We start from the raw sequence: 64,982 nt of genomic DNA, 5'->3' as shown, positions 1-64,982 counted from the left end.
AACTTAATCAGGTCCTCTAGCTGCAGAGCCATCTCTCCAGCCCCTGGTGTTTAGTTTCTTGAACACTCACATCTTACATCATTGTCCTGCATTTCCTACACGTAACCACTGGGTCCCCAGGGAATGCACCACCCTCTCTATAGCTAGGGACAACCAATGCCAACATTATCTGAAGTGGGGAGGTAGATTTTGTTCAGAAGCCACTACAGTAGCTGCAGACATGCCTATAGGTTGGGAGAATGGGAAGTAGTCAGTGGATGATAAATTACTAAGAGAAGGCTTCAAAGGTAGGGAGAACTCTGGGAAGTCCAGACTGGAATGGTCCTCTGCCTAAGGGGACAATTGTCTCTAAACCAACTCAGTAGGGATTGTTCTTTTATTTATAGATTTGTTATTTTTTAAATTGTGTACATGTTGGCCTACATGCCAGGTACCCATGGATGCCAGAATAGAGTGTTGGATCTCCCAAAACTAGAGTTCTAGGCAGTTCCAGTTCTAGGGAACGGAACCAAGGTCTGTGACAATAACAATAGGTGAGCTTCAACACTGAGCTCTCTCTCATACCCCCACAACTGTCTTTCAAACTGGCCTATTTAGGCCAACAAGGATCTGGTCCAGGTCAAGGATTTATGAAGACAATGGTCAGAACACCTGGCTGAAGACTGATCAGGGAGAGGCTGTTCTTCCTTTTACTCATTACCTCACTCCATACAGCTCTGCTTTCTGCTTAAGTGAGAACCGACCCAGAACTGCATTGCCCGTTTGGACCACTGGCCGTTTGTAATGACTTAATGTCATTGTAGAACTGAGCTTAAATCCTAGTTTGAATTCAGAAAATTTAGAAAAATTAATATAGATTGGTGGGCTTCATTTGAACTTACTACTAAAGAAACTGATTATATAGACCGGTTGCTGTTTTAATAGGACTTTATTTCGTCACTCCATCAAATAAGCTAGCAGTGTGTGTGTGTTTGTGTGTGTGTGTGTGTGTGTGTGTGTGTGTGTGCGTGCGCGCGCGTGCGTGCTTTATGCTTTGTGAAAGGGCTACTACAAAACTGAATCATGACTCATTTTCTGGTCTAGGGGTTTTTTTCATGCTGGGGGTAGAACTCTGTGCCTTTGATAGAGAAAGACCTAAAGAGGCTTTACATGGATTGGTGCATTTGACAAAATCTGATGGAGACACGGAATAGAATTTGTTAGGAGGTTGTTCTCCTTTTGTGCATCTTGTAGGCAGAGGCGCTAATTTTGGGAGCAAACAGCAAATCCTCTTGCAGTCTTGGAAGATGCGGTTAGTGTTTCCACACAGCCAGAGGCAGGCAGGTTTGCCAACATAAAAAGACTGGGAACCCTAAGCTTAGGTTCCTGGCTTTTCTGTCGCCCATTGCATGCACATGTGCTGCCTGGCCATCCTACCTCCCTTGTGCCCAGAAGGAGATGCCAATATATTGGCTACTGCTGATGCTGTGAATGTCTTCAAGCTGTGCCTGAGTATCATCTGTTACTGTTTGAAGAACTAAGCTTTATTTTGCAAGTAGAATGGTCTCGGACCCTTTAGAGGTCTTGTCAGTGTGTTGGGTAATGATAATAAAATCAAGAAATCATTCCCTATGTGACAGGATTTACCATGCTCTCGACTAAACTTTTTCCAGAATGGAATTGGATGCCTGTGGCTTTTGCAGCATTGGTTTTTTGGTTTTTGCCTAATCTTGCTGCATCCATTTCTGATTGTGCTGTGTCTGTGTCAGTGACCAGATCCTCCTGGGAGCAAGACTGTACTGGATGACTGCGGCATCCTCTGTGCTGTACTGTATGCACCTGCATTCTTCAGTGGCTCCCTGCACTTTACTTTTCCTAGGCCTAGGTTTGAATATCCACAAAATAAGAGGATCATGTCCCTTAATGTCCAGGTGCATTACCTCCAAGTGACAGAGGGAAGGCACCCATTGTTGATCTCTGGCCACCATATGCCCATACACAGGGGAGCACATCTGCACATACACATGTGCACACATGCATATAACACGCACACAGAGAGACACAATGTGTTTATCCAACAGTCCCCTCTCCATTAACTTGACCTCTCAAGTATACTAATGGAATCTTCTTCCTCTGCTATACTAAGGGCTTTTATCATCTTCTTCCTAGAATTCACTTAATGAATGTTGAAGGCCATTGCCCTTTTCAATGTGCAGGCAAGGCAGAGTTTACAGAGAGCTCTGTCACAGTCAGTGCCCTGGAAGAAACATTAATATACATTCATATTTATATGAACACACTTGCAAGGAAGAATTAATTAGAACTGAAGGAAGAGGCTGGGAGACAGTTTAGTAGACAAAGGGGTTGCTATGCAAAAGTGAGGGCTAGAGTTTGGATTCCTAGCACCCGTGTAAAGCCAGACATGGCTGCATGCCACTGTAACTGGGCAGGCAGAGACACTCAGATCATGGAGACTTGCAAGCCAGTAGCCTGAGCTCTGCATTCAGTGAGTAATTCTTGTCTCAAAAAATAAGGTGGAGAACAACAGGGGTGAACACCTGATCTCTACCTTTGACCTATACAGGCATACACAGAGTGAGCAGACAGGCAGCCTGAGGGGGCAGACATAGGACATTGAGTCCCTCCTACTGTCATCATACCTAGGCCAGCTGAGAGCAGCAAGTGCATACAACTTCAATCAAGCCAGACATGAGAGATAGACTGACAGAGTTGTACCAGGTCCAGCAGCAGGACTCAGATGTAAATAGAATAAACTCCCATATCTTTCTGCCTTCTGATCACCTGACACTCCTCTCACCGGCTGAGCCAAGTTGCCACACAATGACAGGAGCCTTACAGGAGGCAACTGGAGATGAACGGGCATGGTAGAGACATGCTTGGATGGTAGCATGCAGTAATGGTGAAAATTGATTTGGCACCTGCAAAAAATATTAAACATTCCCTCTGGGAAGTGTATTAACATGCATTGTGAAAAGCCAGGCATGTTGTAGATATTTTCCAGTAAAGCCACTTGATATGTGCATTGCTATAATTTATTTAAAAATACTGATTTTAAATTATCAGTAGGTGGTGCTGCTGAGATTTAAATGGGAAGAGTGTAAAATGAAGCATTACGCTGAGCATTACTTAGGCTACAGACAAGCTGTGGGGAAGAACTTCATTCACGGCTCATTTAACTTCTGGCCAGTGTTTTACAGTGTAGCATTTGAAAAGCATTGACTTTTAGAATTTTGATTTACTTAATATGTAGAATATTCTAAATTCACCCAGCAATTTGAACAATAGTGACTTAGATGTGTGTCTGCAGAATCAGATGCAGCACATTATTGAACACTGGTAGTTTTCTAACATGCTGTATTGTGGGTATCTTCTTGATGTCTTACTCAGACAAATCCAATCAATGAATATATACATATATATACACACACAAATGCATATGCACATACACACATACATACATATACATACACACATATATACACATATACACATACCCATACATACACATATCTCAGTTTGAGTTTCCTGAAGAAAATAATTACATGCACGGAATTTCCGAGCTTTGCCATCTGACAGTATCACAAGTACCATTTCTTTGTCAAGTCTCAAAATAATAGAGAAAATACTAGATAGAAAATACTATACACTCCTACAAATAAAAACTGTGCCCATAAAAATCACAGTTTTACAAAACATTGAGCTTGGTAGAGACTTTTCAGGATGCTGAAGTTCTGGTTTTGAAAATTACGTCGCAGAAATTCTTAAAACGTTTGAAGACTGTGGTTTGGTGAGCCTGGAATGAGGCTGGAGAGCTGCATTGATAAGTGTCTCAATAATCCACAGAATTAATAAGTGTTCTGATAATACACAGAAGACATTAGTCTTGGAAACCCTGGCCCTATTCAGCCTCCTCTCTTTGAACTCGATCTCCTCATCCACTCTGCCTAAGGCTTAACAATCTTCTTCGTGAAAGCAAAGCCATGGGTCCCTGAGAGAGAAATCCCTTAGATCCATGGGTCCCTGAGAAATCCTTCGATCCTGCCTATGTAGCTTATCTTAAGAATCAATTTAAAACTCCAGCTAGATCTCAAGGCTTCTCCGGTTCCACTGCTGGAGCCTTAGGTTTTATCATTCCAGACAGAGGTTGTGGAAATGGACAGGCTTTACAGATTATATTCTCAAACAGTGAGAAAATTAAAACCAAAGCAACCTAAATGGCTTCCTTTAAGTGGGTATATTCCTCAAGATAAATAGTACAACAATTATTGAAGTCAATATTCAAACCAGTACCTCACATGGTACAGCTACTAGAAATTTCCAGGAATAAGAGATGATCAAAGGTGCTGGTAATCTGTTAAGACATTGTTCTTTCATCCCAAAGACATGGCCTCCTGCTCTTAGAGCGTAATTTAGAACCAGCAGGTATCATTCTTACAACCCAGTGATGACTTATAAGGACTCACCTCAAAAGTTGCCAAAACCTTCTTTGGCATCAGCAGGCTTGGATCCTACAAGAAACTGGATTTGTCCAGTCACTCAAAACTATTTTTCATTTTATGTTTTAAAGTATTTTATTTATTTACATTCCAATCCCCCATTCTGGTCCCCCTTCCCATAGTTCCTCATCACACCTACCCCCATGCCTCTGAAAGGGGATTCCTTCTGTTCCCACCACTACTAGGCAGCCCCCTTACCTGGAGCCTCAAGTCTCTCCAGGATTAGGTGCATCTTCTCCCACTGAGGCCAGACCAGGCAGACCTCTGCTGTATACGTGACGGGGGTCTCAGACCAGCCTGTGTAGGCTGCCCGGTTGGTGGCTCAGTCTCTAGGAGCTCCCAGGGGTCCCGGTTAGTTGAGCCTGCTGGTCTTCCTATATGGACAAGCTCGCCTTCAGCTTTTTCCAGCCTTTTCCTAATTCAACCACAGGGGGCCCTGACTTCAGTCCAATGGTTGGGTGTAAGCATCTGTGTCTGTCTCAGTCAGCTGCTTGTTGGGCCTCTCAAAGGATGGTCATGATAGGCTCCTGTCTGTAAGCACAACATAGCACCAGTAATAGTGTCAGTCCTTGGAGGCTCCCCCTTAGTATGAATCCCAGGTTGGACCAGTCACTGGACCTCCTTTCCCTCACTCTCCTCTCCATTTTTTTTCCTGTAGTTCTCTTAGACAGGAACAACTGTGGGTCACAGATTTTGACTGTGGGTTGGTCACCCTGTCTCTCCACCTGAGGCCCTGTCTGTCTACTGGAGGTCGACTGCTAAAGTTCCCTCTCCCCACTGTTGGGCATTCTGGCTAAGGTCACCCTTATTGAATCCTGAAACTCTCACCTCCCAGGTCTCTGGAACTTTCTAGAGGTTTCCCATCCCCACTGCCCACCCCCGAGGCTGCATATTTCCCTGAGGCTTCTCTCATGCTCCCCTCTACCTGATCCTTTCCCCCTTTGCCCCCTCCTCCTGCCCTCTCCCACCCAGATTACTGCCTCCCTTTGCCTCCCATGTTTATTTTGTTCCCCTTCCTGAGTGGAATTGAAGCAGCCTCACTTGGACCTTTCTGCGTTTGAAACTTCTTACGATCTATGGGCTGTATCCTAGCAAAAGACATCATCATTAGGATAAATCAGTAACATACAGATTAATCTTCACTAACCCTCCATTCGGCAGAGACCTAATACCCAAAATATATAAAGAACTCAAGAAGTTAACACACAAAAAAACCCCAAATAACCCAATTAAATAATGGGGTACAGAGCTAAACAGAATTCGAAACGGAAGAATCTCAAATGGCTGAGAAGCACTTAAAGGAATGTTCGAAGTCTTCAGTCATCAGGGAAATGCAAATCAAAACAGCCTTAAGATTCCACCTCACACCAGTCAGAATGGCTAAGATGAAAAGCCCAGGTGACAGCAGATGTTGGCAAGGATGTGGAGAAAGAGGAACACTCCTCCATTGCTGGTGGGATTGCAAACTGGTACAAGCATTCTGGAAATCAATCTTGAGGTTCCTCAGAAATTTGGAAATAGTTCTACCTGAGGATCCAGCTATACCACTCCTGGGCATATACCCAAAAGACACCCTAACATATCACAAGGACATGTGCTCCACCATGTTCATGGCAGCCTTATTTGTAATAGCCAGAAGCTGGAAGCAGCCCGGGTACCCCTCCACCAAAGAATGGATACAGAAAATGTGGTTCATTTCCACAATGGAATATTATCAAGGTATTAAAAACAAGGACATCATGAATTTGCAGGCAAATGGAGGGAACTAGAAAATATCCTGAGTGAGGTAACTCAGATCCCACAGAATATGCACAGCATGTACTCACTGATTAGTGGCTGTTAGCCAAAATGTACAGAATATGCAGGCTACCACCCACAGGCTGTCACCAGAAGGAAGAACCAAATGAAGATGCTTCAATTCCCTAATCAGAGTCGGGACTGAAGCCTTGATCCTCAGAGTCTTTGAAGGATGCTAAAGGGTAAGAAATAGGACTTGTCTGATAAGGTGAAGAGGAAGAGGTCTTTGGGGAGTGGCTCTGAGTTACCTCAGCCAATGTCCACTGACATCAGTGTGCCAGGTTTACATATATAGGTGAAACTCGATCTGTTTATCTTCTTTCTGTAAGACTCACACCTTTAGATTAACTTTTTCTATTGGTTATTTTATTTATTTACACTTCAAATGCTGTCCCCCTTCCAGGTTTCCTCTACATAAACCCTCTATCCCACCTCTCCTCCCCCTACTTCTATGAGGGTGCTCCCCACATCCACCCACCCACTCCCACCTCCCTATCATCCCTTTACTCTGGGACATCGAGCCACCACAGGACCAAGGGCCTCTCCTCCCACTGATGTCCAACAAGGCCATCCTCATGTTACATATGCAGCTGGAGCAATGGGTCCCTCCATGTGTATTCTTTGGTTGGTAGTTTAGTTCGTGGGAGCTCTGGGAGGATCTGGTTGGTTGATATTGATCTTCTTCTTATAGGGTTGCAACCCCCTTCAGCTCCTTCAGTCCTTCCCCTAACTCTTCCATTGGGGTCCCCATGCTTAGTCTGATGGTTGACTGTGAGTATCTGCCTCTGTATTGGGCAGAGCCTCTCAAGAGACAGCTATACCAGGCTCCTGTCAGCAAGCACTTCTTGGCATCAGCAATAGTGCCTGGGTTTGGTGTCTGCAATGATGGATTCCCAGATGGGGCAGTCTCTGAAGGCCTTTCCTTCAGTCCCTGTTCCACTCTTTATAGACTAACTTATATTGTATATTTTAGTTTTATTTTAGAGCTTTTTTCCAGTGCTGAAGTGTAAACTCAGGGACTTGTACATGTGTTCAAAATCTAAGTTAGACCCCTGTTTCTTAGAGCCTTCATTTTGACAAAGGCCAATTTTCAGAGGATCAACTCTAAAACTTGACTGAAACGGAAACCAAGCATGTGCCACCCAGCGTTGTTAAAGCACTGCTTCGTAGGCAAACTGCTTTGAAACTGTTTCAAATACATGGATCAGGTCGGCTGCATGTTTTCTGTGTCTGCGGTCAGTCCTACTGAGTGCTTTCAAGATTTTAAACTTGAACAAAAATTGGATCAATTAAGTCCTCACCTGTGGGGGTTTTGAGAACTCAGGCTTAAACATCTTCATGAATTTGGGGATGGGTTCAGGGATGGATGCACATTTAGCTACGTTTTGATTGACCAAATCCATTACTCTGAAGTCGTAGAAGGCAAACTTGAGTCGATGTCGTTTGTTGAAAAGCAGCGTTGAGGGGTTGGGGATTTAGCTCAGTGGTAGAGCACTTGCCTAGCAAGCACAAGGCCCTGTTCGGTCCCCAGCTCCAGAAAAAAAAAAAAAAAAAAGCGTTCAAGAACCACTGTACAGAGTGATTCTTTTTTCCTTTTTCTTTCTTTTTTCTTCCATTCTTTTCCCCTTTGCTGTTGTATTTCATGATCTGGAGCAGCTCTTTTCCCCTTTGCTGTTGTATTTCATGATCTGGAGCAGCCATTTTCTGCAGCGGTGTGGGGTTAACATGGCAGGATGGGAAGGTCTCGTTTTAGTTGTCTCCTTTAAGTCCTGTGGCATTGTGAGAGGAGACTATTTAAAAATCTTTCTTTGCATTTCGTTGGCCTCAGGAAGAGTCCATCAGGAAAGGGCCTCCCGTGGGAATATGGCGTTGCGCTGGCTTTTACACAAAGGCTTAAGTTATTTGCTACCTGGACAGTTATACGTGATCGCACACTAAATTTAGGATAGTGTGAACTCTGCGAGTGTAACTTCGGCTGAGGGCAGAGGGCGCGTCGGGTCATAAGCTTATTGAGACGACTTCTAGTGATTTATTTGGTCACACCTGCTTACGAGGCTCAGTAAGCTTTAGAAATTGTAAATTAGGCCCAGGACCATGTTTCCACCTCCTCCCCAGACTCTGCAGATCCAGCTTGATCCCGCGAGAAGAGTCGCTGTTACCAGCTCCCGACTCTGTGCCCCTCAACACCATGTGATCTCAGGAAGCAAACTCCAGACGGGCCAGAACATTCTTGGCAGTTTGTCCGTTCCATTTCACAGACCCTCTGCCGAAAACAATGTATGAACCTCTAGATTGCAAATGCTCTCGCTAACAATTTTTAGAGACTTTCAGTTTTTGACTTCCTGCCTGCAGGAAGGAAATGGCAGTTGGCAGTGTGGACAACAGGTGTTCCTCTGGACGGAATGATATCTTCTGCTTACTAAAATAAAAAGCTCTGCATCAACAGTCCTACATGGAAGTGAATTCAAAACCACAGGGGCCAGTCATTCCAGCACAGATCCAGCTTCAGAAACCAAATGTGTTCTCTGTCAGGAAGTTCTGACCACCGCCGGCCTGACAGGCAAGTGCAGGCTGAGGCACAGGCCTCTCGGATTAGTGTTGGACTTTTTCAAGTAAAGCATTTGAGCGGTTTGAAAATGGCCTTTATGTTTCGGTGCAGTGGCATGGCAGATTGTCAGGGAACTTAGGAGGGGAAGCATCGGGACTGAAGTACGCATCCCTCTGTTGGAGGGTAAATGGTTAGCAAAGTCCTCTTGCAACTCCCCAATGACTGTGCCTCCAAATATAACCCTGGCATTGTTTCTTCCTGGTGTTAGCGTAATGGTGTTCTTTTCTTCAGCCCGGTGAGCTGGTTGCTCGATCAGTCATTCCCTGCCTGCCATTCTATTAATTAGAGTTAGAGCAAATGAGACACTAGGAGATGAAGGCTGAAATCACTGGAGCTTCTGTCTTGGGCCAGACAAGCACCAGGCAGTTCTCTCCCAAGCACCTCTGTTAGTGCTCATGTCTGTTTTTGAGGGCACACATGTTGGAAAAAATTTGGGAGACACCATAGCACTGGCATCTACAAAACTTTTGTTACTGTCTGGAAAAGACCAGAAACATTGCCTAACACCAAGCATGAAATTAGTTGTGTAAGACCCCCCGCCTTCCTCGTCCCACCTACGCCCCAACCCACAACTTTGTCTTCCCTCTCTGGCCTTGGGACTCTAACGAGCCATGTGATGAAGGAAGGAGACATAGGAGGCGCGAGTATGACTGAGCACATAAGTAAACCTGTATGCTGAATGAGTGTGCCGATCACACAGGACAGATGGTTCTTGATCGCTATCTCCTGCAGTGTGAGAAGCAGCATTCCCTTGGAAAAAGAGAGCCCTTAGCCATGACTGGGGGCTGTGCCTTCTGCAGCTGCTCTGTACTCCCCATCCCTCCCATGAATGTGTGTTAAGAGCTTGTTCTGTGCTGGGCACTGTGCTGAGAAATGATGACTCAAGGCTTAGGGCAGATGTTTCCTGCTTTCAAGGAGTATATGGGCTTCCTGGAGATCCAGCCTGCAAACCAGGATATAGATAGCCATAACTGCAAGCAGAGACGGTTTCCAAAAGCTTTTGGCACAAAGGAGGTAATGCCACATTCTACTTGGGAAAGGTGCCTAGAGAAAGGTTGGGCAGGAGGAAGCACTTGAGGTGGGCGCTGCTGCAGGATGGCTGTGACGTGTCTCAGGTCTTCTTCAAGAGCCTGGCACAGCGACCCAGCTTGATGGGGAGATGGTTTCCATGCCTTTGTCCTGCTTGATGTTTGTGGCTGTGTGGCTTTTTGCTTGTGTTTAGTTTTTCCACTCAGAGGTTAAATGGAAGTGAAATTTGTTTGTCTAGCTTCTGCCCAAGGGAAAGTGAGGAATGTAAATTGATAAATGAAAGTGTGTGTGTGTGTGTATATATATATATATATATATATATGTGTGTGTGTGTGTGTATATATACATATATATGTATATATACACATATATATGAACACATATATATGCACATATATAATAAACTTTTAATGTAATTGCAATAATTATTTTAAAGTTACTTTTGTTTTCTCTGTATGAGTGTTCGGCTGTAATGTATACTAGGGCAGCACACGCATATTTTGTTCCCTTGGGGACCAGAAGAGGGTGTCAAAACCCCTGAAACCGGAGTTGCTGTAAGTCACGTGGGTGCTGAGAATCCAACCTGCGTTCTTCACAAGATCAGCAAGTGCTCCTAACTGTTGGGCCATCTCTCCAGCCCACTTGCAGTGATTTTTAAAATACGGTTTTCTTAGTCTAAAATTGCTTTCCAGTCTTTTAGAACCATTTAGATGATGACAAAACTAGTGAAAAGGGTTTTTTTTGTTGTTGTTGTTGTTTGTTTTTGTTTTTAAATCTCCCTGCTATACTGCTCTCCCCCATTTTCTAGAACACTGTCAGTTTGATGGGTATCTTTCTGAATTTTAAATTTATATGAATATCTAAAACTACAACAATTTAATGCAGAAATGAGGTTGTGTCCCCGAGAGTTAACCCCAGTCTCTGCGCCTTACTGCTTCCTTCTCCTCTTAGCTCTCAAGACCCCACACGGTCTTACAACCGTTTTCAAAAGAGATGCTTTTCTGTTCCCTCAGGCAAAGACAATGCTGCCCCAGTACTTAAAGCCTGCTCTGAGTCAGGAGGAAGAGCAGTAGAGGTCCAGGCCCAGCTCAAAGAACGGCCTTGCATTTCTTCTCAATGTTGTGTTTTCTTCGGAATCATCAGTCTTTGCACATGTCAGTTCTGAAGGGTTTTTTTTCCCATTACACCTAAGCCTTACTTTTTCTTAATGCTCATAGTAAGCAGTGTGTGGAGTGTGTGTATGTGTGTGGTGTGTGTGTGTGTGTGTGTGTGTGTGTGCACGCATAAGCGGTGCACACATGTACATGACATACATGCAGAGCACAGTGAGCCCCTCTTGTAAGGGTTCATATGAGCAGTTGAGGCAGCACCAGTGTGGGTGTTTCTCGGTCCGCTTACTATCCTCGTCATCCCACTCTCTGGGTGGACATCATCCTTTCACTGATTCCTCTGCTCCCTCTGCATCTGGCTTCGGCTCATAAGTCGTCCATCGCATAGTTACTGGCTTAGCTAATTCCTCTGTGGCAGTGATAAATACAGTGGCTGAAACAGCTTACAGGGGAAGGGTTTATTTTGGCTCACGACTTGAGGATATCGTACATCACGGATGGGAAGCTATAGAAGCAGGACTTGAGACGGCGGTCACGTTCCATTCACAATCAGGAAGCAGAAAGAGAGGGGGACGGCTTGTGGTCAGCTGGCTTTCTCATTGGACTCAGTCTGGGATCCTGGATGGCATGGCACACAGTAGGGAGGTTTCTCCACCTCTTTCAGCTTAATTGAGATAAGCTGTTTGTCGTAGTGGGGGGTTTTTATTGCTGCGAAGCAACAGCGTGACCACGGCTATTGGCTCTTATAAAGAAAAGCATTTAGTTGGGACTGGCTTACAGGTTCAGAGGTTTAGTCTGTCTTATGACTAGAAGTGTGGCAGCACGCAGGTAGAGATGGTGCTGGAGAGGGAAGCAAGAGTTCTACATCTGGATTGGCAGGCATCAGGAAGAGAGAGAGAGCCACTGGGCTTGGCTTGGCCATTTGAAACCCCAAAACCTACTCCCATGGATACACTTCCTCCAACTGGGGCACACCTATTCCAATAAGGTCACAATGCCACTGCCCATTCAATGCCACTTTTTTTTTTTTTTTTTTTTTTTTTTTTTTATTAGCATTCTTATTTACATTTGAGTGTTAAATTTCCCAGACTCCCCCTATGGGGGACATTTCTCCCCCCCAACAATCCGTTCATTTCAGTCTTAACCACCACACTGGTGATCTTACTAGAATATTCATTGCTACCTATGAGGTCAGAGTCCAGGGTCAGTCCATGTATAGTCTTTAGGTAGTGGCTTAGTTATGGGGGACATTCTTATTCAAACCACCACACCAATATAGGCGTGGCCAGAGGCTAATCATCTAGACAATCTCACATAGCTACGCCCAGAGTTTTATCCCCTTGGTTATTCTAGATCCTGTCAAATTGATGATCAATTTAACCATCACAGTTACAAACTAATTGACCATGTGTCAGGGGTAGCTTGAATAGATACAGTTAGTTAAACTTGTTTTAATTCTGACTAAGAATAATGGCTCTTGTAGCTTACCCAATCCTTCCTATGCTGGTTTGGTTTTTGTCAGCCAGCAGCAAACCAAGTCGTCCATCAATTGAGAAAATGCGTTCATCAAATCAGCCTGTAGGGTCTAAGTCCTTACATGGCTTCCAGGGATTGGCTTGATCAGGGCAGCAAAGGAAAGAAAAAATGATAGATGTATGAACTCAAGGACATAGAAGAGCTGCAATCAGTTGGACTGGGGTCTCTGAAGGAGAAACCACGGCACCCAGGGAGCTCAGTGTGTTTAGCAGATGCACTTGAATAGGAAGGCAGGATTATTGCATATGGCTGGCTAAAAGTAGGAGCAGACTCTGTAGGAAAGCAGTCTTCAGGCTGTAAACATCTGGGTCAGTCATGGCAGAGAAGCTATGGTGGGCATTCTCTGCACACACTGGTAGCATCCACATATGGACCAGACGTGCTTAGATATTTCTCTGAGCCTAACCCTTTGCCGTTTGCCCATGGATCTGAGGCTATGGTCTTTGCTGTGACCATGATCATGTCAATAACATATTTACTCAGGCCTTTACATACTCAGGGCTTCCTCTGCTCCTCATAGGTAGACAAGGCGGTGGGGGCATTTTTTGGAGTAATGACTGATATGGGAAAGTCTGGCCCATTGTGGGTGATGCCAGCCCTGGGCAAGTGGTCACGAGAACAAGCAATGACCTGGAGCCCAAGCCAATAAGCAGCATTCCCCCATGGCCTCTGCTTCAGTTCCTTCCTCCAGATCCCTTGCCTTGAGTTCCTGCCCCGACTTCCCCTCATGATGAATTGCAAGCTGTAAGATGAGAGACCTTTCCCTCACAAGTTTGTTAGTGTTTTGTCATAGCAACAGAAGCAAACTAGAACACTCCTCGTGTTTCTTAGTTAACATTCCCGAGAGAAAAAGTCTGACGGGCCGATGGGACTTCAGGTCTTTGGTAGATTGCCGGATGTTCCACAGCCTTGTGCCCTTCGTTCAGGAGGATGTGACTGAAGAAGGGTGGAGGAATTAGACAAGCAGTGTTTCCCAGCCTGGATCTGTCCCGCACGTTCTATAAAAATTTCCAGGTTCCATTATGCATTTGGAATCATTTCCCAGAGGGGGATGGCAGAGATTTGCATACATTACATATTCAGTGGGGAAGACAGAGATTTGCATACATTACATATTCAGTGGATATGTAAATTAGCCAACGTTTATTCACGCAGTACTGGGCTCTCAGAGAGCAGGAATGACAGCTGGAGAGATGGCTTAGGGGTTAAGAATACGGCTCTTGCAGAGAAAACAAGTTCAGCTCCCGGCACCCCTGTCTGCTGGCCCACAATTGTCTGTACTCCTTCACACAAAGAGGGATTTAAGAAAACATCAAGCCCTGGCAGGGGTGGCACACATCTTTAATCTCAGCGCTTGGGAGGCAGAGGCAGGCAGGTCCCTGTGAGTTCGAGGCCAGTCTGATTTACAGAGGGAATTCCAGGATGTCCAAGGTTACATGAAGAAATCCGGTCCTGAAAAGCCAAAATTAATTAAAAGAATAGGAAAAATCGCCTTTTTTTTATTTTATTATTATTTTTTTTTTTTTGGTGTTGCTGTTCATGTCAGTGCTCGCTCTACACATAGGGGACATTGATTTTATGAGGACTCAGTGGGCTATTCTGATGTCACCTTCTCCTGGACCTACCCGGCTAGCTCTGCTGACCATGGCAGCTCTCTAGCTCTCTCTCTCTACAGTGTTTCCAACATCCCTCGTTCCTCTCGCTCATCCTTCTTATCTTCCCTTTCTCATGGCAAAGACAAAGCTGTCCCACCCTTCAGCTTTGACGTAGTGTGGAGTTTATATCTCTGGCCTTTGCTCTCCGCTGTGCTGTTGTTGACAGGTTTGTTCTCTCTATTGGACTGTGAACACTTTCAGAGCAAGGAGCTCTGTCGTTCATCTTCGCCCCAGAATACCTAGTAAGAGGATCACCATGGTGCCCCAGATCAGTCTTATGAAGGAAGTGTTGTCCATGGATATATATGTATGTTAGGTATTTCATGTGATTTTTGGGCAAGATGAGTTGCTCTGAGTATGCAAATCCTGGTCACCGGTTTCTATTAATTCTGTGACAGTTTCCTGACCAGCGAGCAAAGAACAGTGTAAATTCGTGCTGCACACCAATCAGTGTGACTAATGAATGAAGACCTTGGCAGGAGATATCCCGGTTGGAAGGCTGATAAACTCAATCCAAACTTCTTTTCTCAGAACTTTGAAGGATTGTAAAGAGTAGTTTTGAAGATGAAGACTCAGAGGGAGAGTGCCTCTCTGCGTGAGCTTACTTACATATAAAAGGGGGACCGAAAGGTGTAATCTAGTAAATGAAACATTTTTTAACTCTAGAATTACATTATTGTAAGTGGTTCTATATCGTAAGGGCTGTGACTCTTGTGCATATTTACCCAGAAGCATTGCATTTGAAAAAGCAACAAACAATAGCTCCTCAAACAAAACCTCTGTTTTTTTTTTGTTTTTTGTTTGTTTGTTTGTTTGTTTGTTTCTGTTTTTGTTTTCACCAGTGTTTCATGCTTCAGAGTTCATCTGACGTCTAGTAGGGCATGCGTAAATACATTCAGTGGTCACTCCTCCAGAGGTTCTGTTTCTTTAAGAGAACTATGACTGTTAACTCAGATCATTGAACCATATGAGGGTCAATAAAAGAATAAAATCCCTGGTTAGCGATTCGAGTACAAGGAACTTGATCCCAGTGTGTGTTTATATGCTGCTCACTGTGACCAGGGGAGTGCCAGGTCCTCGGCTGCTACCCGCTTGCTTCTCAGGATGGCTTCTGGCAAAATAATCAAGCTGGTGGTTTTTGAGCTGCTTGAGTTTGCTGCCTTCTCCGTTCCTACCCTTGTGATAATGGAACAGTTTGCGTCTGCCTATCAGGGAACAAAGAATGGGTCTGAAAGGACTCACTATTGGCTCATTGTTTCCTGTTCCATCGCCTATGTGGCTGGAGTGAGTCTCTTGATCTGGGTTCCATTAAAAGTGGTCCTATACAAGAAACGGCATCTTTACAAGAAAATCATAGGATGGTAAGTAGAGGACTTCATTAGCAGGGGGCCCCTGCCGTGCTTTTATCCTTGAATAGGATGTTCCTGTGTATGCTAAGCAAGTGAACTTAGCACAAGAGTGTTCAAGATTAATAGTGACATTGCACGTAAGTTCCGTAAATGTATTGATGTTGTGGTATCTTTTATACCTTTTATGTCGATGTACTGATGTTATGGCATCATCTACATTTTCTATGATCATTTTTCTTCCTAAATAACAAATTACATAAGTTAATGAGGTATGTTGGTTTGACTATTGCCAGTAATTCCTCAGTACACTAAATTATACAAAGTCTTCAGATTTCTCTACACACATTGTAATCACAAGCTTACAAGGCAGAATTTCACTTTTGTGCCAAATTAAAAGTAACATCTCCTTTTAAGTATTTACGTTGGACTTTGTTGGTCTAAGGCACAATTTGGCCATTCATTAACTGAGGCGTTTTAGGCAACTTGATTACTAATTTTGAAAAATAAAAGAATGCTTTATATGGTCATAAGTCCTATTAACCCTTGCAGGGAGAAAATATGTCTGTGATAATTCAGAAGTACCTTTGATAAAGATTTGACATTTTGACATGCCTATAACCCCAGCGATCACAAGACAGAGGCAGGAGGATCCATGGGTTCTAGGTCAGCCTGGGCTACATAGTGAGATCTTAAAAAGAGTGAAAACAATAACTTCAACAACAACAACTTCTTCTCCTTCTTCTCCTTCTTCTCCTTCTTCTTCTTCTTCTTCTTCTTCTTCTTCTTCTTCTTCTTCTTCTTCTTCTTCTTCTTCTTCTTCTTCTTCTTCTTCTTCTTCTTCTTCCTTCTTCTTCTTCTTTCTCCTCCTCCTCTCTTCCTCCTCCTCCTCCTCTCCCTCCTCCTCTTCTTCTTCCTCCTCTCCCTCCTCCTTCCTTGGCCTGTCATCTTTGACTGATAAGCTAGACAACAACCCCTGTTTTTAGATCTTCAGGGCTGGTTCTCTCCAATCAGGGATTTCTCTATTTATTTTTTCTGGTAAGTTAAATTATTTTCATTAGTGATCCTTTACTTCATGGGTGAGCAACACAGAGCAAATTTGAAAAGGGAAGAGCTGAGCATTGTAATATAATTTAGGGTAGAAATGTAAGAGCTGTCTATACAATGATGTAGTAATCTTGGGAAGGATGCTGACACACAGAGCTGAAGTATGGGTGGAGCTCCCCAAGGGTTCCACAGGTACAACACTGGAGGTGGTGAGGCCACTTTCTGTTCCCTAAGGGCAAGGCGTCTAAGAAGTAAATCATTTTGTGGTTGGGACGAAGCAGAGATTTTCCAATCTTGGTTTGAACTGAACCCGTAGGTGTCTTAGAGGTGGACCATATCCCCAAAATGTCTTTGCCTTTCCAAGACTGTTAGATGAGTAAAGGATTTTGTGGAGACAGTGGCAGTTCCACGTGACAGTGAGAAGAGGGGAGGGGAAAATAGCCCACTGCAGTGCCCCTGCCCAAGGCTCTTGATTTTCCAGGTTTGTTCTCACATTGGCTCATATCTCCAGGACTTTATGCTCCAAATGTTTTTCAGGTGGCAAACTTTCCAATATAATTTATTATCAATATGGTGGGTATTAAGCTATAATGGCCTTTTCACAGATCCTGTGGGCTGAGGGTGTTATACATGGATCTTTATCTTTTAATTGTGGACCACTTCATACAGGTGCCTTACCTCAAAAAGTAGACATTGTGACGAGTGTGTCATTAGTATCTCTCAAAGGAAACTGATACTCAAGAACACTTAGCAACTTTTCCAAGGTCAGTCTACTAAGTGATAGAACTAGGCTTTGGACTTTGGCCTGTCTCAATCCATGGTTCAGATTCCAAGTACCTTCCAGACTATCTCTGATGAACAAGGTTTCAGGCCTGTAGGCAATTGAGGTTGAGTAGAACAGAAGTCCTTTGTTCCTAATCTTCAGGGCATGGCAAAATCTCATCCCTTTTGGAATCTACTCAAACTTCCTTTTTATATCAGTCCCAAGTCACCCCTGCATCTAAGTAAGTTAGTTGCCAAGAATTCATCTCTCAGTATTTTCTTCTGGGGAGCCCTCTCTCACACTTCAGTTTCTGTTTTGGGGTGAGGCTGGCCTTAGGTGCTATCAGTGGTTTTACAGAGACATCAACTTTATCTGTAATTTCGGTGAACTCTGCCACTATTTCCTCATGGGCACATTCATGGACGTTATCTCATAGTTACCTTCCAGGGTCGTTAAAGAGAGGAAACAGCTCATGAAAACAATCTGTAGGCATTTTACACACTCAGCAAAGCTAAATTTAGAGTTTATGGCAACGCAGTGAAGTTAGGTGTTACTGCTTTTACGTTATATCTGAAAGAAAAAAAAAAGGAAAATTGAAGTGATAATTTTGTCAAAAGACATAGCTAGTTTGTCATGGCTCTGGGATCTGTAAGCCCAGAGCTGTCCAATTCGGTGCAATTTCTTCTATTTTTTTTCTCCATCTCTATTAAATTGGGTATTTCTTATTTACATTTCGGTTGTTATTCCCTTTCCCGGTTTCCAGGCCAACATCCCCCTAACCCCTCCCCCTCCCCTTCTCTATGGGTGTTCCCCATCCTCCCCCCATTACCGTCCTCTCCCCAACAATCACGTTCACTGGGGGGTTCAGCCTTGGCAGGACCAAGGGGTTCCCCTTCCACTGGTGCTCTTACTAGGCTATTCATTGTTACCTATGCAGTTGGAGCCCAGGGTCAGTCCATGTATAGTCTTTGGGTAGTGGCTTAGTTCCTGGAAGCTCTGGTTGCTTGGCATTGTTGTTCATATGGGGTCTCGAGCCCCTTCAAGCTCTTTCAGTCTTTTCTCTGATTCCTTCAACGCAATTTCTTCTATTTTATGATTTTTTTTTCTTGTTTTCTTTTTGGCTTTGAAGGCCAAGCATGGTTTACTTTAAAGGCATTAGAATGTATCTTTCCCAAAGATGTTCATTTCCATAGCACTCACACATGATTGCCAATGATATTGTGTAGGATTCCATTTGTTATTGGAACATATGGGTGGCAGCATAATGACACATTACAACTTCAAAGTCACTTCTGCATTTACCCCAGTGCAGTCACATACAGGGTATTAAATCTTGATTGCTACATGAAGATAGCTTAAAAAAAAAACCCAGCAACTGTTAACATACATAGATGGGATCACAAACATTGCTCTTTTATTATTTATTGTTGCATAACTAGGTAGACAGTTGTTCATTTGAAGTTTCACAGATCCCTAAGTTCCTAGGTTTGATCTTGATGAGACTATTTGAGAACATCCTGAGAAAGACCACATGAACCCCATGACACCGGTCTTTACAGAGAGAGGTACCAGAGTGCTAATCAAGAATCTGTCCAAAGAACAGGAGTAAGAAAGAACAGACATGGGCTCAGATCTCAGCTTTGACATTGGCTTTATGTGAGTTATTTATATTCTCTGAGCTTTAGTTTTCTCAAGAAACAAAGTTTTTTCCTCAAGAAAAAAAATGTTTTCTCAGAGGCAATTTAGTTGCCATTTAGGAGCATTTGTGGAGAGAGAGTAAGAGAGAGAGAGAGAGAGAGAGAGAGAGAGAGAGAGAGAGAGAGAGAGAGAGAGAGAGAGAGGGATTGTGCATCTGAAGTCATTAGAACAGTGCCTCATGGCTTTATATAGATGTCAGCGTCACTGACCTTCCGATGAGCTGATTATTACCATTTAAAATGTAAACTTGTTTAATCCTTAGAGTAATCCCGAGAAATGGAATAAATCAAGCTACAACTGAAGAAAAGCAGATGTTGACAGTGGTACTCTTAGAACTTGAAGTATTTTGTAGGATCCCTTTTGTCGTTTGCACATGAAAACTCACTACATCCTCAGAAGTTACTTTTGCATTTACACAAGTGCTTTGGGTTTCCTTTTCTCTGTGACCTACTGGACCGTGCTGTGAATTGACCAGGTGACCATAATTCTCCTTTATGAAGAGGAAGCATGTCACGGAGCTGAAGACATACACTAAGTCAACAGAAGATATTGAACTTTCACTTGTACCAAACACTTCCTCGTTCCTTTAGACTTGTTGTCCCTTCTCGATTGCCTGTTATCATTCCTATGGATTAGGGAAAGGCTAAGTGGAATAAAGAAAAGCTACTTAAAGTAAATAACTAGGTGCATATGCCAACCCACGAGGGACACCATTTTCTGGAAGTTCAGAAGACTCACTGGGGACAGGACAGCTCTGGAGGATGTATGGTGTGCCCATCCAGCTGCAGGGCCCAGAGCTATGTTCCAGGATTTCTCCCTAGTCCTTTTCATAACTTTCATACGACTATTTCAAACTAAGACGTGTCAGGAATCTGTAGCAGTGTGAAGTTTCTTGAGTGACATTTTGAATTATTAGGATTTTGCCATTGCTTTGTTTTAGGCTATGGTCATAGCAACGGAATAAGAACAAACACTTGTTGATCACCTCCAGTGTGCCATACATTCTTCTGAACGTGTTGTCTATGAGTAACCCTGGCTGTCCTGAAACTTGCTCTGTAGACCTTGCTGGCCTCAAACTCACAAAGATCTATCTGCCCCTCTTGACTGTTGGGATTAAAGTCCTGGGCCACCACCACCCAGCAGCTGCATCCCTCTTGAATAAAGATTTCTGAACATCAACTTTGTCCCTTAAAAATCAACTCAATGGCTGGAAGAAATCCCAGAGCTCAGTGTCTAAACTGTCTTGTACAAGATAGGTAGACCATCTGCCTCTTGTTTTTCTTTCTTTAAAACTGGGATCTTAGTAATTTCTGTGGTTTTAATTACCAGAATGGTCTTCCTTATTTACCAGACGAAACCATCCATTGTGCACCTTCCGTCCCGTTCTCTTTGAGACTTTGTCTCCCTTTATACATCAGTGAGCTTGGCTATGGCCAGGATTTCTGCTTATCCCGTCTCCAAACCCTGTCCCTATCATTCCTTAAGCACACTACTCATTGTCCAATCTATAAGCTGCCCATTCTCCGATGTCTCTCCAGGGTGACTTCTCTGAGTCGATCCCAAAGTCTCTCAGACAGATGAACATAGTCAGGTCACCCCACTGGGCTCAGTCATGGCTCTGGCCATTCTGGTTTTGTTGTTGTTTGTTTTTTGCGTTGTTTGTTTCCAGTTTGCAGAATCCCACCAGTTCTCCATGGCCCATGGTTCCTGGGTTTTATACAGTTTTAGAAGTCTCCTTGGATGCTCCTTGGCTTTCTAATGTCTGGGTATCATATCTTCATATCCTTTTGATTCAAATGCTGACTTCAACCATCAGTTCAACACCATGGGCTCCATTTGCAGTCTTGCCACCAGCTTTACAACTAAGGGTCCAGTTGATTAAAACTTCTAGAAGATTTACTTCGAAGAGGGGTTTCCTCATCGTGAACTTAAGCAACACCTACAAGCCCCCAAATGCTTTAATGTCAGAGGTCATTACCTCTCTGTCTTTAGAACACTTTGTACTGAACATGCGTTTAACACAGACGAGGCAAACAGGCAAGTGAAGGGGTAGTTGTATTTTTAAATCTGAATTCAGTAGTTTCTTCTCCCCCCTCTTTTTATTTATTCTTCTCTCATACAGCACATCCCAACCACAGCCTTCCACCCCACACTATTCCTACTATCCTCTCCCCAACTTTTCCTCTCCCCAAGACCAACTGCTTTTCCACTTCCTTCCAGAAATGAGCAGGTCTCCCAGGGATATCAACTGAACAAGGCACAGCACTATGGGAGAAGACTAGGAACAAACCCTCATATCAAAGCTGGATGGAACAACCCACTAGGAGGAAAATGGTCCTAAGAGCAGGCAAAGGAGTCAGAGACTCCCCAACTTCTACTGTTAGGAGTCCCACAAAATCACCGAGGTAAACAACCATAACAAATATGCAGAGGAACTGCAGACTCATGAAGCCTCCATGGTTGCTGCTTCAGTCTCTGTGAGCCCCCATGAGCCCTGTTTTATGTACTACATGAACCATGTTCTCCTAGTGTCCTCAACCCCTCTGGCTCCAATAATCTTTCCTCCATCTCTTCTTCAGGGTCTCCCAAGCTCTGGAGGAAGGCTCTCTGAAGACAACTGGGCTAGACAACCATCTTTGAGTATAGCAGAATATCATTAGGAATCATTTCATTATTTCATTGACTTTGGGGGACAGTTGTGTTTGGTTCTACCCTAGATTTCTTGGTTGCTTCTGGTTCCTGGCCATCTAGACAGTGTTGGACATGGTCTCCCTCTCATGGCTCATGCCTCATGTTAGAGTAGTAGTTGGCCACTCCCACAAGTTCTTCACCATCTTTATCTGAAGACATCTTGCAGGCAGAATATCTGCACACGTCTTGCAGATAGTCAAAGATTTTTGTGGTTTGCTTGGTGTCCCAATCCCACTACTGGAAGGTTTGACTGGTTACTAGTTCAAGCTCCACATCCTCCATTCCTAGATGTCCACATTAGGACCGTCCTCATAAGTCCCAGGAAGTTTCCACTGTACTAGGTTTCTATTACCCCACAAATGCCCCCCTCTCCAAAATTCTCTCCCCATACTCTCTCCCTCAGTGTCCCTGTCACTCTCCTGATCCCTCCTGTTCCTACTCCTACACACCCCTAGTACACCCACACAATCCATACAAGTTTCTCCTTTCCAGGGGGATCTAGGCATCTCTTCTAGAGCCCTCCTTATTACTTAGCCTCTCTAAGTCTTTGAATTATAGTATGATCATCCTTTACATAACAGCTAATATTTACTTATAAGAGAGTCCATAGCATGGTCTGGGTTACTTCATTCAGGATGATTTTTTTTTCTAGCTCCATCCATTTGCCTGAAAATTTCATAATGTCACTTTTTTTGTTTGTTTGTTTTTTTGTAAACTGATGAGTATTACTCCATTGTGTACATGTACCACATTTTATTTATCCATTTTTTCAGTTGAAGGACATCTAAGTTGTCTCCAGTTTCTGGCAACTATGAATAAAGCTACTATGAACATAGTCAAACAAATGTTTCTGTGGTAGGCTGGAGCATCTTTTGAGTATATGCCCAAGAGTTTTTTGTCTGGTTCTTGAGGTAGATCAATTCCCAATTTTCTGAGGAACATCCACGGAGGAGTTACACTTCCTTGCCACTATGAGCCAATGCATCTGATTTTAATCTTACCCATCCTGACAGGTATAAGAAGGAATCTCAGAGTAGTTTTGATTTGCATTTCCCTGATGGCTAAAGATGCTGAAAAATTTGTAAGTGTTTCTTGGCCATTTAAGATTCCTCTATTGAGAATTATCTGTTTAGATCTGAACTTCATTTTAATTAGATTATTTGGTTTGTTGATTCTCATTTTCTTGAGTTCTTTGTATATTTTGAGTATTAGTCCTCGATCAGATGTGGAGTCGCTAAAAATCTTTTCCCATTCTGTAGGCTGCCATCTGCCATGTTTTCCTATCAACAGTGTCCTTTGCCTTATAGGAGCTTTTCAGTTCCATGTGGCCCCATTTATTTATTGTTATCTTAGTACCTACACTATCAGTGTTCGCTTTAAGAACACTGTGCCAATGGTTCAAGGTTATTCCCTACTTTCTGTTTTATCAGGTTCATGTGTCTGGTATTATATTGAGGTCTTTGATCCACTTGGACTTGAATTTTGTGCAGATGATAAGTATGGAATAATTTACATTCTTCTACGTGCAAACATCCAGTTAGAGAAGGATCATTTGTTGAATATGCTTTCTGTTTTCCAGTGTGTATTTCTACCTTCTTTATAAAAAAAATCAGATGTTCATAGACGTGTGAACTTATGTCTGGCTTCTCGATTCAATTCAATTGACCAATGTGTCTGGTTTTATGCCAATACTATGTGTTTTTTTATTGCTATGCCTCTGTTAGAGCTCGAAATCAGAGATGGTGATATCTCCAGAAGTTCTTTTATTGTTCGGGTTTGTTTTAGCTATCTATTTTTACTGGTAATGCTGGTCTTGTTTCTACATATGAAATTGAGTATTATGTTTCAAGATCTCTAAAGAATTATGTTGGAATTTTGGTGGGGATTGCATTGAATCTTTAGATTGCTTCTAGTAGATGGCCAGTTTTACCTCATTAATCCTATCTATCCATGAGCATGGGATCTTCCCATCTTCTGACATCTTCAATTTCTTCAAATACTTCAAGTTTTTGTCATCAGGTCTTTCACTTGCTTGGTTAGATATTTTATATTGTTTGTGACTATTGTGAAGGGTGTTGTTTCCTTAATTTCTTCCTAGAGAACTATTTTTTCTTTTAGTTAATCTTGTATCCAGCCACTTCACTGAAGGTGTTTATGTAGGAATTCCCTGATAGAATTTTTGGGATTGTTTATTTACATTATCACATCATTTGCAATCAACAATACTTTGACTTCTTCCTTTCTCATTTGCATCCCCTTGATCTCCATTGGTTGTCTTTATTGCTCTAGCTAGAACTTCAAGTACTGTATTGATTAGATATGAAGAGAAATTTTTATTTTATGTGTATGGTATTTTGTGTGTATGGGTATTTGTATTTTTAAACCTGGATTCAGTAGTTTCCTTCCCTCACACTTTTATTTATTCTTCTCTCATATAACACATCACAAACACAACCTCTCCACCCATCACTATTCCTAGTACCTCCCCCAACTTTTCCTCCCCCCCCAGATCTACTCCTCTGTTCCCTCCAGAAAAGAGCAGGTCTCCCAGGGAAATCAACTGAACAAGGCATAACAAGATACAGTAAGGCTAACTCTCATAACAAAGCTGAATGAGGCAACCCAGTAGGAGAAAATGGGTCCTAAGAGCAGGCAAAAGAGTCATAGGCTCCCCAGCTTCCACTGTTGGGAGTCTCACAGAATCCCCAAGCTAAACAACTGTAACATATATCCTGTGGACAGGCTTGTCTTGTTCCTCATTTTAGTGAAATTTGAATTTCTCTCCAATTATGTTGAATTTGCCTATAGGCTTGCTGTAAATTGCCTTTTTATGTTTAGGCATTTCTCTTATATCCCTAATCTCTCCAAGACTTATATCATGAAAGGGTACAGGATTTTGTTAAAGGCTTTTTTGAATCAAGTGAGAAGATCAAATAGTTTTTTTTTTCCTTTTCAGTTTGTTTATATGATGAACTACATTGACTGTTTCTCATGTGCTGAACTATCCATGCATCTCTGGCATAAAGCTTACTTAATCATGGTGGATGATCTTTTTGATGTGTTCTTGGATTCATTTTGGGAATATTTATATTGAATATTGTGCTTCTATGTTCATAATGGAAATTGGTCTATAATTCTCTTTCTCTGTTGAATATTTGTGTGGTTTGGGTATCAGGGTGCTGTGGCCTCATAAAATAAATTAAAAAAAATAAAAAAAAATAAAATTAGTTCCTTCTGTTTCTATTTTGTGGAGTAATTTGAGGAGTATTGGCATTAAGTCTTCTTTGAATGTGTGGTAGAATTCTTTGCTAATACAATCTAGCCCTGAGTATTTTTTTTTTTTTTTTGCTTTGGAGATTTTATGGACTATTTCTGTTTCTTTCAAGGCTACAGGTCTATTTAAGTTGTTTATCTGAATTTAACTTTGGTAAGTGGTATCTATGAAGAAAATTATTCATTTCTTTAAGATTTTACAATTTTGTGCAGCATAGGTTTTGAGATGATTCTTTGGATTTCTTTCATGTCTGTTCTTATGTCTCCCCAATTTTGTTAATTTGGATATTCTTTATTCATCTTTTAGTTAGTTTGAATAAAGTTTTATACATCCTGTTGGTTTTTTCAAAGAACCACCTCTTTGTTCCACTGATTCTTTATATTCTCTTTGTTTCTAGCTTACTGATTTCAGCCCTCCGTTTGAGTATTTCCTGCCGTCTACTCCCCTTTGAAGAGCTTGCTTTTTTTGGTTCTATAGCTCTCAGGTGCGCTGTTAAGTTGTGAGAACGAGATCTTGCCTATTTCTTCATGAAGGGACTTAGTGTTGTGAACTTTCCTCTTATCATTGCTTTTATTGTGTCCCCTAAGTTTGGGTATGTTGTACATTTATTTTCATCAAATCTGAGCAAGTCTTTCATTTCTTTATTTCTGTCTTGACTCAGTAAAGAGTTTTTCAGTTTCCATGAGTTTGTTAGACTTTCTGTTGTTGTTGTTGATGATGATGCAGGTGTTTATTTCATTCTTCTTGTATCTGTTTAGACTTGCAGTCAGTTTTAGAGAGAGCTCCATGAAGTGCGGAGAAGGCATATTCATTTATGTTTGGGTAAAGTGCTCTGTAAGTATGTTAGATGCATTGGTTTATAGTCTAGCTCCAGTATTTCTCTATTTTAGTTTTTGTCTGGATGACCTGTCCATAAGTGAGAGTGAGTGTTGATGTCTCCCACTCTGTGGGTTTGATGTATGATTTAAATTTTAATAGTTTTCCTTTTACAAATGTGGGTGCCCTTGCATTTGAGGCAAGTTAAGAACTGAAATGTCATTTTGGTGGATTTTTCCTTTGATGAGTGTTAGGTACCTTTTCACTTTCCTTGAAAAATTTTGGATTAAAGTCTATTTTGTTAGATTCTAGAATGGCTACAACAATTTGCTTCTTACATTTATTTACTTGGAAAATCTTTTTCCAACCCTTCACTCTGAGGTAATATCATCTTTTGATGTTAAGATGTGCTTCTTATATGTAGCACAAGGATGAATCCTGTCTTTGCATCAATTCTGTTATTCTGTGTCTTTTTATTGTAGAACTGAAACCATTGATATTGAGAAGTATCAATGACTGATGACTGTTAATTCCTGCTATTTTGTTGTTGTTGTTGTTGGTGGTGGTGGTGGTGGTGGTGGTTTGTCTCTGTGTGTTTCTCTTCATTTGGTTTTGTTGGTTTGAAAGTATTTAATTCTTGTGTTTTCATGGATGTAGTTAACCACCTTTTCTTTCTAGTATTGTCTGTATAGCTGTTTTGTAGATAGATATTTTCTAAATTTGATTTTATCATGAAATATTGTTTTTTCCATCTATCGTGATTGAAAGTTTTGCTGGGTATAGTACTCTGGGCTGGCATCTGTAGGCTTTCTAGTGTTTGTAGGACACTTGTCCATGCCTTTCTCACCTTGAAAGACTCCATTGAGAATTTAGGTATAATTTTAATAGGTTTATCTTTATATGTTACTTGCTATTTTCCCCTTGCAACTTTTAATATTCTTTCTTTGGTATGAATGTTTAGTGTTTTGATTATTATTCGATGAGGGTACCTTCTCTTCTGGTCCATTTATTTGGTGTTTTGTATACTTCTTTTACCTTTATAGGTATCTCCTTCTTTAGATTGGAAACTTTTCTTCTATGATTTTGTTGAAGATATTTTTCTGTGCCTTTGATTTAGGATTCTTCTTCTATTCCTATTATTTTTATATTTGGTCTTTTCATAGTGTTCCAGACTTCCTGGATGTTTTGTGTCAGGAATTGTTTAGTTTTAACATCTTCTTTGATTAGTATATCTATATTTTCTATGCCTGAGATTCTCTTTTCCATCTCTTGTATTCTATTGGTAATGTTTGTATCTGTGGTTCCTGTTCACTTACCTAAATTTTCCATTTCTAGATTTCCCTCAGTTTGTGTTTTCTTTATTTCCTCTATTTTTGTTTTCAGGTCTTCAACATTTTCATTCATTTCCTTCAACTCTGTGTGTTTCTTTGTTCTTTCTTGGCATTCTTTAAGGGATTTATTCATTTCTTCCAATTTTTTGTTTGTCTTTTTCTTGATTTCTTTTAAGTGATTTATTCACTTCATTAAGGACCTCTACCGTCTTCCTAAAGTTCATTTTAAGGTCTTTCTCTTGTGCTTCAGCTGTGTTGGAATTGTCAGGGCTTAGTTATTGTATTCTTAAGCTGGTGTTTTGGCAACTGGGTTAGGGGTGATTGTAGGTATACATGCGGATTTCTAGGCTTTGCTTTGTTGGATGGGTATTTTTTTCCTTGTTTGCTGTTTTCTCTCCAGTCTCTGTATGGTCTGCTATTAAGAAGAGTTTTTTTTCCTGCCCATCTTGGCACCTGTAGAAAGTAGGGGGTGTCCGAGGGGGAATTGGGGAGAGTGTTGTGGCAGTGCTGAGAGGGTAGAGAGGGTCTGCAGGTAGGCATCTACCTGGAGTTCTGATCGGTGTGGCTTCTAGTGCGGCAGGAAGTCTCCCTCAGTCTCCATAGAATATGGGGGTTCACAGGTGTGCAGCTTACCTAGTCTTCTGGCAAGTGTGGCTTATGCCTGTCCAGGGGTATTTCTCAGTTATGTGAGAACTGAGAAAGCAGGTTAGGTCTTTCAGGTGGCTGCCCTGCCTTCCATTAGTTTATTTTTATCCTGATTTAATATAATTTATACCAGTTTAAACCACTTCTCTATTCAGTTGAAACCTTAAGCTCTTGATAGTATCACTTTGAATTGAGAGCCTGACTTGATTCTGTTTCGTCTACAAGTCAGCTGAAGACAACTTCCTTACTTCCTGTCAAGTCACATAAGATGTCTTAGCCTAAATGATCTTACTGGAAATTCTTCAGGTTCACAATAATCTACCAACGCACTCTAATGATTTAAGAAAAATAAGGACTTGCATAAATAGCTATAACTTTAGCTATTTGACTTCTTCCCAGTTCCCAATTTCTCAATAATACAATCCTCTTCTAACTAAACATTTACATATGAGCCATTCACTGCCTGGAAGGATTGTCCCCCCAAACTGACATCAGGGATTCTAATTATCATATCCCTGGCATTTAAGACTGTCTACCCGCTACACTCATATACCTTTCCCAACTATCTCAGTATGCAAAATCTTCATTTAGTTGATGCTGTTTGCAAACAATTATAGAGAGACCTTTCACCACACTAGGCACTGCAATTCTTCCTCAAAGATTGTGGTCTACTGTAGAAATTATGCAACTCTGCATGGAAAATACTGATGTCATATTGACAGTAAGGGAGAGTACATGTGTTTTTGTGTGTGTTATGTACATATGTATGTGTGCATGTATGAAGCCTGGAGTCGATGCTGTCCAATGTTATTTTATTTTTTTGATGGAGTCTTTCTCATTGAACCCGAATCTAGCTATTTTGGCTAGAAGGGCCCTGTTTCTGCTGAGGCTGTAGGAACACACTGCTGCCTGGCTTCTCATGTGGCTCCTCAATTGCACAGCCAACATTTGACTACTTGCTCCCTCACTGATAACTCTAAAAATTATTCATTATGCCCCACCCTGTCTCACTCCATCAGCCCACCACGGTGCCTTGAATGAAGTAGGTTTTCAAGCTTGGGTATGTGTGGCCACAGGTTTCAGGTAGAGAAAAGCTCACAGTGTAGACTTAATTTGAGCTGAGCTTGAAAAGAAGAGGGTAGAAGTTATCTCCACAGGTGAGGACAGATAATGAGCTGACTGGGGAAGAAGTAGATATGTTTTAAGAAGTGGTGGAAGACCAATGTGTTTCCAAAGGAGCCAGCAGAAAGAAAAGAGCTGTGTAGCATCACAGCCATTGGGAATATGGGATTTGCAGTCAGAACACCCTGGATTAGAGATCAGCTTTTACATCCCAGTGGAGGGCCTGGAGCGAATGAATTAAAGCATCCTCACCAGCTTCAACAACAGTTAGAGGCTTTTGTGGGTGGGGTCTGGGTGATTGAAACACCACATTCACTGAAGCACTCAGCATTCCAACTTAGAAGATAGTACAAGAGTGTTCTTGTTTGGGGAGTTAACGGATTCAAGGGAGACTTTAAGCAGGAAACATTGATTTAATGACTTAGGGAAAAGAGAATCTTGCAGGTTTTTTAGCAGAGAGTCATTTCCCAAGTAAATTATATGACCTCTCCACCCACCAAGCTTCCTCCATGAGTAATCTCAGGGCCAGACTTGCTGCACAAACAAGAAGTTTTAACCCATTGGGGTTGAGCTTGGTCTTCTTGTCCTGGGTTCACCTCTTGGGAGAACCTTTTCATTGCACTTTCAATAACCATGACTGTTGAAGTCACAGGGCTTGTGCTTTTGTAATAGTCACATGCTACTATACCACAGGTCTTCTTTCCCTCTGTGCTGTGTGTATTCAGTGACATCCAGTTAGTTTAACTGTAAGTGGATATTCAAAGACACTGCTAATATTCTAGCTGAAATCCTTATCTTCTAGAGTTATGCTGCAATGTTTGAAAATTGCCAGAACAAACTGTATGAATTTGGTAACATAACAAAACTTATCATGTCAAAATCTTAGACACTTAGGAGTCTGAAGTGGGAGAATGTGCTCTGTGCTCACCAGGAAGTATGCAGTGGTGGCCAGCCATCTTTCCATTTTCTTGAGTTCCATGATCACATGACATTCTTCCTGGTATTGCTCTCCAGATATTCCCTTTGTGCACGTCTGCTTCCAAAGCCTTCCTATAACATTGACTTAAAAGTCTTCCCTAATATACTATTTTAACTTAATTACTTTAGTAAAACATTATTTTCAAATAGCTTCTATTCTGAGGGACTAGAAATAGGGACTCAACCATAACTGGGGTACAGACTTACCCCATAGCATAGTACCCTTAGCAGACTTACCCTACAGCATAGCACCCTTTGCAGACTTACCCTACAGCATAGCACCCTTAGCAGACTTACCCTACAGCACACCACCCTTAGCAGACTTACCCTACAGCATACCACCCTTACTTACCCTACAGCACACCACCCTAGCACAGACTTACCCTACAGCACACCACCCTTAGCAGACTTACCCTACAGCACACCACCCTTAGCAGACTTACCCTACAGCATACCACCCTTAGCAGACTTACCCTACAGCACAGCACCCTTAGCACACTTACCCTACAGCACACTACCCTTAGCACACTTACCCTACAGCACACCACCCTTAGCAGACTTACCCTACAGCACAGCACCCTTAGCAGACTTACCCTACAGCACAGCACCCTTAGCAGACTTACCCTACAGCACACCACCCTTAGCAGACTTACCCTACAGCACACCACCCTTAGCAGACTTACCCTACAGCACACCACCCTTAGCAGACTTACCCTACAGCACAGCACCCTTAGCACACTTACCCTACAGCACACCACCCTTAGCACACTTACCCTACAGCATAGCACCCTTAGCAGACTTACACTACAGCATAGCACCCTTAGCACACTTACCCTACAGCACACCACCCTTAGCAGACTTACCCTACAGCATAGTGCCCTTAGCAGACTTACCATACAGCACAGCACCCTTAGAACCCTCAAACTTCACATTTTTTTTCCTTGAGGAAGTAAATTCCTCCTCCTCTCTCAGAGAGTCTTATTCAGTTCAGTTCTGTGTTCAGAGCTCATCTAAACATCCCGATGTACCCCAAATCTCCATTTTATGAGCAAGACTTGGGGAAGGACTTGTCCTGGGTCAAAATTCCTCTCTATCAGTGAAACCAGACAAAAAGTAGATTGCAGGACCGAAAGAGATGGACTAAGAATGCTCACTGCTCTTGCGGAAAATACAAGTTCGATTTTGATCATCTAGATGTAGGTGATCTGTTGGCCTCTTCTGGCTGTTTTAGACATTTGCAAACCTGTGCATGCGTGTGTGTGCACGCATAAAAAATTACAGGTTTTCAAAAAAGTACGTTGCCTCAAAAATACAATGGTGGGACAAAACAAGCATCACCATTCTTTGAGAGATAAACAGTAAACAGGAAAGGGAAAGCCAGGGCTTCCAAGAATGATCCAACTGAGGACGGAAAATTCCATTCAGGGTTAAGGCTTGAGGATGATTTTCTGTGGCTGGATGCTCTGTTCTCTCTAACCCACCTTCCAGGCTCCCGGGGATGCTGGCTTATGGTTGATACCCTCTGCTCTCTGATTTCATAGAGGAAACCTCCGTTTGTTCAGCGTCTGAACCAGTTAGAGCCAATCTTCCCTATTTCAGAATAACGTGTTTGTAGCCAAATAGTTCTATCAGCTCATTTCCTCCCGAGAGTCCCAGAAGCCCAACAGCCTTCCTTCATCTCAGCCCTTGTCTCTCATCTTCCGCCTAGGGCGTTCTGCTGATGTGGTTGAATTCACAAGCCTCGATCTCCATCTTCCCTTCTGAACATATTTTTGCCACCCCTCCCCCTCTCAATATGGATGGGGTAGGAGCTTTCTAAACTTGCAAGTTCTGGTTTCTTGCCTGTCACACACTTTAAAAAACGTATTGCTCTTCAGTTATTTTTTTACCGCCAATAATGAGGAGAAAACAGGCCTCGGCACTACTGTCCATGATTCATTGCTTGGAAGTCGTGGTTTGGATCTGGAAGGTTCCCACAGGCTTGCGTTTTTAGCACTTGAAACCGTCAGCCAAAATAAGCTTTCCTGCCCCTACCTGGTTTCTGTCTGGTGATTTGCCACAGTGAAGAAAAAGTAACAGAGAGGTAAATTCTGTTGTCCTTGCAACAATGTGTCTGTTCTTTCCCCTCTTACAAGAGGTACCTCCTTCCTCCCAGGTCCCAGTAAAACCCTCCTGGTTTCTATCTTACACACCAGAAGTACCTTGCCCGTCAAACCTCTAGCCCGTTTCTGTTCACAAAAGCACGTCTTTTTTTTTTTTTTTTTCTGAGACAATAGACATTTTCTCTGAACCCTGCCCAGAATCTCCTGTACCATCTACGTTTCCAGCAACCTCTCCAAGGTGTTCTAGGCTTTTCTGCTGCACATCTCAAAGTTTCCCATCACTCACTTCCGGCAGCATCTGTCTTACTCAGTGGCTTACTTTCTAGACATGTTAGAACAAAGCGCCCTCAGCCACATGCTCTGTAGACAGCCTAAGTTTATTCTCCACTGGGTTAGAGTCTGGAAGCCTGAGACAAAGGATCAGTGGACTGAAGCTGAGGGGTATGAGTGACCTCTATTCCGGACCTCTATCCCAGCCTCTGCTGGGTTCAGATGATTTGTAGCACTCCTTGGCTAATAAGTGAAATAATACGAAATTTCTGCTTTTACTGCCACACGGCATTCTCCCAATGTTTCCATCTTTTTTCACGCCAGTCTGTATTATAAAAATATCGGTCATATCGAGTTAGGACCCATCTTAATGATTTCATTTTAATTGGATCATTCTGTATGAGAATCCCATTTCCAAATTAGGCTGTGTTCCAAGGTACTGGGGCGTTGTGACTTCAGCATGTCTTTTCGGTAAGCACATCAGTTCATTCATGTCTCTTACTAATAAATTATAAGCAGGACTTAATAGTAATTGAAGATTTCTAACACCCAATAAAGAAAACATAAGTAAGGGGTTAGTACTTATGTATTAACTATTCCATTAGCCTGCAGCAAATATTTTTCAATTCTATACCAACTAATGGAATAGTTAATAAATATATATCTTGTAATTGAAAACTAGCATGTTACATAATATGAATGTTGGCAACAATCTATAGCACTGTGATCAGGACCTATATAACTTATTATGTGATCTACTCGTGTCACACAATAGATGTATCAGATTCTTTAAAATCTGGTATTCAATAGTAACTACATTGTTATGCATGACTACAATTTTTATCAAGCTTTATACATTCCACAACTGGGGAGGTACACAGGTAGATGAATTGTTGCGTTTAAAATTCCCAAAGGACTTGAATTCATTGTACATAATTCTGTAAGAAGATCGGAGAATTGGAGAATTACTTTAAAAGAGTTATAGATGATTTCATTTTCACTTGTTATGAAAGTCTGGCTTTTATTTTTAGTCAATTATAGATTTTATCCTGAGAAGTTATTCCAGAGTCACTAGATTCCCAACTGACTTTTATACATGAAAAGATTCAAAAAGCAGTATTCTAGACTCTGGAAACAAAGAATACGCCAAGAATAAGTTAGGTTTGTGAGATGAAGAAGAGGAGGATGAGTCACAAAGCCAGAAGAAAAGCAGCAGGATCTCAAGTCACCAGAAGGCCAAGTGTACAAATCAGGCAGAGAAGAAAAGTGGGGAAGGCACCTAGGTGGGGCAGGAGATGACAGTGTGGAGACAGGTTCCACCAAAGCCGATGTGACAGAGAGGCACTAGCAAGAGGAACAGGAAGTATGAGGCTAAGGTGAGGCTGAGGAGAAGCCACTGTGGAGAGCAGAACCAGAGAACTGGAATGGTTGGAGTTAAGTGTGTGTGTGTGTGTGTGTGTGTGTGTGTGTGTGTGTGTGTGTCTGCGTGTGTGTGTGTGTGTGTGTGTGTGTGTGTGTGTGTGTGTAGGGTAGATCATTTTAAATGAGGAAAAACAGGAGAAAGGATTTCTCAAAGAAAGCGTGGGCTGGGGTGGGAAGGATGAGTTGTATTTCAAATGCATTGCATATCCACCAGAGATGTCTGTGGTTGCAGTAAAATATACTTAAGATAAAATTTATGACTCTAACCATTTTGTGTACTGCTCCAAGGTATTAAATGCATTTATGTTGCCGGGCAACTATCACTGTCAACCATCTGTCTATGAACTCTTCTCATCTCTCAAGACCGAATCTTTGTGCCGTCGCAAACAAATTCCCCATCCCTTGCGCCCAACCTCCTATTTTTGGAGATATGGTGATAAAATGTGTTTTACATTTTAAAACGTGACTCCAGGGGAGGTGGCAAGATGGGTAAGAGTGTCAGCATGAGAAACTTAAAGTGTCAATCCCCAGCCCTCAGGTAAAAATCTTGGCATGGGTGGATGTGTGGACTATAACTCTAGCATTGTGGGGGCAGAGAAATCACTGGGCATAAAGTCCAGTTGACATGGCGAGCTTCAGGATCAGCAAGGGACCCTATCCCAAGGTATAAGGCAGAGTCAAGAGAGAAGGCATTAGATGGTTTCAAGAACGGGATCTCTAACAGGAAACCCGTTGGGAAAAATTACAAATGGGAACTGACTGTGGACGAGTTGTAGTTCGAGCAGAGGGTGGGCTGGACTGGGATTTTGCAGGAAGTCGAGAGAAAGAGGTGGTGGGTTATGGTGAGTGTGGGGGAGGGGTGGTGGTTTACAGTGAGTGTGGGTGGTGTGTTGCAGTGAGTGTGGTGGAGGGGTGGTGTGTTGCAGAGAGTGTGGGGGAGGGGTGGTGGGTTACAGTGAGTATGGGTGGTGTGTTGTAGTGAGTGTGGGGGAGGGGTGGGGGAGGGGTGGTGGGTTACAGTGAGTGTGGGGGAGAACTGTCATTCTTTTTATATATATCTAGTTTGTACTGCCTCTTAAACTTTCAGGTAGATATGGCTGTTAGGTGACTAAGTCTAGAGCTGAGGGGAAATTAGGGTTCGGTAATTGAGGGAGATTATTTAGAGGAGGAACAATCCTCTGGACAGTCCCCTCTTACAGAAGTCGGGTTATGAGGATGGGGACCCCAGGGTAGCAAGCTTAGCTACCGTCCCGTACCCGTGGTCTGTTAGGACGCTGCAGGAATGTAGCTCTGATCTGAGACACAGAGCAAAGCAACCAACTCCTTCTTTATATTTCATTTTATTAAAGGGACAAAATAAGTAGTTCTGATATGCCTCTCTTAAATCCCCCGGTACCCAGTGTTAGCTGGTGGGAGTGGGTACGGCTTACAGAGGGGCTTCGTCTCCTCTGTTGATGACGTCTGTGTCTAACATGGGTCTGGGATAAGAGGCATTCACCAGTAAGGAGGGGGTACTAATACTCTGAAACTATTCAATACTTCTTATACTGAGCAGCACTTTATAGGAATGCAATTAAGGGAAGGAAGGAGAGATACATATTTTATTTTAACAACAACAACAACAAAACGCTTTGTGAAGCAGGTGACATGGCTCAGTGGGTGAAGTGCTTATCCATCCCACAAGCAAGGAGACTTGAACTCCAGAACACTCCTCATAAAGGGCCAGACTTCATGTTTTTATGGGAAGTTAGGAGGCAGGGACCAGAGACTCCAGAAACTCGTGGGTTAGTCCCAGCACACTCAGAGGTAAGATAATGAGACACCAAACCACAGACAAGGTTCAGGTGAGGATAATCCACAAGTTACCCTCTGACCTCTATACGCTTGCTTCACCGTCGCTCTGTACCTGCACTCACACATACTCCGTCTTCTGTCTTAATTCAGGAAAGCAAGCATCCCTTTGATTTTCCTTGTCATAAAATACAGCGTGATATTTATTTCATATCTTAATTATTAGCTTACCAATTATTTGGGTTATTTGGGAAACCTCTCAACTGTTTGTTAGAGAAAGGAATTCTGTTTTATTTTTTTTCCTGCATATTGTTACTTTTTGCCATGCTCAAACATTTGGGAAATGGAAATAGGGAAGCAGTGAACTTCTTAGAAAAAGCTATAGATGAATGAAAGCGGAACTACAAAATTAGCAAAATGTAACAGGAACTGTTGACGGGCCGTGATATTGCTGTTGCTTATATTTTTTTTTTTTCTCCTTTGCTAGGCGACCTGTTCTGGTGATGTGTGTCGTGCTCACGACTCTTCCCAGCTTCAGCTTCTCCATCGCAGTGACCGAGGTATGCAATTTTGATTTCTTCCGCTGCAGGAGTATGAGATCTTAAAACGGCATGGTTTTGAATTGCAAGAGAGTAGCATACCCAAGTCATCTTCTGTGGTTTACTTTACTCCAATCTGTTTCCAAAATAATATATGTGAACACACACACACACACACACACACACACACACACCGCACACACACCTTATTGTAAGATAATTGTTACTTCCATGGTTTAAGGGATAGTCTGGCATTCAGCTTTTAAAACACATTACTTCTGTGCTCGTGTATGTGATACAAGAGTATATTGCGAAGTCAGAAGGAGTAAAGGAGGGCAGTTGATCTACATTCTTACCCACTTACCTATGCTAAGCCACCCATTGATAAATACTTCCACATGTTAACTGTGTTGTTGGCCTTTTGTTCTGATGAAATATGAGTTCAAAAGGTTTCCAGCAGACAACCAGACCATAGGTCAAGACTAATAGTCAAGGTCCACAGGTCGAAAGACCCTTACTTTCCGTAGAAGTCAGGAAAGGCCTTACCAATGATGTCATTAGCTTGCAAGATACTGGGATAGAGAACACCAACACTTGTGGGGAGGGGCGGGGAGGCGGTCCCAAGAGTTCTCATTTCAGTTCATAAAGTCATACTGGGATGTCGTAGCTTTTTCTTTATTATTTCCTAAGACGTCTCACTCATTGTATAAATGTCCCCTCACATAATGTTCTTGTTTTATTAAATTCACATCAAGAGAAACCCCACTTGAAGCACAACTGTGTAGTATCAATAGAGTGCCACAAAACTGATCCCTATGCAAACAAACTCAGGTCACGAAATGCTGCCTGAACTGCTCCACGCCGACTGGCTCGGCCAGCCAGACCTCCCTTTCCTTCCTCCCTTCACCAGGACATTTACCACAGAGTCATTTACCTGCTTTTGAATTTTCTGCCAGGGGAAGTCAAATTACGACTACACTTACTGATTCCATAATGGTATATGCCTCCTATTTTATTCAAAAGTATGATGTGAGGCTCATTCACGTGTCTATTAGTTCACTTATTTCCACTGCTACAGATACAAGGGTCTCATCTCGAAGCTATTGTAGTTCATTTGGTTTTTGAGCCTTGGTGGGCGCTAAGCGTATACCTTATCTCTGAGCTACACCAGCCCAGCCCGATGGTGCAGCTAATGTTTTAGTTGAACAGTTCCGTTTGGCTGTTGTTGCTGCTGCATTGACGAGGATGGAACCTGGGGCCTTGCACACCTGAGGCGAGGGCTCTGTTACTCAGCCATCTCCTCAGCCCAGTCAGTTCTGTTCTTGAAGACACATTCAGTTGTTGCCATTTCAGGCTCACGTTGCTGGGAACTAGGTCAAACATTTTTACAGATGCGCCATGCAACAGTTGATTTAACACGCAGGAGAAGAGTAGATGGGTTATGTATTATACGATATCCGACTAGTTGATCATGTCAAGCGAGTATCAAGGGAGACCTTGCTGATGTCCGAGTGCTGACTCCAGGAGCAGAGAATGGATGATCCCTAGGCTTCCCGTTCTTCACCACACCCTGCCTTTAGTCTTTAGCTCTTTCGAGGGACATAGTTTTGAAACCCGTTGAACTTTGGGATTTTATTTCTTTCAAGTTAGCAAGGTTACACATCTTTTCATGCTTGCTCATTCACCTCTGCCTGTCTTTTAAAATTGATTCACAGAGTGAGCAGGTTATATTTATGTATTTAGAAAACACACACACACACGCACACACCACACACACACATACACACCCCAATAATTAAAAAGAGACCATTTGACAGAGAAGGTAGAGGGTAGGTAATGTGGAAGACTTATGAGGGAGGAGAGGGAAGATGAAATGATGTAATTATATTATAATCTCAAAAATAAAAGAATTATTTAAAATTCGTACGAAAGTGCTGTTTCCATGTTCAAATTACAACCCTTTATGATGTATCTACTGTAAATATGTTCATCGTGGGACTTGCCTTCACAGTTTTACTGGTGTCTTCTGACAAAAAGGCTTTGTTTTGTTTTACTTGAATAGTAAAACATCATCTCATCTCATCTTCCGGAAAATGTGTTTTTCTCCTCCTCCTCTTCCTCCTCCTCTTCTTCCTCTTCCTTCTCCTCTTCTTTTGCTTCTTCTGTCTTTGGACCCACAGTCCAGCCTTAATGAAATGTTATGTGGTGTAGGGATGGGATGGGATGGGTCAAGTTTTGTTTTGTTTTTGTTTTTGTTTTCCCAAGGAGCTGAGTACCATTTTGTGAAGCCCAGTCCTTTGTCCCTTGTCTGTTTCCGTAGAGTCCTCTTTTAGCCAGGTGCTCATGGGAGTCACCTGTCCTTTAAGCTGTGTGTTCATGTGAGTGACCTGTCCCCATACTTCCTGTTTTATCACTTTGCCTGTCTGTCTTGTGCTCATTCACACCACACAGCTTATTCTTGTGGCTTTATCTTATAAATGCATTCTATAGACGCAGAATATCAAATTGCTCTAGCCTCTCTTCTACAATGTTTTGCCCTTTTATTTCCATACTCGTTTTAGAATGAGCATTATAATTGACATGCTGACTGAAGTTTTATCTTTTAAAACAGTTTTTATTTTTATGTTTTTGTTGTCATTAATAATTAAAAAAGAATAAATCCCTTTGGGAGCATTTGTTTCATATATAGTGATATAGTCTATGAGAATGATGTTTAATTTTTCATTCTTAAATACTATTTATTACTTTCTCTTGATTTATTAGGAGTTCTAAGATACCCAGGACAAGCTGGTTAGAACTGGTCATGAGAACATCTTTGTCTTGTCTTTGAGAGGAAGCTTCCAATATTCCACCATGAATATGATGCATGCCGTATTTTGTTTGGTCTGTTCTTTATAGAAACCATAAGCAGATGAAGAAGAAAGCTAGGCTGAGCTTACCTGGGACTGTCAGAGCTCTGCTTAGCGTGGAAATTGGAAGGAATGACACATTTCACTTTTACTGTACACACACACACACACACACACACACACACACACACACACAGACTCGCACTGATACATACTTACGCACATAAACATACAATGATACATATATTCAGATACACACACATATACAGATATACACATAGATATATACAGACATGGACACACATACACACAGAGATGAGCAACACACACAGATATACAGACACAGATACATACTGACATAGACACAGACAGACAGACAGACACAGACACACAGAGAGACAGACAGACAGACACACACAAACACCAGAAATGAAGATCAAATTAAATCCAGGGCCTCATATCAGCCAGGCAAATGCTCTACCAATGAACTACATACGCAGCCTTTTATTATTATATTTTTGGCATTCATTTAGGGGGCTCTATTTTAAATAAAACCTTGTGTTAATCTTCATTACATATTTAGAAATGGTTCAAAGACTTGTGGTTGAAACCTGAGAAACTAAAACCAGGGCTTTGAAATTTTCAGTGAACATATTTATGCTAAGTTTAGCACTGTCTGCAAATTATTGATGGAGTTTAGAATGAACAAAGCAAACTGATCAAATGTGCTTCTGTGGCTTTCTGGAAACAGGTTCAAAAGAGCACCAACGGCTCGGCTACTTTGCTGTCCGATTCCTTACCCGATCTGCCAGTATCTCTGGTTCTGTTGTCCCTGATCGTGGTTGACATCATTGAAAAACTCAGGATATATCCTCTCAGAGGGAGTCAAGTGGGTAAGTGTTCTTTCAAGTATCAATACTAAATTTTTTATTTAGCTTTTATCTTTTCTGGTATTCTGTTGCTTAATAAAAAGTATGACAGTGTTTCTTTTTTATTAATTATTTTATTTACTTACATTTCAAATGTTGTCCCTCTTTCCGGTCTTCCTTATGCAAATTCCCACTCCCTTTCCCTCCCCCTTTGCCTCTAAGAGGGTGCTCCTCCACCCAGCCACTCCTTCCTTACTCCTCTAGCATCCCCCGTTGCGGGGGCCTCCACAGGACTAAGTGCCTCTCCTACCATTGATACCAGATAAGGCCACCCTCTGTTACATATGTAGCTGGAGCCATGGACCCATCCATGTATACGCTTTAGTTGATGGTTTAGCCCCTTAGAGCCCTAAGGGGTTTGCTTAGTTGATATTGGGTTTTGTTTTTTTTTCCTATAAGGTTGCAAATCCCTTCAGCTGCTTCAGTCATTTTCTTAACTCTTCTACGGGGGTCCCCGGGCTCAGTCCGATGGTTGGCTGTGGATATTTGCATCTGTCTTAGTCAGGTGCTGGCAGAGCTTCTCAGAGGACAAATATTCTAGGATGCTATCTGCAAGAACTTCTTGGCATCAGCAAGTGTCAGGGTCTGGTGTCTGCGGATGGGTTGGGTCCCAAGATGGGGTGGTCTCTGGATGGCCTTTCCTTCAGACTCTGCTCCCTTTTTTATGGGGGGGTTCCCTATGTTTCTTTTAGACAGGAAGAATTCTGAGTTGAAATTTTTGAGATGGTGGGTATCGTCATCCCTACACTGGGGGCCATGTCTGTCTACTGGAGATGGTCCCTTCAAGTTCTATCTCCCTGCTGTTGGGTATTTCAGCTAAGGTCATCTCCGTTCAGTCCTAGGAACAGTGGTGGATGGGAACGGGAACCTCTAGAAAGTCCCAGATGCCAGGGATGCAAGACATAGTGTTTTTTAATCGCTGAGAAGCTTAATACCTAGACATAAATATTTTAAAACATACTTTGATACCAGTCGTTATTATTTATATTTTGGTAATACCTATTTAAACATACCTAATACTAATTACTTACTTTAATATTTAATACCAATAAAGCTTAATGTATATTCTAGCAAGAAAACATTATTGACATGTTATTTTTGAAATGTTCTTAAATTCTTAAATTTAGAAGAATTAAATGGTTTGGGACCCTGTTTGGTGGCACATAGCTGTGTTCTTGCTGAGACGGGAGGACCAGGAATTGAAAGCCAACCTGAATTACATAGCCAGACTCTGTCTCAAAAAACAAACAATGAAAGGAACAAAACATCATTTCCTTTGAAGACCTTTGGTACAAGAATCAGTGTAACAACTGCACATCCTACTTATGACTTAGAGAATTGCATACTTTAAACTATGAATTATTAAAAAAGCCAAAATTCACATTAGTAAAGAAGAGACAAACCACTTTCCTAGAAAGTTGATATTAAGTATAAGCTGACCTCTAAAATGTATATCATGAGTTGAGTACTTTCTTTGTTCAGACATAAATTCTTTCCAGTTCCGTTTAGTTCCCTGTGCTAATTTTGATTGACATGCTGTATTGTAAGAATACAATTGTGTTGGGTGTGTACTTGAAATATGCAACTATTGGGAGATCACTCCCGACAGGTGGATGGAGAAGGTTTCAGAGTGGCAAGGGTAACAGACAGAGACAGTCAGCCATGGGCCACACAACACCCTTGTGCAGTCATCATTGCTCTAGAGATGGAAGGAAGTCTGTCCCGTAGGCCACCAGGAAAGACAGGTGACAATTCAATGACAGTCCAAGGACCACCCCCTGAGGGAAAAATCTCCCCCAACTCCATCTTCTCTTGAATGCCAAGCCTCTCTATTTTAACTATGTGGGACTCTATACCTTTCTCTCTGTTTCTAGGCCGCCTGGAAACTGCTTTTAAATTGTTCTGTTCTTGATGACTGCCGTTTTACATGTCCATGTAAATTTTTTGTCCAAATGATAGTTCTGTATTTAGAAAAAATGCACATATTTATGCATAAAGTACATTATGTATTTCTATATGAATTATATACAAATAATTTATATATAAATAATACATACTTTTTATATTGTGTGATTATATAATAAATATATAATATAGTTATATATTATATAATATATAACATCATATATCAATATTTTATATATTATACATCATTATATCATATGTTATATATTAACTATGTTAATATGATTATATATAATACAATATTATATTACTGATATATAAATTTAATATAATATATACAATATTATTATTAATATACTTAAGGTATAATATATAGCAGCATGCAACATATAACACATAACAGTATACAACATAATATATTAATATATTACATATAATATAGTACAAATTGTATAAAATAATATGTAATATATAATACATTATTATATAATATACATTATATAATATAGAATATATTTTATATTATGTTATATAACATGTAATATGCAATATATTTTATTATACTATATAATTATATTAATATTATTATATTCATTGGTATATTATAAGAATATTATATTTTTAATATATAAGAATATACAATATTACATCATAAAAATAGTTAATGACAGTTAATTGTCTATAGTGATGATTGGATACTAAATAAAGACTTCAAAGCAGCCAGTCTTGGAAGAGGATTAGAAAAGAGTGAAGCCTTGCTGCTTCTTAGTTGAGACATCCCCCCCAGTCCCTTCTGCCCTAACAGAGGGTGGGTGGGTTAACTGACACAGACTACAATGTGTGTCACATACTGCAATAACTCTTCCAGTCAATAACAAAATTACACTTTAAAAGCTAGAACTGGCCCAAAATACCTTTGTAAATATTAATGTTACAAATACTCGGTTTTTATGTAAATCTTGAACTCAGATCTCTACCCTCATTTTAGCATGCCCAATTATGTGTCTTTTGAGTCTACCGTATCTTCACATTTGTCCTCTAGAACTTGCCGATTAAACACTTTGGTTTTACAAATCGTTTTTAAAGACAGTCTAGCTGTGTAGTCCAGGCTGATCTTTAGCTCAGAGAATCCTCTTGTCTCTACTATCTGAGAGCTTGAGTTACAGTTGGGGACCAGTGGGGACGGAGGTGTACAATGATAGGACAGCATGGCTTCTGAGTGCAGGGTCTCATGTACAGTGAACCTACGTGGGAACAGCCTGCTGGTACATGGATCTCTGTGGTATGGTAATTTCTCAGATATTGTAGTATCTACAGTCGACTTTTCATTTCTTCCTGAGGCTGGCCCGCTGAGTCTCCTATAAATGAGTAGACTTCTCCACGTGTTGCTATTGCTCCCACTTTAAGAGACTCCTCAGGCTGACTTTTGTGCTCTTACTTGTGGCTCCAGAGAGTTGAACGTCCACCACTTTCTGCTTTCAACTGCCATTTTGTTCTTGCTCCCATTTCAAAAACCTAACTGGTGTGTTCCTGTTTGTTGGTTCAGACTGTCCCAAAATTCCCACTTTAACCATAGTTGTCTTTGGTGTGTGGTTGCCCACCGTGCTCAGCTCCAAACAGTTAGCCCTGTCCTTAGTGCCTGGGCTTCAGGGACTTCAAGAAATGTCCATTATCCTCCAGTAGACAACATAGTGTCCCCTCCTACCAATAGACCTGGAGCTGAGTCTAGTAGAGTTAGAGTCCTTTCCAGACAATCTTCCCTAGATGACTCATAGGCTCTCTTTATAATAGATATCCCATTGGCTGAATCCCAGTGATGTCCACAATCGACTCCTCCCACTGCCTCTGTCAGGATTTCTAAACCACCCAGAAACAGGAGACACGCGAATTATCATAAGAATAAACATAAGAATATCAGTGGCTCGGTGGGAGTTCTCAGTCCTAGCAGCAGAACTCAGTGAAGTAGTGTTTGTAGCCCAGGTTGGACCCAATGTTACAAATGTTAAGAGTCTATTAATAAAAGTTCTGTAGGGTCTCTGTGCAAAATAGTATATTCAGCTTCAGGTTGAATAACAGAAATGCTCATATTATCTTAGGTGTTAGAGGTCAGCAGAGACTAAAGGAGAGGCCTGAGTTTTGCAAGGCTTTGTAGGTGAACATGGAGAGGAAACATTCTCCATTGAGCAAACTTGGACTGCAAGGAAGTCAAGTGTGTATGTAACCTGTGGGTGTGTTCCAGAAGTGGAAGTAGCTTGGTTGGGTGTCACACCATCAGTCAACAAACCTAGCTGGGACAGAAATTGCCTCCTTAAAACCATCTATGCCTGGTTTGTCAATGTGTCACTTTGAAAACTTGCAAAACAGCTTCGTGAGTTTCAGTGCAAACTCGGAGGGAGAGGACTTGGAGAAGGAAGTGAAGGAGGCTTAATTAGATCAAAGGTCGCAGTCCCTTATTCCAAAGGACAATATGGGCTTTTGTTCAGATGTTTCCTATGAAGTTCTGTCTGGAGACAACAGCAGGGTTTTTCTCCAGATGCTTGAGGACCACTAATCCAGAAGCTCATTTAGAACTGTCGACTGCCTCCTCTCAGCCAGTGCCGTAACCAAAGTAGCTGAGGCTCTCTATAGACCTGGCTCTCTGGGAAGCGTGGCTCTATAGGCAGAAGGGCCATCTGAAGGCAGAAGAAACCCCACACAAAGCCTCATCATAGCTCCTGCTGCTCAGAACCAACCCAGCCCTGTTTTGCAAGTTTTCAAAGTGACACATTGACAAACCAGCCCATCCTGATGCTACGCAGAGGGTTGGCCTGCAATCTTCTTGTAATCCACACAACTTTTTCATTGCTCTATTTTGAACCCTTTCATTTTTGAATGTTTAATTTTTACAGAACAATAATATTCATTTAAAGACATTATAAAACAGAGGTGTTAAAAAAGGGAAAAAAATTGTAGCCTGGTCTACAGAGCTAGTTCCAGGACAGCCAGGGCTACATAAAAAAAAATCCTGTCTCAAGAAAAACAAAAAACAAACAAAAAATAAACAAAATTAGGAAAAAACCAACTATAATTCCATAAGCTAGAAATGTATAATTGATGGGACCTTGTTACATACTCAGTTAAAAGAAGTTACTTTGTGATTTTTCCCCTACAGTGTATACTGGACTTGTTATTTTATCTACTACACCACCATTTTTATTGATCAAATGCTATCCCAATATATTAATGACTCACGATACATTTAACCTATTTCTGGCACCTAGATTTGTGTGATTTATTATTTAAATTTTTTCTATTATTGTTGTTGGATAGGACAGGGGTATGAGAAGAGCAAGTCAAGAAATTCCTTGAATCAGGAAGGAGAGACACATTAAGGGCGGAGTACGCATATTATACAGAGCAGGTAGTCTCTTTTAAAGTGACTCTGCCACTGTCTGTGGGAATTAGAAGCTACTCAGTGAGGTGAATGGCTGAGGAGCTGAGAATGGAAAGAGTTAACTACCTCTGGACTGTGGTCAGGAGATAACAAGAGGATGAGTGCAGAGTGTCCTCAGAAGACCCAGAGCGTCTGCTCATGCCCAGACTCCTTGGCAACCATGTTGCCACCCAGGCTCCTTGGCAACCACGTTGCCAGAAGACAGTGACTACTACTGGCTGGATACTCGCACGGAACTAGAGAAGGGAATGGGAAGCCGGTGTGGTGTGTGGCAATAGCGGCTGGACTGCATTAGAGCCTCCAGCATAGACGAGGGCTTGCTGGAGATGAGGTCAGCGGGCTATTTGAGTGGAAAACCTCAGCACTCTGTGGAGCAGAGATGCCAGGTATGATGTTGGCAGCGTGAGGTTTTCAGATAAATCTGCTCACAAGGGCCCTGGTCCAACTCCTGTGGTGTCGTCTCTTTAGCTCTCAGTCCTGGACCAAGCACTGCAGGGACCTCAGTAACTCGGGTGAATATTTCTTTGCTTGCTTTCTTTTCTTTTAATCAGTCTTTTGAAATTATGTTTCTAAGAATGTGTTCTTTCACTCACTACACCCTGACAGCAGTTCCCGCTCCTTCTGCTCCTCCCAGTCCCATCCTGTCCCTCCACCTCCCCTTACGTAACTCATAGTCCTAGGCCGGGCATTGAAGAGACCCTGGGGCCACAGGTGAGTGTTTCTTTAGGACAAATGCTCCCGTGTCAATTTCTCACTTGAGGTCCACATAAATTTGTAAGGCTTTTCATATATGTAGCCAAGGATTGGCATCATTCCAAATGCTCTAACTCACTTCCTAAGCACGCACGCGCGCACACGCACGCACTCACACACTACACACATGCACATGTATACCCCCACACCACACACACACTACAATACATGCCCCATGCACATGTATACCCCCCCATACCACACACACACACACACTACGATATATACCACACACACATATATAACCTCCACACACACACACACTACAATACATACCACACACACATATATACCCCCCACACCACACTCACACACACACACACACTACAATACATGCCACACGCACATGTATACCCCCACACCACACACACACACACACAAATACACACATTGCACAAACATACCACACACAGATACACATACTACACACACACACACATGCACACACACTACAATACATACCCCACACACATATATACCCCGCACACCACACACACAAATACACACATTGCACACACATACCACACATAGACACACATACTATACACACACACAAACATGCACACTCCCTACCACACACACATACAAATGCATGCACACACACCCCACACACAAGCACACATTACATACACACCACACACAGACACGCTATATATACATTACACACACACATACATGTACACTCCCACACACACACACATTACACACACATGCCATATGCATACACACATGTACACCTCCCCATACCACACATACATACAAATGAATTTACACACACACCACACAAACACATTATTAAAGCACAACACACAGACACATACTACACACACACCACACACACACACACACACACACACATGTACACCCCCTACCACATACACATACACTCCACACCACAAACACATACAAATCCATGCAGATCACGCACACACATGCGCGTGCACACACACACAGACACACACACACACACACACACACTCCTTCTCAACCATGACTTTTATTCTAATTTATTTTTTACCGATTTCAGAGGCAAAAAAGTATCACATGGCTGTCAGACCTTACATTTGCAAACATATTGGTTGTGTTTGAAATGGTCGCATTTCATTGGTAACTTTCAGTTTTTTAATAATGGCATATCACCGTCTTTGAGGTTTTGTGTCCTGGGTGGCTATGAATCTCATGAAGGTCAGGGAGGCTAAGCTCTGCCGGCCATAGCTGCAGCATCAATGTTGCCATTTCTTTGCCTCTCAGTTTGCTATGATGCTTTAGAGAGAAAGAGTTTAACTTTTTCATACTTCAAGCTACCACTTTATCCTTATGGGTTTGGCCTTTTACATTATGCTTAAAAGTCTTCTTTTTCTGTAAATAAAAAAAATTCTTTTCTTAAATAAAATCTGATAAAAAAAGTTGAAGCTGGGGTGGGGGGAAGGTACAGTGGCCACCCCTGCAATCCTAGCACTCTACAGGCTCAGGCAAGAGAGTCCTGGGTTCTGTGCCAGTCTGGGCTACATGGTAAGACCCTGTTTCAAAGCCAAACCAAACTGAGCCAAACAAGCAAAAAATTGAATTCTGAATAGTATAAAAGCTTGCTAGTTCATAAATGATTAATAAATTAAGATAATAACACTAATTTACTTGACTCAGTAGAAGTTTTTGATTTATACCTCTCTTGTATTTCTATTCTTCTCTAATGGCTTATGGCATTTAAAAAGCACTTACAGGAATCGGGGAGATAGCCCAGTAGGTAAGAATGTTTGCTGCTTAAGCATGCGGATATGAGTTCAAATCCCCAGCACCCACACAAAGAGCTGGTCACGTGCGTTCAACCTCAATGCTGGGGCTTGGGAAGGCTCCTCATGCATGTCTAACTACAGTGCTGTATGTACCATGGGAGGCTTACTGGCTGCCAGCCTAGCTCCAGGTCCAGTGAGAAACTCTAGCTGGGAGCACTTAGGCAGAGTGTACAAGATCCTCAACCTCCTCCTCTGTTTTCTGAGTGCATGTGCTCAGAGCATGCATTCACACACACGTGTACATATCACACACACAGTGAAAAATTAAAGTCGATCGCTTAGTGGTGTCTATTAAAGATTTAAGAGCCAAGTACAGCCCTAAACTAGATTCTAAATGTGTCTTGTCCTAAACATGACTGAACTAGAACTTCTAGGTCTAGACTCAGACACATATTGGTTGTTAACCGGAAAACCTCACTGGATGAACCTTAGTTTGAGTCTTGAGTGAAGAGCAGTGGTTCTTACGGCTGTATACTAGAATCAAAGAATGGGTCCTGTGTTTTTGGAAATGCAGGCTACATCCAAGATAGCTAATGTGTATTTTGAGCAGTAGGGCCCTCACACTTGTGGTTTTAATAGAGATTATGAATTATTTTATTATTTAACATTCACATGCAGCACCAATAATTTTAAGAGATCCCTACATTTTGATTGTGAGAACAAGGAGAGGAAATAGAGAGAAATAGATTGGAGATAACTGACAACTTACGATGTTCACAACCTCATCCTGAAATGGGATGTACACTTAGTGTAGAGAGCCACAGAGATGGTTGGAAGGAGAGTGTGCAGATAGGAAAACTCCGGGCCTATACTGGGGGTGGGGGCAGGGATGAGGCAGGCAAGAGACAGGGTAACTCTGCTCATTGGCTGTAGAAAAGGTAGAGGGGCAGCATTGACCTCCGTTCAGCAGTGTATGGAGATGGGGAGGAAGGAAGAAAAGGAACCATTCCTCTGGGCTCTTGTCTTTCTGACCAGGTCTCATCAAAATGTAACTCCTGTCTCCTCCTCTACACTGTTCTCTCCCTCTTCATCCTTCTGTGCTAAAGAGTGAGCGCCTGTGTGTATACACACTAATCAATGCTCTCCCACGAAACTAGACCCCCAGCCCCCGTGCATACTTACTTCAGTGAATGGCAATGGTGATTCAATCAGAACTTTTAAATTATTTGGGCTGAGCCAGACGCCACCTGTTAACACGAGGTCTTGAAAGTCAAAGCACTAGCAGAGTCCCTTCAAACTATGCATACGTGCTGCATGCTGTGCTCCCAGCAATTGGGTAGTGAGGCAGGAAAAGAGGCAACATAGAGTCAACCCAGAGTACATACTGAAACAACAAAATAAAGTCACCCTAAATGGTGTTTATCAAACCCCTCCCCTCAAGGCTCAGGGGTCCGAGCCAAAGAAGCATAAAAGTTCTAGGGGCCAGAGATGGCCGATGACTCCAAGGAAACAGCTTCTTCTAAACACAACAAGGATGATGCCTTTATGAATCCACAGAGACTGTGACAACGTGCGTGAGACCTGCACAGGTGCAAACCAGACAAAATCCCCAAACTGGGAAGGGAAGGTAGGCACCGAGCACCACCCTTAACTGAAAACTTTTTGCAATGCTTACTCTTGGCCAAAAGCAAGATGTTTTCTCCAGAGGGGCGCCATTGATTACATCAACCACAGCTGAGGGCAGGCCCCATGCCTAGGAGTAACCACCCAACACTGAACCGACTCTGTGTGTGTGTGTGTGTGTGTGTGTGTGTGTGTGTGTGTGTGTGTGTGTGTGTGAAATTTTCGTTCTGTTATTATTTTGTCTTATTGTGGTTGTTTGTTTTTTATTTAGTTTTGGTTCTCAGTTTTTAATTTTTATTTTTTTTGGGTGGGGAGGGGAAGAGGAGATGGGGGAAGAGAAAGAATATAATAAAAATATAATGTATGGAAAATAATAACTAAAAACCATAGAGCATATATGGACTCATTGATTCAAATAGAGAGAGACATAATTTGCCACCTGTAACCCTTTAACCCTGTCCCCTAAACCACCTATGTACGGTTAGGGTTAGAGGGTTAGAGGGTTAGAGGGTTAGAGAGTTAGGGTTAGGGTTAGGGTTAGTGTACGGCTAGAGGGTTTAGAGTTAGGGTTTTTTAGGGCATTAGTGTTAGCATTTTTAGGATTAGGCTTAGAGGGTTAGGAAACAGGAAGTATAACAGGAACAAATACCAGCTTCAACTCTGAGAGGCCAGCTCCAAATTTCCAAAGAATTTAATTGCCTTCCAGACTTCCTTAGACTGTAGCTCATGCTACCTTAACTAAATTGGATGTAAAATATATTTACAGAAGCTGAGAAAAAAACAAAACAAGAAAGAGTTTGTCCTTACTCCACTGGCCCATCTAGTCGGGGAGTAGGAGAAAAGAGCAGTGGGGTCAGAAGAAAACGAGTGAGAAAAGAGGGAAGTGTGTGTGTGTGTGTGTGTGTGTGTGTGTGTGTGTGTGTGTGTGTGTAAAATCACAACACACTGTATTTATTAATCAACCCCTAAAGAAGAGAAAAAAGGACATTGGATATTTTTCTGAATATAATGACATTTTGAGTTCCCTTTGCTCCCTTTTAAGGAACAACTTATTAAACAATATGGGGTACATACAGTGCAAGCTAAGTTTCCACGATGTGTGGTTTGGTAATGTACTGGGGGCTCGGTGTGAGGAACACGATGTCCGGGGCCGTTCAAGAACGAGTCTGTTCACTTCCTTGCTTCCCTTTGCTACAGAGAAGGAAGTTTCTGAAAGCTGTATAGTTCTAGGATTTTTCTCCCCCTTTTCTGAAGAAATAAGTATTTATTTCCCAAACTGTGAGGGACAGACAGGAGGGTCAAATTTCTGATTTATACCTCTGATGAAGTACCAGCTGTCAGGATTAGGTCACAGAGACAGGTCCCAAAATGCTCTCAGCATGAGCCTTGTGCCAGAAGACAGAGGACATCACTGCTAACTAGCCTTGAGTTCAGGCTCCATTTTATGAGGTCAGCTGTGTGTGTGTGTGTGTGTGTGTGTGTGTGTGTGCACGTGTGTGCACGTACACAGTGTGTGTGCTTGTGTGTGTACATGTGTGCATGTGTGTGCACTCGTGTGTGTGCATGCGTGTGTACATATGTTTGTACACAATGTGTGTTGTACATAGTGTGTGTGCACAGTGTGTGTGCTTGTGTGTGTACACAGTGTGCATGTGTGTGCACTCGTGTGTGCGCGCATGCGTGTGTACATGTTTGTACACAATGTGTGTGTGTACATAGTGTGTGTGTGTGCGCACAGTGTGTGTTAGTGTGTTTGGGTGTGTGTTTGGGTGCACATGCATGTGTTTGAACATAGGTCTGGAGGTCAACGTTTCTGCTGTTCCTCAGGACTCCCATCTTGTATTTTGCGGCAGGATCACTTACTGGATTCGGGGCTTTCTAATTGGCCTAGACTTGCTTTTTGGGAAGTCCCAGGGATCTGCCTGCCTCTGCCTCCCAAGTATGGAGATTACACGCATGCAACGGCCCCTCCCCAGACGTTTATGTTGGTGTTGGGGGTCAAATTCACCTCCTAATGCCTGCAAAGCCAGGGCTACACCATCTGAAGCATCTCCACTGTCTCAGCTGTAGATGGTTTCAATAATGCATCACAAAATGGTCACCTTTCTCCTGCATGGGCAAAGGACCACGAACAAATTTAGTGTGCACAACAAGAATACTGACAGTTATAAGATGTTTGGGGAATAAGTGTTAAGATTTCCAGAGAGTCTTATGTGAATCAAGAGATAAAGAAAATTCAGTATGTGTTTCTTTACAATAAACAGCAAGCCTCATTTTTCACGGCTGTGTTAGCCAAGACAAGTTTGCACAGACCCAGGTTATTGAGGTTTCATGTCTGCATGTTCTTACCTTAGACAAGGAGGACTGTTTACATGTGTGCACATGTTTGCCCTCACTCACGTTGTGTGCAAATTGGTGGCGGGATTCTATCCCTGGGAATATTGCCTTTCTTAAGCTCCCACCAACGCTATTATTTCTCAGGGTGTGCCCAGCTTGGTTACTGGAATCTGAGTAAAGACTGCGTGCTATGAGTTTACACAGTGTTCTCTGAATAATACGTCACACTTTTACTCCCTAGCCCCATGACCCTCGATGCTACTCCTGTTTGGGAGGCCTCTGACATCCTTTGAATGACAGGTTCTGGGGGTGGAACCTTTTTTTTTCCTGCCTGGCTCCTATGCAAATGTTGAACTAGGCTGTCATTCTTCTCTGGGCCTATAGCCATACCACATCTTGTACTACCACAGAGCTACATAGGTTCTCTGGCCATAGCGACAGCTTTTCCAGATGTCCTCAAGGGCTTTCGAAGGGACAGTCTTACAGTCTACGTAAGGACAGGGCTAGGAGACAGTCTGAGTGGCTGAGCCTATGTAGGACTCAAAATCACTTCTTTCTGTAGGGCCAGAGGCATTGTTTTGGGACCATGTTTCCACGCTTTGGCTTGCTACCTTACCATAAGTTCTTTCTTCCCCAGAATGCCCATTGCTCCCTCGTGCTAACAGTCTCCTGGATCATAGATAATCCTCCCATCCTTCATTTACCATGTGTATTTCATGGTAAGGTAACTGGGTATTCGCTGCTGGGGTACCACAGTAAGAAGAGACTGAAGGCTTTGCTCATGGAGCTCATGGTCCAGGGGACTTGAGAAGATGCTAGGCTGCACCACTGAGTTTGTCCAATTAAAGCTGAGTTGGGTGCTCTGAAGGCTGCGGATAAGCTCACTTTCATGTGTGTCACTATCTGTCACCCAGCTTGAGCTCAACACCAACATTTCTAAATCTACTCTGTATCCCCCAGTTGTTTGTAACAGTACAGGAAAGACCGAAAGTGTTTCCCCTTCCAAGTTTAGAATTATCTGAGCCTTGGTATGTGCTTAAAACATTTGGTATGTTATTTTACATTTTATTATGCAAAGCATGTTTAGAAGTGTAGATGCTATAAACGTGTACTACTGTGATTGTTTTCTATTTACACACATAGTAAGGCAACCCTGTTCTCCAACCTGTGGGGGGTTGGGGGCAGAACTGCCTGCATGAGAAAGCTGGGGGCAGGGGGCACAGGAAGTTCTAACCAGTAAGCTTTCTCAACATTCAAAAATGGAATCCCTTCACCCACTGCAGCAGCAGTTTCAACAGCTCTGGTTCAGTGTTCGATCGATCTGTCGAGTAACGGCAGCAGAGAAAACAGCCTCTAAACCCCCAGCCATCTAGTCGGATTCTCAGATAAAAGTTCCATTAACAGCTTCCACTGCTTACAGCCCAGAGATGATACATGCTTTTCTTAGCAGATTCACGCGATGCTTAACAGGGAACTGAAACTGGATACCAGGGTTTCTGAGTTTTCTGAACAATAATGCATCGTCTCTTGAATGGAAGTTGGCACAGCTATTTCGTAGCTAGGAAATGCTCAAGCGCCCTTTCCGAAATGAGGACGGAGTGATTCACTGTCTTGAGTTTGCTCCTGCTTTTCTTCCTTGCCGTGTCTCTTATGTCTTTCTTTTTCTCCTCTTTCCCCTCATCCTTGTGGTGGAAACTGCATACGTTTTTGGGAACAGCCAATGTTATGCTGGTCAGTGTGTTTAATGAACTGCTCTCTGGTGTGGAACTCTTAAGTGAGAAAGCTGACTTCTAGCTGTGTGTGTGTGTGTGTGTGTGTGTGTGTGTGTGTGTGTGCTTGTGCATGTGTGAACATGTTCATATGTGTGTGTGCAATGTGTGATGGTACATGTGAAGGTCAGAAACTGATGCCAGGATGGCTAGCTCAGTCCTCAGTCATCTAACTTGTTTTGAGACAGGGTCTCTCTAAACCTGTAGCTTGTCAGTTTGCCTAGACTGGCTGGCCAGTGACCTCTCAAGATTGTCTTGTGTGGCTCCCCAGCACTATGATTACAGATGGGAGTGACCATGCCCATCTCTTACATGGGCGCTTGGGATCCGAACTCAGGTCCTCTTTCCTGCATTGCAAACACTTTGGCTAAGAGTCATCTCCCAGCCCCCGATTCATAGTCCTTGCCAGAGTCTGTGGTATAAGCGCTCCTAGAAAGAGCAATTCGCACAGCCAAGATGAATCTCTGACTAGCGATCCCAGAATTGGGAAGAGGTGCTCACTGTGAGCTGTAGCATGAGGGTATAAGGTCTCTCCACTGCAGATAGTAGTATTCCCAGAGCAGCATTCTTCTTTGTGGTGTGGATGGGCAAATATGAGGAGTCATTTCATGATCTTAAGACAGTAGTGTAACCCTATTTCTCAAACTCGGGGACTTTCCCCATGAATACCAAGCCACCCACGACCAAACAATAACAAGCCTCAGTTGTTCTTGCAGCTTTCTTCACCTTCTTGATTCTCTCTTCTTCTCTAATTAACTTAATTAATTATTTAATTAATTAAAGCCATGCCAGGTAGGAGCTACACTTCATCATTTATTAGTTCGGATTACTGTTTGCCTTTCCCACCCGAAGGAGTCTTGAGTGTCAACACCACTGTGACCACCATTTCCCCGAGTGCACACTCAAACGCATTGTCCGCTTTTCCTCTTGTCCTCTACAAGTAGCATGCTGACACACGCTTTGTGACTACCTGTTTTTTTTTTGAAAACAAAATATTAAAACAACAGCTAATTTTCTGTACTTCCCCACAATGTTCTGTCTGAATCATTAGCAATTAGTTTTCTTTAGAATATGGTACTCTCAGAGAAAATAGCTCAGAGACTGTTGGCCAAGACCAATTTTTTTCCCCTTGGGTAATTCTTCATGTCTAGAGAATTGAGATCACATTGTCTTTCTGTTGACCTCACTTGTCTTCCAAGTCCCAGTGCCTTTTATTCTTCTTTAAGTGGGGTCTTTCTCTTGTTCACTTTTGAAACAAAGTTTCTACTACTGATCTTAGAATAAAGTCTGAAACAGTTATCGTGGTCATAAAGGTCTCATTCAATCCATCTCTACCACAGACAGTGTTGTATACTGTATACTGGGGTATGGGGTCCAGGTTCTGTGAGTTCTGTAACCTTGGAAATAGGTTTTAATTTCTCTGTTCTTCAGTTTGCTCATCGTTTTAAGGAGAAAACAAGTGTTCATGTGGCTAGGATGTTTTAAATGACCCTCTAAGTATAAAGAACTTAGAATTGTGCCTAAGGCATAGAACAGTAAGTGCTAACTCGTCACTGCTTCTTCCCCTCTGCTTCCCAAGACTTTCAGCAACTCTTGCAATTCCTGAGGACAGAAGGATATTGATGTGTGTTACTCCCACTTCCTGTCAAGTTCCCTTTTCGTCTGTCATTTCTCAGATGAGCTCTTTTCGGCCCCCACTGTGGTAATTTGGAGACTTCAGGGTTGTGCATCATCACAGAATTTACAGAATTTAGAGTTGCCCCATCTCCCCTACCATCTACAGATTCACCAACATTGCATCAAGAGTGTTTGAAAGGTTTGGGAGGATGGCTCAGTGGGTGATATGCTTGCTGTTCGGGTATGAGGTCCTCAGGATACATATAAAAATCCAGGTGCTTGCAATTCCAGAGCTAAGGAAGTGGGAAGAAGAGTGTAGGGTTTGCTGGCCATTCTGTCTAGCTGAATCTGTTAGCTCCAGGGTCCGTGAAATATTCTACCTGCAAAGATGAGGTAGAGAACAAGTGGGGGGGATATCCAAAGTTAACTGGCCTTCACACACATGAACATGCCAGTGTACATACACAGGAACACATATCAAAAAGAATATGACTGAGAAAAATTACATCTGAACTGACTATGTGCTGACTTGTAGGGTGGGGGGGGGTCTGTGAAAGATATCCCAATTCCTGGTCAGGATAGGTCGAATCCCTAGGGACCCTAAAAGGGACAGCAGGAGATCAGGCCCTTCATAGCTACAGCCCCTCACAACCCCCTGAAGAGATCAGATCAGTCACATAGAACAACACCACAAGCCCCTCCTCCATAGGTGAGGATGTGACTAGAGGTTACATAGGCTCAAGACAGATCAGACCAGGACCACACCCCCAAATATGTAGATGATGTCTCCCCAAGCTCTTAGGTTAAACCAATAGGAAGCACCTGCTGTCAGACACTGACCCGTCCAAAAACTGTATTTAGGAATCATGTTCAGATTAAAGGTGTGCAGGCATTATTCCACCATCTGAGAGCTTCTGACATAAGAGCTGTAACACCGCCTCTTGGGGAAGAGATCTGCTCTCCCAAAATCACTGCCAGAAGCTCCTCCTGCACCCCTGCTGGCTAAGCTCTGCCTGAAACAGAGGCAGAGCAACACCAGTGGAGGCTGCAAAAAGCTGTTCCCCTCCCTGCCTGAGTTCCCTTCCCTTCTCCTGAACCCCCACACCTAGCTGGACCAGAGATCTCCATGGAAAACCTCTGGTACCGAGGCCCACAGAAGGCAGCATTGGTTACCTTGGAACTAGAGTCACAGGTGATTGTTCAGCCACCATGTAAGTGCTAGGAATAAAACCCCAGTCCTCTGAAAGAGTAGCCAGTGCTTCTAAGTGCTAAGTAGTCACTCTAGCCTTATGTCCAGTTTTCATGTGGGTTCTGGGGATTGAACTCAGGTCTTCATGCTTGCTTGCAAGCACTTTACTGACTGATCCCTCTCCCAAGCTGCTACAGCACATCATTTGCCAAACGCTTATCCACTTAAACACCATTTTTTTGTTGCTGAGATTTTATCAGCCTCATAAAGTTTATTAAGAAAATATTCTGAGAAGTCCTGTTACCCGGATAGACCAAAGGTAAAGGGAGTGTTCAGTGGGAAGATCCGAAAGTCAAAGAGACAAGGTCAATAAAAACTAGTTGGACTGAAAGTAAAAACATTGTGTGATAAGTTTTCAGTCATGACTAAGAAGCTTAGTTACTAAGATAAGACTATTTATAAACCTCAGTCATTTTTCCTATAGTTAATTATTTAAAAATTGTGTGGTTCAACTAAATATTTTTATAAGCTACAAAGATTATCTAAGTTTTTATTTTTATTTTGTTTGTGTGGGGGTTGTACTGGATGTGGTGTGTGTGTGTGTGTGTGTGTGTGTGTGTGTGTGTGTGCATGTAGAAGGCAGAGAACGACTTTAGGGGCTTTCCTCAATTGTTGTATGTAGCGGATGGTTCTGATGCTTTGATCAGGAATCTGCATGTGAACACTGAAGGTCCTGTTCCCCAATTTGTTCTTGAAAGATAAATAAAGATGACAGCGGCCAAGAAGCCGGGCAAAAGAGGTGGGGTTTCAAGTTTCCCACAAGCAGGCTAGCAGACACAGGAGAGGAGGAAAGAATCCACCATGCTTCAGAGGGCAAAAGAGCCACCAGCCATGAGAGACCTAGGGTAGAGTGGCCATTGGCCAGTTCCCTGATTGGCCTTGGTTAGTGTGTTTGGGGATGGGGTGGGGTTGTTAGAAATGCAACTAAGCTGTGGCTAGACAGTGCTGAGCTAGGACCTAAGGCAAATGAGCAACTGAGCTGAGGGCAGAGTTAGAGCTGTTGAGCTGGGAGTGAAGAGAAGGACGTGATAGCCAAGGACGGTATAGAAGAGCCCAGCCATTGGGCTAACACATAAAAAAAATCAACTAATGTGTGCAAGTCTTTCATCCCTGATCTAGAGAGAACCTGGGAGGGGCTGGTAGCATGGTCTGCCCAGAGCTTAAAGCAGGGTAGTAAGAACTACATGGTGCAGTTGTACTCCTTTCTTTCTTTCCTTTTTTGTTCATTATAAAATGTGATTATTCTTTTCTTTTCTTAAAAATAGATATTTTTATCACATAATATATCTTTATTTCAGTGCCACCCCCCTTCTATTCTTCATGGTTTATCCCATATCTTTCCTCCCATCCACATCCATTCCCTTTCTGTCTCTCATTAGAAAGCAAACAGACTTCTATTAGGGATAATAACTAATATACTAAATATAATTTAATATAATATCATATGATAAAAAACTAATACATTGGAATTGAATGAGAGAAACAAACAAAAGGGAAAGAGCTCAAGAATGTCAGAAACTATCTTGGAAAGGCAAAAGGCATGCAAATGACTTTTCTGGAGATGGCTCACTATTTTGCATGGCCTGAGATGGGTGAGCTCTGAGGCAAGTTTCCAGCAGACTTTATACCAGGATTGCTTTTTGCTACTGATATGCCTTTCCTGTCACTGTCACATAGCCTAACGATTCCTGGGCATCAACTCGCCCTATTGAGCAGATTTTCTAAAGATCAACATAAAAATGTACAATCATGTAGTAACACTGTGTAGAGAAATTGAAGATTTCATAATTCCTAATAATGATTTTTGAAATTCCTTAATTTATACATGTAATTTCTAGTCCTATAAAAGCTATAAATAGGACTCTGTAAACCTTCATGTGTCATGGGCTAATGGCACTAGGATAAGAAAGCAGGCTTGGAACAAATTTATGATTAGGAAAAAATTCCATCTAGGTTAGCTATGAGACCATTATCTGGTAACTGAAGGTCATAAACTGAGAATGGATAATTTATTGTAGGTGCATGGACAAAAAATAAAATATTGACTAGTTTATCTATACAAGACTTCAAAACTAATGAAACACAAGTCAGATGATTTGCCTCTTGACAAAACCATACCAAAAAATAATTTATGCCATAAGAATTATTATTTTAAACTTATAATGAACTTATAGAGCTAGTAACAGATAAAGAATGTTTAGTCAGTTACTAGTCTTAAATGCAAAGATTTCTGTTGCAACTCTTTGTGGCATAGACTTTATGCATGTCTTTATGACAAGAACTACTGTCTTGAACTTGCTAGCACTTACAGCATGTACTGAAGCTTGGAAAACCATGCAATCAGCTATCCTGAGAAAGTATAAGTCCTAAAGACCAAAAGTAAATGATGGTGCAACTTTCTTCAGCTTGACTCAGAATGTATGTTTTTCTTGCATGTGTGAATAAAGGTCGGATGGAACTTGCTCTATGGAGCTTTATTCTATCCATCAAATTTCTGTATGCATGTTTATGTATATATGTATGTATGTATGTATGTATGTATGTATGTATGCATGCATGCATGTATGTATGTTTACAAAACAAATGGAGCTTCTTTTTCTGTTTGATCCAGAGTGGTTTTAGCTCTGTGAGTATGTGTTAATGAACTCTGAAGCTCTTGCCTGATCAGCAAGGGGCTTGAGAGTAAAAGAACAAAGAGTAAACTAATTCCTTTCCTATACTCCTGCTGCTAAACAGGTGTTAATCACTAGAAGTCAGAGGCTTTTCACCACAAAATAGAAAAGAGTTAAGAAAGATGAATATTACCAAAAGTAAGCGACTTTTGCTCTAGGAAAACAAAGTTTTGTCCCTGCAAACCAGTGACACCCATGACTACCTTCAGAGGACTGGGGCAGTGGCTGGCTGGCAGTACAAGAGAAGACAAAAGACTCAGAATCAGAGACCCAGTCATTTACACTCAGGAATCCCATAAAAACACTAAAATTGGAAGCCATAATATATACCCAGAGGCCCTGGTGCAGACCTGTGCAGGCTCTGTGCTCAGTCTCTGTGAGTTCCTGAGAGCTTTAATAACATTAATTTAGAGGGCTTTGTTTTCTTGGTGTCCTTCCTCCTCTCTAGCTCTTACACTCCTTCAGCCTCATTGGTCATAGGCTCCCTTGAGTTCTGAGGGGAGGGATTTGAAAGAAACATCCCATTTAGGGCTGAGTGTTCCAAGGTCTCTCACTCTCTGCATATTGTCTGCCCGTGGGTCTCTGTATTTGTTCCCATCTGCTGCAGGTTGAAGCTTCTTTGATTACTGCTGAGCAAGTGTTTTGATGACCAAGAAACAGAGACTAGATAACCTAGAGACCTAGGGTAAAAATCAAATGCTACTGCTCTACAGGGGAGGGAAAAGTAATAATAAAATGACTCCTTGTGACATGCTCTACCATCATAGGTCAGTGCCTCCCACTTTCTTTCATGTTGTTGCTGTTGTTGTTGTTGTTGTTGTTGTTGTTTTGTTTTGTTTTGTTTTGTTTTATTTTCTAAGGAAAGGTCTCTCACTGATCCTGGAGCCCATTGGTTTGCTAAGGCTGCTGGTAATGAGTGTGAGAGCTCTTCTTCTCTATACCCTTCTGCACCCACCTCAGCACCTTGGTGTTGGCTTTCTGCTTCGGTTTTGGGGATCTATAAGAATATTCTAGAGTTTGTAACCCTGAGATACCTCTTTTCTCACAGTAGAAGCCACAATGGTCTGAATGGTTATCATTTCACTAACAATGCTAAAAGACACACTGTAAGTTATCATTGCGTTAAAATCCATAAGATCCTCTTTTTAAACTCCGATACTTACTTCTATACCTCACTTAGTGAATTCAGTAGAGTGCTGGAAGATAGTGCAGTTGGTAAAATGCTTGATGTGAAAGCATGCATTTGGTTTGACCCCAGAACTCACGTTTTAAAAGAATTTTGGATATAGACCGGTAGAGACAGGCAGATCCCAAGGGCTCATTTGCCCAGCATACTGATCAGTGTCGATCCTAGTGAGGAACCTTGTTTTCAAATACAAAGTGGACAGCTGCTGAGGAATGACACTCAAGGTTGACATCTGAATTCTACACGTACATACCATTGTTTAACAGTCTCCTTTGACATTAACAGAGCTTCCTGTAGGGAAGCTCTTGAAGCAGGATGGTTAAACAACTCCAAATAGCTTCAGGAAGTTCTTGAAACTGACCAAATTCACTAGGCTCCTCCCCGTCAGAGTAAGCCATAAAAGATGAGAGTCCCTCTCAGACTCAGGAAAACTGAGCCAAAGAGAATATTAAAACAAGCTGCAAGGAAGACTCGGGGAGGCCAGACCAGCTACCAGGAAGAAGCGAAAGCCAGAAAAGCTTTTCGGAAGATGTTTAGAGCAGCTAAACACCAGAAAACAAAACTGGAACCTGAAACTTGTTGAGCTGCTGGCAGGCTGAGCAGTTTACTCCAAGTTCCCAACTCCATGAGCTGTCACCCATGCTGGTATGGGTTGTGGTGATACAGCTGTCTTCGCTCCTGTAATTAACTCCTCACCCATGCTCTTACACTCCTATAAGTAAGCCCAGTTAAAGCATCTGACTCACCACGTTGGACTTTCTTGGTATCAGTACTTTGGTCACTACCTGGAGTGAATAGTTGCATCTCTCCCGCAAAAACGGTTTTTCCACACAACGCATGCGCTCATACCCATATGTAGACACATGAAAGAATTCAGGAGAAAATACATTTCTTAGAGTATGTCACGGCCTAGAGAACTCTCCATTGCTTTACTTAGTAGACAAAGTTATTTGTATGAAGAACTAATCTTGACTGTGAAAAAAGAAAGAGAAGTGGAAACAAGAGTAATTGTGTGTGTGTGTGTGTGTTTGTGTGAGTGTGTATGTGTGAGTGTGTATGTGTGTATGTATATGTATGTGTGTGTATGTGTATAGGTATAATGTATAATGTTTATGTATATATTATACAAAAGCAGAGGGGATTCTATCAGAGAGAATGAAGGGGATCAGCTAGAGAGGAGAAGAGAAGACAGAGAAGGCCAGGGAGTGTGTATGAATACAAGTGACATACATCAACAAAAAAAGAATAAAGGAAAAACTTAAAATCCTTTTTGCCAACTATAAGAATACCACACACAACACCAGCTTGACGAATGATTGCAAACTCAGCTTTGTTTCAGAGCCAGGAAATGACACCGGTAAGACGTAACACACTATGGTCACTGGAAGCTGTAATATCTTAGAAGAGCTGTTGGTCAGAGCTCCGAGTCATCAGCTAGGGCTCGGTTTTGAAAATATACGGAGTCAGCATATCTTCAGTAAAGTTGGGTCTTGGAACACCATGTGTCATACCAGCTCAACAGGGATGAGCTTAGATTTGGGGATGTAATCCTGACTTCCAAGTGTGATAAGCTAGAACTATGAAGCAGGGATCTCTCCCTCTCAGTGGGACAAAAGCAGGCTGAACAAGCAAGAAATATATGGGCCATTGGAGGAGGCCAGCAATGGGGCTACCAAGAACACAAATGCTGCCAGTTCAACAGCACACCCCAGGACTACCATTCTTTCCAAATTAGCGCTGCTTACACTTCCTCCTACGGGACTGTTCGTCATTTGTTCTATTCGGCCAGATGTGAGCTTAGAGACTTCTACCAAATGAACAATTAAAGGACATTATTTTGGTAACAGGTAGAGCTTCAAAAGGTAATCTTTGCCTGCCCTACTTCACCATTTACTTGTATTGATTTATTTCTACCTCTCACTCCCCCGATGTCTTGATGGCTCTCAAGGAGAGTATATGATACACCAGAGCAAATCAGTGGTGATCCATTTTCACATGATGTGTATTCTTCTTGCAAAGAGAGGAAGGCCATGAATTATATAAATAGAATGAAGAAAGGCCACAGGGAGGACTGGAGGGGAGGAAACTTGAAGCTCCAGGGAGGAGGCTGATACTAAAAGTCATAAATTAGAGTCCCCATTGCCCCTTCTGATCAAACAAATATTAGGATACCACATAAAGGCTGAGCATGGTCTAGACACTCATAATCCGAGCCCTCGGGAAGCTGAGGCCGCAGAATCACCATGAATTCAAGGGCAGTCTGCGTGGCAAAGCCTATCTAGCAAGGCTTTGTCTCAAAAAGTAAAAAGGCAACCAAATAAACGACGTCATTGCATGAGGCCTAAGCTAGACTTTAGAAAGTTATGAAGCAAGTCGGATGGAGGTAGACCTGACTGCTGCGACTCTGAGCCTCCCATCGTCAGAGCAGTAAGGATAAAATAATGGAGGATGATGGGACTTGAAACAGAAGGTACAGTGATCCCATGGGATTAGTTCCTGGGATGTCATGGGAGGCCAAATCCAAGGACGCTCTAGTTCATGAAAAAATGATGCAGCGTTTATAAATAAGCTATGCATATCCTCCTGTAGAGTTTAACTCTTCTCTATGCTGCTTATAAATACAATACGGCAAGAATGTTCTAATATATATATATAGATTGACTAGCCAGGGAGGGTTCCAGGGGAGCTTCTAGTGGTGATTTTGGGAGAGCAGATCTCTTCCCCAAGAGGCGGTAGTACAGCTCTTATGTCAGAAGCTCTCAGACGATGGAATAATCCCTGCACACCTTTAATCCTTCTGAACACGACTCTTAAATACAGTTTCTGGATGGATCAGTGTCAGACGGCAGGTACTTCCTATTGGTTTGCTTGAGAGCCTGGGAAGACCTCATCTACATATTTGGGGGTGTGGTCCTGTTTCTTAGTCTTATCTGTCTTGAGCCTGTGGTCACGTCTTCGCCTGCGGAGGAGGGGCTTGTGGTGTTGCCCTATGTGACTGATCTGTCTCAAACCTTTCTTCAGGGGGTTGTGAGGGGCTGTAGCTATGAAGGGCCTCATCTCCTGGGAGACTGGGAATGTTTCTGCTGTCCCTTCTAGGGTCCCCGGGGATTCAACCTATCTGGACCAGGAATCAGGGTACTCTTCACAGCCTGCCCTACACTCTTCTGGCCTGTTAGGATCAGAGACCCATGTGACAGAGCTATATATGCAGGCAAAAATGCTCATACAAATAAAATAAATCTCAAAAAATGAAGATAAAAGGTATTGGAGATTGTGGCAGGTCTGTCTGTCCATCCGTCTGTCCGTCTGTTCATCCATCCACCCACCTACCTAGTTACCTATCTATGCATCATGTATGTATCTATGTATCTATGTGTATGTATGTATCCATCTATCCATCCATTATCCATCCGTCCGTCTGTCCGTCCGTCCGTCCATCCGTCCATCCATCTGCCTGCTACATTGTCTGTTCTTTCAACGAGTCTATGTGTCTTAGATCAACCTTCATTTTGCCATCCTTCCTGCTTGCACATCCTCCTCCCACACTGGGATGATAGGATCGCCACTGAACTCAGTTTAGTAACGTGTAAATCAAACAACTTTAGATTAAAGAAACAGTTAATACCCAAATCAATCAATGTTTTGCAGGTTATGAAAACAATGACATCTGTGTGACCTCGTTGCAACAGATAAAAACGGTGACAGAACAGGTGGTTCGGAGTGACGAAAACCCTGCTTCTGCCCAGGCAGCCAAGCCCAATGTGATGCCCCAGCCCCGGAACCATGTGACTGTGCTGGCCGGACCCATGGAGCCCTCCTTTCAGTCTGGAATCCTGAGGACGATGTCTCAAAGAGATGTCCGGGCAGAGCTCTTCCTGCGAAGCTTTCTCATGTGGTCCGACACTGTTGAAATGGTGCGTGTGGCTGGGCACCCGGCGGTGTTCAAGTCAGGCTGGTTGTACCCCGTCTACATATTCAGTTTCATCTCTCTCCTGCGAATGGTCTTCACGCCTAAGAACCCTCTCCTCAGTTCCCTGGGGATCCTGATGCAAGATCTGCCCTTTATTTTTCTCAGACTCAGTTTAATCATTGCCCTGGGGACGATCACGCCAGTACTGGGCCTTTGTAAAAATGTCCTAGTGACTATGTCATATATTTACTTCAATTATGTCACCAAACTCAGGCCTTTCTCTGCCTTTGAAACCTCTCCATTTTAAACAGCAAACGTTAAGGTTGTAAGTCCTCCTGATTATGCTTGTGAACACATTTGTAAAGTTTGTCTGGATATAAACTTTTATGGTTTAACCATTTCCATCCTGTATGATAGCTTTTTAAAAAAGATATATATAAATGGTGCTACATTTTAAAAAAAATTACGTTTCTTCAGCTTGCCTCTTCCAGGCTTCCAGAAAGCTTAGTTGTTAAATTTAGACATGCAAATTCCACTTTAGGTGAAAAATCAGTCCTTAATGAAGCCTTTTTGAAATGGCGGGAGCTGTGAGCGGTAGCTTAAGGATGAGAATTTTATCTCCAGTCCATTACAGAACATTTTGTGGCTTAATTATTCAAAGTCAGTTTTAGAAAATAACTTGGGGGTTATTGAATATATTTTAGAGTTTGCCTGAAAATTGGAATTTTAGGGGCTCGTTCAAACTTAAAAGTACACTGTGGTGTGTGTGTGTGTGTGTGTGTGCGTGTGTGTGTGTGTGCATGTCTGTGTGTGTGTGTGGTGTGTGTGTGTGTATGCTGTGTGTGTGTGTAGGGTTGTGTGTGTGTGTGTGTGTGTGTGTGTGTGTGTGTGTGTGTGTGCATGTCTGTGTGTGTGTGTGGTGTGTGTGTGTGTATGCTGTGTGTGTGTATGC

General features: G+C 42.3%; 1 protein-coding gene across 1 annotated transcript; it reads left to right on the top strand.

Moving 5' to 3' along the window:
- Window positions 1-15,252: 15,252 nt before the first annotated feature.
- Tmem236 (transmembrane protein 236) lies at window positions 15,253-64,463 on the top strand. The gene is made up of 4 exons (XM_032885058.1): window positions 15,253-15,591; window positions 36,014-36,086; window positions 39,666-39,807; window positions 63,769-64,463. The coding sequence occupies exons 1-4, from the start codon at window positions 15,335-15,337 to the stop codon at window positions 64,335-64,337; spliced, it is 1,041 nt and encodes a 346-aa protein (XP_032740949.1). The 5' UTR covers window positions 15,253-15,334; the 3' UTR covers window positions 64,338-64,463.
- Window positions 64,464-64,982: the final 519 nt, after the last annotated feature.

This window comes from Rattus rattus, chromosome 14 (genome assembly GCF_011064425.1).
Source record: "Rattus rattus isolate New Zealand chromosome 14, Rrattus_CSIRO_v1, whole genome shotgun sequence".
Lineage (NCBI taxonomy): Eukaryota > Metazoa > Chordata > Mammalia > Rodentia > Muridae > Rattus > Rattus rattus.
The sequence above is the reverse complement of the archived record's forward strand: the minus strand, read 5'-3'. Positions and strand labels throughout refer to the sequence as shown.

Bases quoted from the DNA above. Each gene is read 5' to 3' on its own strand.
- Tmem236 (XM_032885058.1), top strand. From the start codon at position 15,335: ATGGCTTCTGGCAAAATAATCAAGCTGGTGGTTTTTGAGCTGCTTGAG. The intron at 36,087-39,665 runs GTATGCAATTTT...TTCTGGAAACAG, and splicing joins TCTCCATCGCAGTGACCGAG to GTTCAAAAGAGCACCAACGG. The intron at 39,808-63,768 runs GTAAGTGTTCTT...AATGTTTTGCAG, and splicing joins TCTCAGAGGGAGTCAAGTGG to GTTATGAAAACAATGACATC.